Source organism: Syngnathus floridae, unplaced genomic scaffold, assembly GCF_059516105.1.
Source record: "Syngnathus floridae isolate MCC-2025c unplaced genomic scaffold, RoL_Sflo_1.0 HiC_scaffold_127, whole genome shotgun sequence".
Classification (NCBI taxonomy): domain Eukaryota; kingdom Metazoa; phylum Chordata; class Actinopteri; order Syngnathiformes; family Syngnathidae; genus Syngnathus; species Syngnathus floridae.
In genome coordinates, this window is record NW_028284153.1 from 1 (window position 1) to 65,105 (window position 65,105).

Genomic DNA, 65,105 nt, shown 5'->3' on the forward strand with positions numbered 1-65,105 from the left:
GGACTCGTCTTTGCGTCGCGGGTGCTTTGTCGCCGGTCTGACTGATTCTGGTACTAGTGCTGTGTTGCATTGGTGTGTGCATGAAGAGGCGGAGCTTCGCTACCGCCAGCTGACGCAAGAATATCAAGCGCTGCAACGAGCCTACGCTCTGCTAGCCCAGACCAGCGAAAGGGGACTACGACGCCGAGAAGGAGATCAAGGTGGCGCCCCTTCCCGCAACCCCCGGCCGGGTCGCAGCCTCCCCGTTCTCACCCAGCCTCGGGTGTTCTCTGGTCTGAAAGGAGGAGGAGGAGCCTCCCTCCTCCTCCTTTCAGACCAGAGAAAAGCTGATGGTAGAAATGGGTCACTATCAAAGCAGAGTAGCAGATCTGGAGTCAGCGCTGAAGCAACAAGGACAGGTAAGCTCATCAATGAGCACACCTTTTTCTCAGACAAAATAGCTACATTCTTCAGTCACTCATCCGTCTGGCATTACTGGACCAACCCCCCCCCCCCCCCCCCCCCCGAACGTGGCTGGGAAAATGCGGAGAAAAGCAAATGTCATTTTCCAGTCAACCAAAGAATTTGTGGATGAAAATGACACAACATTCCAAAGCTGTCCACGCGTTTGTCTCTTCTAGAATGTCAAGTGGGTGGAGGAGAAGCAGCTGCTGCGTCAGAGCAATCAGCAGTTGGCCGAAAAGGTGACGGAAAGAAAGGCGCTGGGCGGAGTCGCTTGGCGTCACACCTGTCGGGAAGCCCCGCAGATGAGGTCTGACTGTCTTTTCAGGTCAGGCGGATGGAGGCGGAAGAAGCGCGTCTGAAAGAGCACATCCAGGATATCCGAGACCAAAACGAACTGCTTGAGTTCCGCATCCTGGAGCTGGAGGTGGGAAGACTCGCACAAGCGTGTTGAGGCCAGAGATGTGACGGACGGACGGACGGACGGACGGACGGATGCATGCCTCTGCCTTTCAGGAGAGGGAGTGGCGCTCCCCCGTCTTGAAGTTTCTGCAAGTCCGTTTCCCAGACGGCCTCAGCCCTTTGCAGATCTACTGCGAGGCCGAGGGCGTGAGCGTACGTAAGGCGTCCCTCGCAACCCTAACCTTAACCCGAGGTCCCAGAACACCTTACATTGCTCCTTGCGCCTTTCCCCCGGACATCGTCATCAGTGATCTGATGAAGAAGCTGGACATCCTGGGCTATAACGCCGTAAGTGTATGTCGAACTCCTTATGTTCGCACTCCACGAGACTCGGCGGCTCAAATGTGACTTTTGGAAGGCTTTGCGCTGAAAGAAGCTTGTTGACGCTGTGCCTTTGGGCTCTTGCAGAATCTCACCAACGAGGAGCAGGTGGTCGTGATTCACGCCAGGACCCTTCTCACCCTAGCCGAGAAGGTAACGCGCACGTCCACGCACGCTCTCGCATTCTGCTTATGTGACAGCAGCCTTTCCTCAGTGGTTAGAATACATCAAAGTGACCAAGTCAGCACTTCAACAGAAGATGTTGGACATTGAAAGTGAGAAGGTAGACAGACACGCGACATCAGCCAAGGGGAACTCCGGCAATGTGCCCCAACAATTCTGACCTTGAGCTGTGCTAGGATATGTTCTGCAAGCAGAAGGGCTACCTGGATGAAGAGTTGGACTTCAGGAAGTGTTCCATGGACCAGGCTCATAAGGTAAGCCGCCCTCAAATCTCCCGCCGGACCACTGATGGACGAGGATTGCGGCCCAGAGGATCCTGGAGCTGGAGGCCATGTTGTACGAGGCGCTACCGCAGCGGGACTGCCCCGCCACGGACGGCGAAAAAGCCAGCCACGCTGGCGTGAATGACGTGCTGACGGCGGATCAGAGAGAAGAGCTTAGGAGCGCCGTGGACCAATGGAAGCGAGCCCTGATGTGCGAGTTGAGGGAGCGCGACGCTTGCATCCTCCAAGAGAGAATGGATCTGCTGCACAGCGCGCAACAGGTAAGGGCCCAAAGCCAGCCCGGCACTTACTTGCACGCTTACTGGCTTTTGAATGCCACTTTCCATTTGTCCGTCCTAGAGGAACAAAGAGCTGAAAGAATTCATCGAAGCTCAGAAGAGACAAATCAAACAATTGGAGGAGAAGTTTCTGTTTCTCTTTCTATTCTTCTCCTTGGCCTTCATTCTGTGGCCCTAACACCAGCTGGTGAGTGAGCTCCAGCGGCACCGCACTCGACACCTCCGATACACTGCCAGCCGGTCTCAGACGTTGGCAGACGCTCCGATGCCAACGTATACCCCCCGCCACGGTGACAGAGGCACCGCGTCACACCGGCGCTCATCCAATCAGAAGGCAGGAAAAGCAAATTCACATGCAGGGCACTTTTGAACCAGAAGAGAGCGCCACAAAAAACGGTTGTTGCCCCAAACGCGCACTAAAAAGGGTCAGAATAACAAGAGTCCCACTGGCCAGCCGGGGCCACCCGTCCAGCTGTTTCTTCAGGGGGGAAAAAAATTGGAGTCACCGGTGAGTACATTTTGCATTTAGCTCTGCTTTTCTGCTTCTGTCTTCAAGTGTGTGGCATCCTGCAATCAAAGAGTCAGCCAACCCCAAAGCGGTTGACCTCAACGTCCCACCACCATGCCTACCAGAGCAGGTGACGTGATGCTTTGGACATCCTTCCGTCTCAGATGCCCAAAAGTACTCTTTGCCACATCTGCGGCAATACGGTGTCTTTTCAAAGGTGCAAATAAATCCAGCGTGGGCGGAACACGCACGTCTTCGGTTTTTCCCGCTTTGTTTGTGTGACAGCTGTTGTGAAAATTTTATACAAATAAAGTTGTATAGTACAGGTTTGGCCAAGCCGCAACTCCCGAACCGCATGCGGCTCTTTTATGTTCATATCAACATTTGTGTGTGTGTGTGTGTGTGTGGGGGGGGGGGGGTTGTGCGTGTTGGCTTCACTTGAGTTCAATTTGGTATTTTGGTCAAAAGCGCATGTGGTGAAATTCCACAAAGTAGGATGGGCAAACACATTTCTTTAAACTATGAGTGTCAATTGGGCTCTCGAAATGGCAGGGAAAAGATGCACAGCAAAACGAAAATACGTAGATGAACACAGGACGTTTTAATCAGAGTGGGAAAGTTTCTATTTTTTGTTGAACGTGATGGCAAACCATTCTGCCTGATATGTCAGACCTCAGCGCATTTCAAAGATTCAAATCTTCAGCGCCATGCACTTCAGCTCACTCCATGCTAACATTGATCAGGCGTCGAACCCGCATCATCATGCTTAAGAGGTGGCCATGCTAACCAGTGCGCCATTATGTCAACGCATAATAACTAAGTCTACTGGTCAAAACAGCGGTTACTATATGACGTCGCTACGTCGTGGTCACGTGACGCAGACAAGACGTCAATGGACGTGGGCAGAGTTAACTTGTTTAAAAGGGAGTAGGCAGAAGAAATATTTAATTTATTTAAATCTATTTTGAGTGCACACCATTATGCCAATGCATAACAACTGTAAATCTACTAAACAAAACAGCGGTTGCTATATGACATCTGCCACGTCGTGGTCACGTGACATACGTGACGTCGATGGGCGTAACTTTCGCCGGAATTCAAATCCGCGGGGAGAGTTAACTTGTTTAAAAGAGAGTGGGCAGAAGAATTATTTAATTTATTTAAATCTATTTGGTGTGTGCGCCATTATGTCAATGCATAACAACTGTAAGTCTACTAAACAAAACAGCGGTTGCTATTTGACGTCTGCCACGTCGTGGTCACGTGACGCGGACGTGACGTCGACGCCTACTTTACATCCCACCGATCACAGGACTCCTCGGCTGCATAACCGTGCCCCCTTCCCAACCAATCGGATTTGCTATACGCGAAAACGACGCCAATGGAAAGAGCTTCCGCCCAAATTTAAATCCGTGGGCGTGGCTCGCAGCAGGAAGTAGGAAAATGGCGGCGATGTTGACAAAGACACAGCGGATGGTAACATACGACTAACAAGAGAAATATTTTTATTTTCTGCTTGCAACTGGACCGTCCAGAGCGTACACGGTAAGTACAACTCATCGTTTTTAAAAAGAAGTACTTTTGTTGCCCTGAAAAGCGAGTGAGCGTGGCGTTTGTGGGGGACGTCGAATTTCGACGATTCTTTCTGGTCAACGGTTGTAAATGATTGTGTTGATTAAAAAAGAAAACTTGATGTAACTCTACTTTTAACTGCCGTTTCAGATAGATTTGGAATTGCATCACATCCAATTTTGCCTAGAGCGTACACGGTAAGTAACACTCGTTGTGTTTAAGGAGATTTACGTTTGTAATAGCAGAAGTGTAGCCGCGTTGCGTTGTACGTGTGAATGTTGGTCCGGGCGAAATGTTAATGTTTAATTTCATTCCTTTAGGTTCCACGGTGTTTGTTGGCTGCAAGTTTTCCACTGCAAGAAGAGGCTCATATCATTGACCAGGAGCGAGCTACAATGGTGAGTAGCCATAACATTTATGTTAAACACTTCCTATTTCATGTCTAACAGTACTTGATTTAACAAATAACCATAAATAAATACAGTGTGGGCACTGAAGTTAACATATGTGATTATACTGCCTAATCTGTCACCGAGTAGATTGTTGCAAAGTAATATAAGATCCAAAGTTGTAATTCAGAATAGTTTTCAAAAGAAGGCCATTAGAATTATATACAAGTCTGATTACCCTGAACAAGCTATTAATTAAATCACAAATTCTTCAATTCAAAGATTTGGTAGATTATCAGACAAATAATGTCTAACAGTAATTGATTTAACACATCACGATAAGTAGATTGAGTGTGGGCACTCTCAAGTTAACATATGTGATTATACTGCCTAATCTGTTACAGAGTATGTTGTTGCCAAGTAATGTAGAATAGATCCAAAGTAGTAATCCAGAATAGTTTTGAAGAGGCCATTAGAATAATAAACAAATCTGATTACCTTGAACATAATAACAAGCTAAGTGTTTAATATGTCCTATGAAGTCAAAATTGGGCACCATCATGTGGTGAAATTTGGAATTGCATCACATCCAATTTTGCCTGGGAACAAACAGATTACATAAATCTTAGTTTTGAATAAGCCACTCCTTCTCAAACAAGTAAACTCTGCCCATTTTGCGCAGTAGATGTTCTGTTAATATCTAGTATTTATACAAAGTCATAATTTAAATTGCTTTCAACCTTCATTCATCGGTTCAACCAACATTACTCGCTCTTATTACCAACTTGTATTGATTTAACTAAGCGTTTAATACTTCCTATCAGGTCTCAAATCGAGATTTGGCAAAATACAATTTCAGCAAATCCAATTTTGCCAGGGAACAAAAATAGATTAAATAAACTAAATAAGTCCTCTTCCCATTAAATAAATCAGAAAAGTCTGTCTTGTAACCAGTCCTCTTCAAACAAGTAAAGTCTGCCCATTTTGTGCCGTAGATTTTGTGTCTATGCCTAGTATTTAAACAAAATCATAATTTAAACGACTTCTTTCCTTCATTCACTTTGGAAATTTGGAATTGCAGCAAATCGAATTTTGGCAGGGAACAAAAATAGATCAATTAAACTAAATAAGTCTTCTTCCCATTAAATAAATTAAAAAAGTCTGTCTTGTAACCAGTCCTTTTCAAACAAGTAAAGTCTGCCCATTTTGTGCCGTCGATTTTGTGTTAATGCCTAGTATTTATACAAAATCATAATTTAAAGGACTTCATTCCTTCATTCACTTTGGAAATTTGGAATTGCAGCACATCAAATTTTGCCTGGGAAGAAAAGTAGATTAAATAAATTTAATAAGTCTTACTACTTCCCATTAAATAAATTAAATCCGTCTTACTTGTTCCCACTCCTTTTCAAAACAGTAGTTTAAAACGAGGGCCCTTCACTCAATCTTTAACCTCAACCCCGCACGTTGTGTTGTATCTGTGAATGTTGGTTGTGGCCAAATGATAGTTTTCTTTCATTCGTTTAGGTTCCAAGAAAACTTGATGTAACTCTACTTTTAACTGCCGTTTCAGATAAGCGGGTATTACGTCGCAGTCAAATGCCGCGGATATGACGTAATTGCCCGAACCTCCGCCAAAATTCAAATCTGTTGGCGCGATGGCCGTGAGCCACTGAGCAGCGACGATTATCAACAGAAATATCTTTATTTTCTGCTTGCAACTGGACCGTCTAGAGCGTACACGGTAAGTAACACTCATTGTGTTTAAGGAGATTTACGTTTGTAATAGCAGAAGTGTAGCCGCGTTGCGTTGTACGTGTGAAAATTGGTCGAGGCGAAATGTTAATGTTTAATTTCATTCCTTTAGGTTCCACGGTGTTTGTTGGCTGCAAGTTTTCCACTGCAAGAAGAGGCTCGTATCATTGACCAGGAGCGAGCTACAATGGTGAGTAGCCATAACATTTATGTTAAACACTTCCTATTTCATGTCTAACAGTACTTGATTTAACAAATAACCATAAATAAATACAGTGTGGGCACTGAAGTTAACATATGTGATTATACTGCCTAATCTGTCACGGAGTAGATTGTTGCAAAGTAATATAAGATCCAAAGTTGTAATTCAGAATAGTTTTCAAAAGAAGGCCATTAGAATTATATACAAGTCTGATTACCCTTAACATAACAACAAGCTATTAATTAAATCACAAATTCTTCAATTCAAAGATTTGGTAGATTATCAGACAAATAATGTCTAACAGTAATTGATTTAACACATCACGATAAGTAGATTGAGTGTGGGCACTCTCAAGTTAACAGATATGATTATACTGCCTAATCTGTTACAGAGTATGTTGTTGCCAAGTAATGTAGAATAGATCCAAAGTAGTAATCCAGAATAGTTTTGAAGAGGCCATTAGAATAATAAACAAATCTGATTACCTTGAACATAATAACAAGCTAAGTGTTTAATATGTCCTATGAAGTCAAAATTGGGCACCATCATGTGGTGAAATTTGGAATTGCATCACATCCAATTTTGCCTGGGAACAAACAGATTAAATAAATCTTAGTTTTGAATAAGCCACTCCTTCTCAAACAAGTAAACTCTGCCCATTTCGCGCAGTAGATGTTCTGTTAATATCTAGTATTTATACAAAGTCATAATTTAAATTGCTTTCAACCTTCATTCATCGGTTCAACCAACATTACTCGCTCTTATTACCAACTTGTATTGATTTAACTAAGCGTTTAATACTTCCTATCAGGTCTCAAGGCAAGATTTGGCAAAATACAATTTCAGCAAATCCAATTTTGCCAGGGAACAAAAATAGATTAAATAAACTAAATAAGTCTTCTTCCCATTAAATAAATCAGAAAAGTCTGTCTTGTAACCAGTCCTCTTCAAACAAGTAAAGTCTGCCCATTTTGTGCCGTAGATTTTGTGTCTATGCCTAGTATTTAAACAAAATCATAATTTAAACGACTTCTTTCCTTCATTCACTTTGTAAATTTGGAATTGCAGCAAATCGAATTTTGCCAGGGAACAAAAATAGATCAATTAAACTAAATAAGTCTTCTTCCCATTAAATAAATTAAAAAAGTCTGTCTTGTAACCAGTCCTTTTCAAACAAGTAAAGTCTGCCCATTTTGTGCCGTCGATTTTGTGTTAATGCCTAGTATTTATACAAAATCATAATTTAAAGGACTTCATTCCTTCATTCACTTTGGAAATTTGGAATTGCAGCACATCAAATTTTGCCTGGGAAGAAAAGTAGATTAAATAAATTTAATAAGTCTTACTACTTCCCATTAAATAAATTAAATACGTCTTACTTGTTCCCACTCCTTTACAAAAAAGTAGTTTAAAACGAGGTCCCTTCACTCAACCTTTAACCCTATTTATTCACCTTCTAGGCTAAGTGTTAAAGGCTAAGTGTTAAAGGCTAAGTGTTAAAGGCTAAGTGTTAGAGGCTAAGTGCCAGAGGCTAGGCGCCAGAGGCAAGTTTTTTTGGGCTGAAGTTTTAGTGGGGTTAGTGTGAATACAATCCAAAAGAATACAACAGAATACAATACAATAGAATATAATACATAGATTAAATTCAATAGCTCTTACTACTTCCCATTAAATAAATTAAATACGTCTTACTTGTTCCCAATCCTTTTCAAAAAAGTAGTTTAAAACGAGGGCCCTTCACTCAACCTTTAACCTCAACCCCTCACGTCACATTGTGTTGTATCTGTGAATGTTGGTTGTGGCCAAATGATAGTTTTCTTTCATTCGTTTAGGTTCCACGGTGTTTGTTGGCTATGTTTTCCACTGTCAGAAGGATGAAAATACAAAGTACAACGCTTGGACGTGGGCGAAGACGTCACCGGTGAGTCCTTCCTTCCTATTTATTTACCTTCTAGATGCTAGAGGCTAAGTGTTAGAGGCTAAGTGTTAGAGGCTAAGTGTTAAACACAATACGAACAACACAACGATACTGCACTGAACAACACGATACCGCACTGAGAAACACGATACCGCACTGAACAACACGATACCGCACTGAACAACACCATGCCGCACTGAACACCATGCCACACTGAACAACACCATCCCGCACTGAACAACACCATGCCGCACTAAACAACACCATGCCGCACTGAACAACACCATGCCTCACTGAACGACACCATGCCGCACTGAAAGACACCATGCCGCACTGAACGACACCATGCCGCACTGAAAGACACCATCCCGCACTGAACACCATGCCGCACTGAACAACACCATCCTGCACTGAACAACACCATCCCGCACTGAACAACACCATGCCGCACTGAACAACATTATGCCGCACTGAACATTATGCCGCACTGAACAACACCATGCCGCACTGAACAACACCATGCCGCACTGAACAACATTATCCCGCACTGAACAACACCATGCCGCATTGAACAACACCATGCCGCACTGAACAACACCATCCTGCACTGAACAACACCATCCCGCACTAAACAACACCATGCCGCACTGAACAACATTATGGCGCACTGGACAACATTATGCCGCACTGAACAACACCATGCCGCACTGAACAACACCATGCCGCACTGAACAACACCATGCCGCACTGAACAACACCATGCCGCACTGAACAACATTATGCCGCACTGAACAACACCATGCCGCACTGAACAACACCATGCCGCACTGAACAACACGATCCCGCATTGAACAACACCATCCTGCACTGAACAACACCATGCCGCACTGAACAATACCATGCCGCACTGAACAACACCATTCCGCACTGAACAACACCATGCCGCACTGAACGACACCATCCTGCACTGAACAACACCATCCCGCACTGAACAACACCATGCCGCATTAAACAACACCATGCCGCACTGAACAACACCATCCTGCACTGAACAACACCATGCCGCACTGAACAACACCATGCCGCACTGAACAACACCATGCCGCACTGAACAACATTATGCCGCACTGAACAACATTATGCCGCACTAAACAACATTATGTCGCACTGAACAACACCATGCCGCACTGAACAACACCATGCTGCACTGAACAACATTATGCCGCACTGAACAACACGATCCCGCATTGAACAACACCATCCCGCAGTGAACAACACCATGCCGCATTGAACAACACCATGCCGCACTGAACAACACCATGCTGCACTGAACAACATTATGCTGCACTGAACAACACGATCCTGCATTGAACAACACCATGCCGCACTGAACAACACCATCCTGCACTGAACAACACCATGCCGCACTGAACAACACCATGCCGCACTGAACAACATTATGCCGCACTGAAAAACACCATGCCGCACTGAACAACACCATCCCGCACTGAACAACACCATGCCGCATTGAACAACACCATGCCGCACTGAACAACACCATGCTGCACTGAACAACATTATGCTGCACTGAACAACACGATCCTGCATTGAACAACACCATGCCGCACTGAACAACACCATCCTGCACTGAACAACACCATCCTGCACTGAACAACACCACCCCGCACTGAACAACACGATCCCGCATTGAACAACACCATCCCGCACTGAACAACACCATGCCGCACTGAACAACACCATTCCGCACTGAACAACACCATGCCGCACTGAACAACACCATGCCGCACTGAACAACACCATGCCGCACTGAACAACACCATGCCGCACTGAACAACATTATGCCGCACTGAACAACACCATGCCGCACTGAACAACACCATCCCGCACTGAACAACACCATGCAGCATTGAACAACACCATGCCGCACTGAACAACACCATCCTGCACTGAACAACACCATCCCGCACTAAACAACACCATGCCGCACTGAACAACATTATGGCGCACTGGACAACATTATGCCGCACTGAACAACACCATGCCGCACTGAACAACACCATGCCGCACTGAACAACACCATGCCGCACTGAACAACACCATGCCGCACTGAACAACATTATGCCGCACTGAACAACACCATGCCGCACTGAACAACACCATGCCGCACTGAACAACACGATCCCGCATTGAACAACACCATCCTGCACTGAACAACACCATGCCGCACTGAACAACACCATGCCGCACTGAACAACACCATTCCGCACTGAACAACACCATGCCGCACTGAACAACACCATCCTGCACTGAACAACACCATCCCGCACTGAACAACACCATGCCGCATTGAACAACACCATGCCGCACTGAACAACACCATCCTGCACTGTTCAACACCATGCCGCACTGAACAACACCATGCCGCACTGAACAACACCATGCCGCACTGAACAACATTATGCCGCACTGAACAACATTATGCCGCACTAAACAACATTATGTCGCACTGAACAACACCATGCCGCACTGAACAACACCATGCTGCACTGAACAACATTATGCCGCACTGAACAACACGATCTCGCATTGAACAACACCATCCCGCAGTGAACAACACCATGCCGCATTGAACAACACCATGCCGCACTGAACAACACCATCCTGCACTGAACAACACCTTTCCACACTGAACAACACCATGCCGCACTGAACAACATTATGCCGCACTGAACAACACCATGCCGCACTGAACAACACCATGCCGCACTGAACAACACCATGCCGCACTGAACAACACCATGCCGCAATGAACAACACCATCCCGCACTGAACAACACCATGCCGCATTGAACAACACCATGCCGCACTGAACAACACCATCCCGCACTGAACAACACCACCCCGCACTGAACAACACGATCCCGCATTGAACAACACCATCCCGGACTGAACAACACCATGCCGCACTGAACAACACCATTCCGCACTGAACAACACCATGCCGCACTGAACAACACCATGCCGCACTGAACAACACCATGCCGCACTGAACAACACCATGCCGCACTGAACAACATTATGCCGCACTGAACAACACCATGCCGCACTGAACAACACCATCCCGCACTGAACAACACCATGCCGCATTGAACAACACCATGCCGCACTGAACAACACCATCCTGCACTGAACAACACCATCCCGCACTGAACAACACCATGCCGCACTGAACAACATTATGGCGCACTGAACAACATTATGCCGCACTGAACAACACCATGCCGCACTGAACAACACCATGCCGCACTGAACAACACCATGCCGCACTGAACAACATTATGCCGCACTGAACAACATTATGCCGCACTGAACAACACCATGCCGCACTGAACAACACCATGCCGCACTGAACAACACCATGCCGCACTGAACAACACGACGTCGCACTGAACAACACGACGCCGCACAGAACAACACGACGCCGCACAGAATAACACAATACCGCACAGAACAACACAATACCGCACAAACAGTTTTAGATAATATTACGTCGCAGTCATGTGACGCGGACATGACGTCAATAGGCGGAACTCACGGCAAAATTATAATCCGTGGGCGTGGCTTGCAACAGGAAGTAGGAAAGCGGCAGTTCTGGCAAACAAGACACAGCTGTTAGTAACACGATGACTAACAAGGCAAATATTTTTGTTTTCAGCTTGCAACTTGACCGTCTAGAGCGTACAAGGTAATTACAACTGTTTTTTTTTAGCCCTGAAAAGCGAGGGAGTGTGGCGTTTGGGAGGAATGTCGAACTCGGCGTCTGCTTCCAGCCACAGACGCCAAATTTCGACGATTATTTCGACTGGTCAACGGTTGTAAATTATTGCGTTGACTAAAAACTTTAACTCTACTCTTAACTTTGCCGTTTCAGATATGCGGGTATTACACCGCGGAAATGACGTCAATAGGCTGAACTCTCGCCAAAATTCAAATCTGTGGGCGCAATGGCCTTGAGCGAGACACCGGATACAAACACGACGATTATCAACAGAAATATCTTTATTTTCCGCTTGCAAGTGGACCGTCTAGAGCGTACACGGTAAGTACAACTCATTGTGTTTAAAAAGATTTACGTTTGTGTAGTTTGCGTTGCGTTGTATCTGTGAATGTTGGTTGAGGCTAAATGTTAATGTTTAATTTCATTCCTTTAGGTTCCACGGTGTTTGTTGGCTGTATGTTTTCCACTGCAAGAAGAGGCTCGTATCATTGACCAGCAGGAGCTACAATGGTGAGTACCCCTTTCGTCTTCCATTTATGTTAAACACTTCCTATTTCATGTCTAACAGTACTCGATTTAACAAATAACCATAAATAAATACAGTGTGGGCAGTCACGTTAACATATGTGATTATCCTGCCTAATATGTTTATCACAAATATGTCACTAATCACTAATATGTTTATTTGTTTATCACAACACCTTTGGACCTTCAGCAATCGATTATTTACCTTCATCTACATAGAGACAGAACGATGGTGTCTTAAACATCTCATTCATTTCACCAAATAACTTCACGCAGGTGGATAACGGCCGTCTCGGTCACGCTATGTTGCGTGATGCAGTTTTGAAGAACCAAATGCATTTATTCAATGAATAAGTCAAGCTAGTTCTATGTTTATGATGTTGTAAGTTACGGTACCGATTGAAGTTGAGTTCGAAGCCAGTGGAAAACAGCGCTGCGTTTGTGCTCTCCAGGTACAAATGTTGTGATCTCTGACTGACGACCGGGCGAGACTCGAGTAAGAGATGTCCAAACGAGCTCCGGCAGGGCGGGCCAAGGCGGAGCGAACGGACGCCCTTCAGGCCGCCAATGACGAGCTGAGAACCAAACTGATGGACGTCCAGTTAGAACTTCAGCAGGAGAAGAACAAGGTGAAAACCTCAACAGACAGACACTGCCTGCCTCCCTGCCTGCCTCCCTGCCTGCCTCCCTGCCTGCCTCCCTCCCTCCCTCCCAGTTTTCCCGATGTAGATTAGACATGCGTGTGCCATGACTGTGTCAGCCTACATCAACAAATGCACCGAGGACGTCAGCACCACTAAGAATATCATCACCCGGGGCAACCAACGACCCTGGATGACTGAGGAGGTACGTCAAACGCTACGAGCGCGGAACTCTGCCTTCAAGTCTGGCGACAAGGAGACACTGAGGACAGCGAGAGCCAACTTGAACCGTGCCATCAGGATAGCGAAGCGAGACCGCAGTCGAAAATTTCAGGATCGTTTCCACGACGTCAAAAACATCAGGAGTATGTGGCAAGGCATACGGGCGATTACAGACTACAACTCACCCTCCCCCCCCCCGGTGGGTGTAGTTGATGCTGACTTTCTAAATGGTCTAAATAACTTCTTTGGGAGGTTCGAGGCACTAAACGGCACTCCAGCAGTTAAAACTGTCCCCCATCAGGAAGAGGAGGTACTCTGCCTTGACTCCGCCGATGTGTTGAAGACCCTGAGGAGAGTCAACCCCTGTAAGGCCCCTGGCCCCGACAACATTCCTGGGCGTGTGTTCAGGGAATGTGCAAGTCATCTGGCTGGGGTCATCACAGACATTTTTAACACCTCGCTGGGCCAAGCCACAGTGCCGGCGTGCTTTAAGACTGCCTCCATCATTCCGGTGCCGAAGAAACCTCAAATCACCTCATTTAATGATTACCGGCCTGTTGCACTGACTCCGGTTATGATGAAGTGCTTCGAAAGGCTGCTTAAAGGTCACATCGTTTCCAGACTCCCCCTATTATTTGACCCGTTCCAGTTTGCCGACCGGCAAAACCGCTCCACTCAGGACGCCATCTCCTCCGTTCTTCACCTGAGCCTGGCTCACCTGGAGGAGAAGAACACCCATGTGCGGAGGCTGTTCCTGGACTTCAGCTCAGCGTTTAACACCATCATCCCACAGCATCTGGTAGGAAAATTGGAACACCTGGGCTTCAACACCCCCCTTCGCAACTGGCTGCTAGACTTCCTCACCAACAGACCTCAGTCAGTCCGGGTCGGACAGAACACCTCTGATGTCATCACCCTCAGCACAGGCTCCCTTCAGGGCTGCGTCCTGAGCCCCCTGCTGTGCACCCTGATGACACACGACTGCGTCCTCAGGTTCACCACCAATCACATCGTGAAGTCAGCAGACGACACAACGGTGGTGGGGCTCATCAGAGACAACAACGACCTGGACTACAGAGAGGAGGTGGAGCAGCTGGTGGGCTGGTGCAGAGAAAACAGCCTGATCCTGAATGAGGAGAAGATGAAGGAGATCATCGTCGACTTCAGGAAAAAACAGCCTCACCACGCTCCACTGATCATCAACAGCTCAGCTGTGGAGGTGGTCAGCACCACCAAATTCCTGGGGGTCCACATCACAGAAGACCTCACCTGGACTATGAACACTACGGCACTGGTCAAGAGGGCACAGAAGCGCTTGTACTTCCTGCGGAGGATGAGGAGAGCCCACCTGCCCCCACCCATCATGAGGACGTTCTACAGGAGCACCATAGAGAGCATTCTGACAAGCTGTCTCTCTGTGTGGTGTGGAGGCTGCACCGCCTCCGATTGGAAGAACGTGAGGAGAGTGGTGAGGACAGCAGAGAGGATCATAGGGGCTCCTCTTCCCTCCATTCAGGACATTTCATCTCAGCGCTGCATGTCCCGTGCCCGTAACATCATCAATGACCCATCACACCCCCACCATGGACTGTTCTCCCTGCTGCCCTCTGGGAAGAGGTTTGCAGCATCCGCTGCAGGTCCACCAGGTTCTGCAACAGCTTTTTCCCTGCTGTCATCAGACTGTTGAACACTAGAACTGTTGAGCTCTAAACTGAACTCTGCATCACACATTCACAGAACTGTACTTTATGACACTACGGACCTCTATCTTGCACTATCTCGCACTACCAACTTTACTGAACTTGTATAAACCCTTTAAATAGAAGTTTAATACATGGTTTAGCATTCCTCTGCACACTCTTGAATACTGTTTTGCCTACTTGCACTATTGCATAATTATCACTGCTGCACTTTATACTTATTTTTAATATATATATATATATATATAGTATATATGTATATATATATATTTTCATAGGATATGTTACTTCTATTCAACTGCAATATCACTACTTTGTTGTAAGACGTATGCAACGGAATTTCGTTTTGTATGCACCATGTGCAGACAAGATGACAATAAAGTTTGTCTAAGTCTAAGTCATGTCAGGTCAGCTGTCTGGAGAGAGAGAGAAGTCAGGACCTGCGGGCGGAGCACCACCGTGCCACCGCCGCCATGACGGAACTCAAAAGCAAACTCCATGAGGAGAAGCAGAAAGAGTTAGCCATTACCAGGGAGACATTACTGCGGCAGCATGAAATGGAGCTGATGAGAGTGATCAAAATCAAAGATGGAGAGATCCAGCGACTGAATGCCTTGGTCCTCAGCCTGAGGGACGGCTCCATGGACAAGGTGATCCGCTCTATCCGTGTCTGACTATCCGCACGCCACGTCGGGCTTCGATGCGGCCGCTACCGTATTGTGTAGCTTGTCCCCAGTAAGCGTCGCGGCGCTCCGTTGCGGTCTCAACGGCCCGGTGTGGCGCAATGTCTGCTCAGGTGAGGAGGGGGGGCGCTTTGCTGGCGGAGGTGGAGGAGACGCGGCGGTGTCGGGAGACCGAGCGGTGTCGCCTCCACCAGGAGCGCGGAAGAAGCCCTGGCAGCGGCCCAGCAGGCCTGGCAGTCCCGAGCGGCCGAGCTCCGATCGGCTCATCACCAGCATCGGGAGGAGCTGAGCCGAACCAAGAGAGACTGCGAGAGGGAGATCCGCCGACTGGTAGGACTGATCAGATGCGCGGTGCGTGGCTATGTTCCCAATTTCGTTGTATACCTGCAGTGCAATGACACCTAAGGCATTCTATTCTATTCTATTTCACAAGAAGAAAATGTCCGGTTGCTCGCTTCGCTTTTGTCACAGCAAAGGTGTTCTAGTCGATTCCAGAAAAAAATTGGCCGGTTGCTCTCTTTGTTTTTGTCACAATTCTGGCAAATGAGTTTGCCCGCCTGCCTGAGCGCTCCCCGTTTGTACATCCAGACGGATGAGATCAAGCTGAAAGACAGAGCGGTTAGTGTTTTGGATGAAGCCCTGGGGCCGGCCACGTCCACCGCCTTCAGCTGCAGACTCAGGCTGCCGAGCAGCAGATCGCTGCCCTGAGGGATTCCCAAAGGGCGGGCCTAAACTACCCTGGAAGTGGGGTCAACGCCGCTACTAGCAATCCTCTTCATTGCGTAAGCCACCTCATCACACACTTGCAGTACGCATGACTTAGTTCGTTGCTGGATGAAGGTAGCACAAAAACAGTTTTGAACTTTGAACGAGTGCTTGTGTGTGTGTGTTGCGGGGCGTTTTCAGTCTCAGGAGGATCGGGACACGCGACGGTTTCATCTGAAAATCGCTGAGCTCAGCGCAGTCATCAGGAAACTGGAGGATCGAAACGCCCTGCTTTCTGAAGAGCGCAATGAACTGGTAATTTATTGACGGCACGCTTGAAGGTTTGCGCTACGTTTGATGCGCGCCATCCAGCGAGGCACCCATTGCGCTTGCTTATTAGTTGAGCGGCGCGGCGAGTCGGTTGCCTGGTAGATGTCTTTTATTGGGAGCCAAAGCCACGATTCCGTTCAAACCGATGCAAAAGGAATGGATACGTTCTGGCCCGCGTGTTGTGCGTCTTTCACATCCCGCACTTCATGCTTGCAGCTAAAGCGACTGAGAGAAACAGAAAGCCAGTTTCTGCCACTCCTGTACAAAAACAAACGCCTGAGCAGGAAGAATGAAGAACTCTCGCTGGTGCTGTGTCGCCTTGAAAACAAAGTGCGCTTTGTCACCCAGGAGAACGAGGAGATGGCAAGCTTGGTAAGTCGACGCGGACAACGGCGGCGTGCCAACAGAGTCCACTGCATTTGTGTTCCACAGAGAAGGCCTAGTTCGCTCAATGACCTGGACCGCGGTTGCGGCCAGCAGGACGGTGAAATGGAGTTCCTTCAAGTTGTGGAGCAGCGGCACATCATCGACGACTTGTCCAAGGTCTTCAGGCAGGCGACTCGGTGCACGTACGGCAGCGCCGCGCTCGCTCGCTGTCGCCAGGAAACCTTTTCCGTCCAAAGCTTGGCCGGCGGCCGCCATCCAAAAAATTGGCCCCTTAAATTCCGACCTTTCAAGCAGGAGCATTGTGCGCACGCGTTTGAACACGCTTTAGACTTGTTTTGCCGTTTTCAGCAGCTCAAAGCTCCCGTTTTGTCAGCGCCTTTGCCACTCGCTGTGCGCTGAAAACGACGGACTTGCCCGGCTGCTCAGCCCGTCAACCATGAGCCGCGAGCGCGACGTCATTGTCCGTAGGCAGCTAGTGGCAAAATGCACCCTGTTAGAGTTGCGCTCGCTCCAACTTATTTTGCAAGAACCACACGGGAGACAAGTAAGTTCTTTTGGACACCTGCAGGTGGAGAGTCCATCCGTTGTACGAATGAAGTCTGACTCTCGGCTCCTGCACGAGCATTTTAATTAAGAGAAACAGGGTGGGTGTAAGAGTGGATTGAATAGAGGAAGCCCTTGACCTCTAGTCAAAACATAGCAAGGGGTGTTTTACGACTTTGTGTAGGAAGGGATAAGCGATAGGGATAAATAAGGGATAAATAATATTATTTATTACAGGTCGCAGTCAAAGTCAAAGCAACACAATGATACGATAAAGATAATCTGGAAAACCCTGACACACCCTGTAGTTGTCACTTTTGGAAAAGACGAGCGTCCCTCCAATCATCGCCGGTGACGTGTTTTTCAGGCTCTGGAGACAGGAGCTCATGTCAGAAATGTCATTGTGAGTCGCGTTTGTTTCTGCGCCGGAGCCGTTCGTTCCCTTTGCATCCAAAGAATCTCAAAGGCGGATTATTTGTGTCGACAGGAGAGAGATTTGCTGCTACGATACCGACGTCGAGAATCTCTGAGGAGGAACAAAGCGTGAGGTCCTGCAAGGTGAGTCTGTTTGTTTGCGGCTGCTTGGTGTTGCGCAAGATGAAATGGCCTTTTTCTCGCTATCGTTCCTCTCGTCGATTCATCGTGAGGTGTCGCTTCAGTTTGTTCAGAGAGATGTTTGCTTCCGCGCCCGCAGGTCATCGAAACATTTTACGGCTACGACGAAGACGTGTTGGTGGACTCGGACGGATCGTCCTTGTCTTTTCACACCGACAGAACCCCCGACACGGAACCCGAAGAGGTAGCCCGCCATTTCTGCCAGCGTATTGGCACCAAACATTCCTCTTCAGCCTGGAATCGGACTCGTCTTTGCGTCGCGGGTGCTTTGTCGCCGGTCTGACTGATTCTGGTACTAGTGCTGTGTTGCATTGGTGTGTGCATGAAGAGGCGGAGCTTCGCTACCGCCAGCTGACGCAAGAATATCAAGCGCTGCAACGAGCCTACGCTCTGCTAGCCCAGACCAGCGAAAGGGGACTACGACGCCGAGAAGGAGATCAAGGTGGCGCCCCTTCCCGCAACCCCCGGCCGGGTCGCAGCCTCCCCGTTCTCACCCAGCCTCGGGTGTTCTCTGGTCTGAAAGGAGGAGGAGGAGCCTCCCTCCTCCTCCTTTCAGACCAGAGAAAAGCTGATGGTAGAAATGGGTCACTATCAAAGCAGAGTAGCAGATCTGGAGTCAGCGCTGAAGCAACAAGGACAGGTAAGCTCATCAATGAGCACACCTTTTTCTCAGACAAAATAGCTACATTCTTCAGTCACTCATCCGTCTGGCATTACTGGACCAACCCCCCCCCCCCCCCCCCCCCCGAACGTGGCTGGGAAAATGCGGAGAAAAGCAAATGTCATTTTCCAGTCAACCAAAGAATTTGTGGATGAAAATGACACAACATTCCAAAGCTGTCCACGCGTTTGTCTCTTCTAGAATGTCAAGTGGGTGGAGGAGAAGCAGCTGCTGCGTCAGAGCAATCAGCAGTTGGCCGAAAAGGTGACGGAAAGAAAGGCGCTGGGCGGAGTCGCTTGGCGTCACACCTGTCGGGAAGCCCCGCAGATGAGGTCTGACTGTCTTTTCAGGTCAGGCGGATGGAGGCGGAAGAAGCGCGTCTGAAAGAGCACATCCAGGATATCCGAGACCAAAACGAACTGCTTGAGTTCCGCATCCTGGAGCTGGAGGTGGGAAGACTCGCACAAGCGTGTTGAGGCCAGAGATGTGACGGACGGACGGACGGACGGACGGACGGACGGATGCATGCCTCTGCCTTTCAGGAGAGGGAGTGGCGCTCCCCCGTCTTGAAGTTTCTGCAAGTCCGTTTCCCAGACGGCCTCAGCCCTTTGCAGATCTACTGCGAGGCCGAGGGCGTGAGCGTACGTAAGGCGTCCCTCGCAACCCTAACCTTAACCCGAGGTCCCAGAACACCTTACATTGCTCCTTGCGCCTTTCCCCCGGACATCGTCATCAGTGATCTGATGAAGAAGCTGGACATCCTGGGCTATAACGCCGTAAGTGTATGTCGAACTCCTTATGTTCGCACTCCACGAGACTCGGCGGCTCAAATGTGACTTTTGGAAGGCTTTGCGCTGAAAGAAGCTTGTTGACGCTGTGCCTTTGGGCTCTTGCAGAATCTCACCAACGAGGAGCAGGTGGTCGTGATTCACGCCAGGACCCTTCTCACCCTAGCCGAGAAGGTAACGCGCACGTCCACGCACGCTCTCGCATTCTGCTTATGTGACAGCAGCCTTTCCTCAGTGGTTAGAATACATCAAAGTGACCAAGTCAGCACTTCAACAGAAGATGTTGGACATTGAAAGTGAGAAGGTAGACAGACACGCGACATCAGCCAAGGGGAACTCCGGCAATGTGCCCCAACAATTCTGACCTTGAGCTGTGCTAGGATATGTTCTGCAAGCAGAAGGGCTACCTGGATGAAGAGTTGGACTTCAGGAAGTGTTCCATGGACCAGGCTCATAAGGTAAGCCGCCCTCAAATCTCCCGCCGGACCACTGATGGACGAGGATTGCGGCCCAGAGGATCCTGGAGCTGGAGGCCATGTTGTACGAGGCGCTACCGCAGCGGGACTGCCCCGCCACGGACGGCGAAAAAGCCAGCCACGCTGGCGTGAATGACGTGCTGACGGCGGATCAGAGAGAAGAGCTTAGGAGCGCCGTGGACCAATGGAAGCGAGCCCTGATGTGCGAGTTGAGGGAGCGCGACGCTTGCATCCTCCAAGAGAGAATGGATCTGCTGCACAGCGCGCAACAGGTAAGGGCCCAAAGCCAGCCCGGCACTTACTTGCACGCTTACTGGCTTTTGAATGCCACTTTCCATTTGTCCGTCCTAGAGGAACAAAGAGCTGAAAGAATTCATCGAAGCTCAGAAGAGACAAATCAAACAATTGGAGGAGAAGTTTCTGTTTCTCTTTCTATTCTTCTCCTTGGCCTTCATTCTGTGGCCCTAACACCAGCTGGTGAGTGAGCTCCAGCGGCACCGCACTCGACACCTCCGATACACTGCCAGCCGGTCTCAGACGTTGGCAGACGCTCCGATGCCAACGTATACCCCCCGCCACGGTGACAGAGGCACCGCGTCACACCGGCGCTCATCCAATCAGAAGGCAGGAAAAGCAAATTCACATGCAGGGCACTTTTGAACCAGAAGAGAGCGCCACAAAAAACGGTTGTTGCCCCAAACGCGCACTAAAAAGGGTCAGAATAACAAGAGTCCCACTGGCCAGCCGGGGCCACCCGTCCAGCTGTTTCTTCAGGGGGGAAAAAAATTGGAGTCACCGGTGAGTACATTTTGCATTTAGCTCTGCTTTTCTGCTTCTGTCTTCAAGTGTGTGGCATCCTGCAATCAAAGAGTCAGCCAACCCCAAAGCGGTTGACCTCAACGTCCCACCACCATGCCTACCAGAGCAGGTGACGTGATGCTTTGGACATCCTTCCGTCTCAGATGCCCAAAAGTACTCTTTGCCACATCTGCGGCAATACGGTGTCTTTTCAAAGGTGCAAATAAATCCAGCGTGGGCGGAACACGCACGTCTTCGGTTTTTCCCGCTTTGTTTGTGTGACAGCTGTTGTGAAAATTTTATACAAATAAAGTTGTATAGTACAGGTTTGGCCAAGCCGCAACTCCCGAACCGCATGCGGCTCTTTTATGTTCATATCAACATTTGTGTGTGTGTGTGTGTGTGTGTGTGGGGGGGGGTTGTGCGTGTTGGCTTCACTTGAGTTCAATTTGGTATTTTGGTCAAAAGCGCATGTGGTGAAATTCCACAAAGTAGGATGGGCAAACACATTTCTTTAAACTATGAGTGTCAATTGGGCTCTCGAAATGGCAGGGAAAAGATGCACAGCAAAACGAAAATACGTAGATGAACACAGGACGTTTTAATCAGAGTGGGAAAGTTTCTATTTTTTGTTGAACGTGATGGCAAACCATTCTGCCTGATATGTCAGACCTCAGCGCATTTCAAAGATTCAAATCTTCAGCGCCATGCACTTCAGCTCACTCCATGCTAACATTGATCAGGCGTCGAACCCGCATCATCATGCTTAAGAGGTGGCCATGCTAACCAGTGCGCCATTATGTCAACGCATAATAACTAAGTCTACTGGTCAAAACAGCGGTTACTATATGACGTCGCTACGTCGTGGTCACGTGACGCAGACAAGACGTCAATGGACGTGGGCAGAGTTAACTTGTTTAAAAGGGAGTAGGCAGAAGAAATATTTAATTTATTTAAATCTATTTTGAGTGCACACCATTATGCCAATGCATAACAACTGTAAATCTACTAAACAAAACAGCGGTTGCTATATGACATCTGCCACGTCGTGGTCACGTGACATACGTGACGTCGATGGGCGTAACTTTCGCCGGAATTCAAATCCGCGGGGAGAGTTAACTTGTTTAAAAGAGAGTGGGCAGAAGAATTATTTAATTTATTTAAATCTATTTGGTGTGTGCGCCATTATGTCAATGCATAACAACTGTAAGTCTACTAAACAAAACAGCGGTTGCTATTTGACGTCTGCCACGTCGTGGTCACGTGACGCGGACGTGACGTCGACGCCTACTTTACATCCCACCGATCACAGGACTCCTCGGCTGCATAACCGTGCCCCCTTCCCAACCAATCGGATTTGCTATACGCGAAAACGACGCCAATGGAAAGAGCTTCCGCCCAAATTTAAATCCGTGGGCGTGGCTCGCAGCAGGAAGTAGGAAAATGGCGGCGATGTTGACAAAGACACAGCGGATGGTAACATACGACTAACAAGAGAAATATTTTTATTTTCTGCTTGCAACTGGACCGTCCAGAGCGTACACGGTAAGTACAACTCATCGTTTTTAAAAAGAAGTACTTTTGTTGCCCTGAAAAGCGAGTGAGCGTGGCGTTTGTGGGGGACGTCGAATTTCGACGATTCTTTCTGGTCAACGGTTGTAAATGATTGTGTTGATTAAAAAAGAAAACTTGATGTAACTCTACTTTTAACTGCCGTTTCAGATAGATTTGGAATTGCATCACATCCAATTTTGCCTAGAGTGTACACGGTAAGTAACACTCGTTGTGTTTAAGGAGATTTACGTTTGTAATAGCAGAAGTGTAGCCGCGTTGCGTTGTACGTGTGAATGTTGGTCCGGGCGAAATGTTAATGTTTAATTTCATTCCTTTAGGTTCCACGGTGTTTGTTGGCTGCAAGTTTTCCACTGCAAGAAGAGGCTCATATCATTGACCAGGAGCGAGCTACAATGGTGAGTAGCCATAACATTTATGTTAAACACTTCCTATTTCATGTCTAACAGTACTTGATTTAACAAATAACCATAAATAAATACAGTGTGGGCACTGAAGTTAACATATGTGATTATACTGCCTAATCTGTCACCGAGTAGATTGTTGCAAAGTAATATAAGATCCAAAGTTGTAATTCAGAATAGTTTTCAAAAGAAGGCCATTAGAATTATATACAAGTCTGATTACCCTGAACAAGCTATTAATTAAATCACAAATTCTTCAATTCAAAGATTTGGTAGATTATCAGACAAATAATGTCTAACAGTAATTGATTTAACACATCACGATAAGTAGATTGAGTGTGGGCACTCTCAAGTTAACATATGTGATTATACTGCCTAATCTGTTACAGAGTATGTTGTTGCCAAGTAATGTAGAATAGATCCAAAGTAGTAATCCAGAATAGTTTTGAAGAGGCCATTAGAATAATAAACAAATCTGATTACCTTGAACATAATAACAAGCTAAGTGTTTAATATGTCCTATGAAGTCAAAATTGGGCACCATCATGTGGTGAAATTTGGAATTGCATCACATCCAATTTTGCCTGGGAACAAACAGATTACATAAATCTTAGTTTTGAATAAGCCACTCCTTCTCAAACAAGTAAACTCTGCCCATTTTGCGCAGTAGATGTTCTGTTAATATCTAGTATTTATACAAAGTCATAATTTAAATTGCTTTCAACCTTCATTCATCGGTTCAACCAACATTACTCGCTCTTATTACCAACTTGTATTGATTTAACTAAGCGTTTAATACTTCCTATCAGGTCTCAAATCGAGATTTGGCAAAATACAATTTCAGCAAATCCAATTTTGCCAGGGAACAAAAATAGATTAAATAAACTAAATAAGTCCTCTTCCCATTAAATAAATCAGAAAAGTCTGTCTTGTAACCAGTCCTCTTCAAACAAGTAAAGTCTGCCCATTTTGTGCCGTAGATTTTGTGTCTATGCCTAGTATTTAAACAAAATCATAATTTAAACGACTTCTTTCCTTCATTCACTTTGGAAATTTGGAATTGCAGCAAATCGAATTTTGGCAGGGAACAAAAATAGATCAATTAAACTAAATAAGTCTTCTTCCCATTAAATAAATTAAAAAAGTCTGTCTTGTAACCAGTCCTTTTCAAACAAGTAAAGTCTGCCCATTTTGTGCCGTCGATTTTGTGTTAATGCCTAGTATTTATACAAAATCATAATTTAAAGGACTTCATTCCTTCATTCACTTTGGAAATTTGGAATTGCAGCACATCAAATTTTGCCTGGGAAGAAAAGTAGATTAAATAAATTTAATAAGTCTTACTACTTCCCATTAAATAAATTAAATCCGTCTTACTTGTTCCCACTCCTTTTCAAAACAGTAGTTTAAAACGAGGGCCCTTCACTCAATCTTTAACCTCAACCCCGCACGTTGTGTTGTATCTGTGAATGTTGGTTGTGGCCAAATGATAGTTTTCTTTCATTCGTTTAGGTTCCAAGAAAACTTGATGTAACTCTACTTTTAACTGCCGTTTCAGATAAGCGGGTATTACGTCGCAGTCAAATGCCGCGGATATGACGTAATTGCCCGAACCTCCGCCAAAATTCAAATCTGTTGGCGCGATGGCCGTGAGCCACTGAGCAGCGACGATTATCAACAGAAATATCTTTATTTTCTGCTTGCAACTGGACCGTCTAGAGCGTACACGGTAAGTAACACTCATTGTGTTTAAGGAGATTTACGTTTGTAATAGCAGAAGTGTAGCCGCGTTGCGTTGTACGTGTGAAAATTGGTCGAGGCGAAATGTTAATGTTTAATTTCATTCCTTTAGGTTCCACGGTGTTTGTTGGCTGCAAGTTTTCCACTGCAAGAAGAGGCTCGTATCATTGACCAGGAGCGAGCTACAATGGTGAGTAGCCATAACATTTATGTTAAACACTTCCTATTTCATGTCTAACAGTACTTGATTTAACAAATAACCATAAATAAATACAGTGTGGGCACTGAAGTTAACATATGTGATTATACTGCCTAATCTGTCACGGAGTAGATTGTTGCAAAGTAATATAAGATCCAAAGTTGTAATTCAGAATAGTTTTCAAAAGAAGGCCATTAGAATTATATACAAGTCTGATTACCCTGAACAAGCTATTAATTAAATCACAAATTCTTCAATTCAAAGATTTGGTAGATTATCAGACAAATAATGTCTAACAGTAATTGATTTAACACATCACGATAAGTAGATTGAGTGTGGGCACTCTCAAGTTAACATATGTGATTATACTGCCTAATCTGTTACAGAGTATGTTGTTGCCAAGTAATGTAGAATAGATCCAAAGTAGTAATCCAGAATAGTTTTGAAGAGGCCATTAGAATGATAAACAAATCTGATTACCTTGAACATAATAACAAGCTAAGTGTTTAATATGTCCTATGAAGTCAAAATTGGGCACCATCATGTGGTGAAATTTGGAATTGCATCACATCCAATTTTGCCTGGGAACAAACAGATTACATAAATCTTAGTTTTGAATAAGCCACTCCTTCTCAAACAAGTAAACTCTGCCCATTTTGCGCAGTAGATGTTCTGTTAATATCTAGTATTTATACAAAGTCATAATTTAAATTGCTTTCAACCTTCATTCATCGGTTCAACCAACATTACTCGCTCTTATTACCAACTTGTATTGATTTAACTAAGCGTTTAATACTTCCTATCAGGTCTCAAATCGAGATTTGGCAAAATACAATTTCAGCAAATCCAATTTTGCCAGGGAACAAAAATAGATTAAATAAACTAAATAAGTCCTCTTCCCATTAAATAAATCAGAAAAGTCTGTCTTGTAACCAGTCCTCTTCAAACAAGTAAAGTCTGCCCATTTTGTGCCGTAGATTTTGTGTCTATGCCTAGTATTTAAACAAAATCATAATTTAAACGACTTCTTTCCTTCATTCACTTTGGAAATTTGGAATTGCAGCAAATCGAATTTTGGCAGGGAACAAAAATAGATCAATTAAACTAAATAAGTCTTCTTCCCATTAAATAAATTAAAAAAGTCTGTCTTGTAACCAGTCCTTTTCAAACAAGTAAAGTCTGCCCATTTTGTGCCGTCGATTTTGTGTTAATGCCTAGTATTTATACAAAATCATAATTTAAAGGACTTCATTCCTTCATTCACTTTGGAAATTTGGAATTGCAGCACATCAAATTTTGCCTGGGAAGAAAAGTAGATTAAATAAATTTAATAAGTCTTACTACTTCCCATTAAATAAATTAAATACGTCTTACTTGTTCCCACTCCTTTTCAAAACAGTAGTTTAAAACGAGGGCCCTTCACTCAATCTTTAACCCCAACCCCGCACGTTGTGTTGTATCTGTGAATGTTGGTTGTGGCCAAATGATAGTTTTCTTTCATTCGTTTAGGTTCCAAGAAAACTTGATGTAACTCTACTTTTAACTGCCGTTTCAGATAAGCGGGTATTACGTCGCAGTCATGTGCCGCGGATATGACGTAATTGCCCGAACCTCCGCCAAAATTCAAATCTGTTGGCGCGATGGCCGTGAGCCACTGAGCAGCGACGATTATCAACAGAAATATCTTTATTTTCTGCTTGCAACTGGACCGTCTAGAGCGTACACGGTAAGTAACACTCATTGTGTTTAAGGAGATTTACGTTTGTAATAGCAGAAGTGTAGCCGCGTTGCGTTGTACGTGTGAAAATTGGTCGAGGCGAAATGTTAATGTTTAATTTCATTCCTTTAGGTTCCACGGTGTTTGTTGGCTGCAAGTTTTCCACTGCAAGAAGAGGCTCGTATCATTGACCAGGAGCGAGCTACAATGGTGAGTAGCCATAACATTTATGTTAAACACTTCCTATTTCATGTCTAACAGTACTTGATTTAACAAATAACCATAAATAAATACAGTGTGGGCACTGAAGTTAACATATGTGATTATACTGCCTAATCTGTCACGGAGTAGATTGTTGCAAAGTAATATAAGATCCAAAGTTGTAATTCAGAATAGTTTTCAAAAGAAGGCCATTAGAATTATATACAAGTCTGATTACCCTTAACATAACAACAAGCTATTAATTAAATCACAAATTCTTCAATTCAAAGATTTGGTAGATTATCAGACAAATAATGTCTAACAGTAATTGATTTAACACATCACGATAAGTAGATTGAGTGTGGGCACTCTCAAGTTAACAGATATGATTATACTGCCTAATCTGTTACAGAGTATGTTGTTGCCAAGTAATGTAGAATAGATCCAAAGTAGTAATCCAGAATAGTTTTGAAGAGGCCATTAGAATAATAAACAAATCTGATTACCTTGAACATAATAACAAGCTAAGTGTTTAATATGTCCTATGAAGTCAAAATTGGGCACCATCATGTGGTGAAATTTGGAATTGCATCACATCCAATTTTGCCTGGGAACAAACAGATTAAATAAATCTTAGTTTTGAATAAGCCACTCCTTCTCAAACAAGTAAACTCTGCCCATTTCGCGCAGTAGATGTTCTGTTAATATCTAGTATTTATACAAAGTCATAATTTAAATTGCTTTCAACCTTCATTCATCGGTTCAACCAACATTACTCGCTCTTATTACCAACTTGTATTGATTTAACTAAGCGTTTAATACTTCCTATCAGGTCTCAAGGCAAGATTTGGCAAAATACAATTTCAGCAAATCCAATTTTGCCAGGGAACAAAAATAGATTAAATAAACTAAATAAGTCTTCTTCCCATTAAATAAATCAGAAAAGTCTGTCTTGTAACCAGTCCTCTTCAAACAAGTAAAGTCTGCCCATTTTGTGCCGTAGATTTTGTGTCTATGCCTAGTATTTAAACAAAATCATAATTTAAACGACTTCTTTCCTTCATTCACTTTGGAAATTTGGAATTGCAGCAAATCGAATTTTGCCAGGGAACAAAAATAGATCAATTAAACTAAATAAGTCTTCTTCCCATTAAATAAATTAAAAAAGTCTGTCTTGTAACCAGTCCTTTTCAAACAAGTAAAGTCTGCCCATTTTGTGCCGTCGATTTTGTGTTAATGCCTAGTATTTATACAAAATCATAATTTAAAGGACTTCATTCCTTCATTCACTTTGGAAATTTGGAATTGCAGCACATCAAATTTTGCCTGGGAAGAAAAGTAGATTAAATAAATTTAATAAGTCTTACTACTTCCCATTAAATAAATTAAATACGTCTTACTTGTTCCCACTCCTTTACAAAAAAGTAGTTTAAAACGAGGTCCCTTCACTCAACCTTTAACCCTATTTATTCACCTTCTAGGCTAAGTGTTAAAGGCTAAGTGTTAAAGGCTAAGTGTTAAAGGCTAAGTGTTAGAGGCTAAGTGCCAGAGGCTAGGCGCCAGAGGCAAGTTTTTGTGGGCTGAAGTTTTAGTGGGGTTAGTGTGAATACAATCCAAAAGAATACAACAGAATACAATACAATAGAATATAATACATAGATTAAATTCAATAGCTCTTACTACTTCCCATTAAATAAATTAAATACGTCTTACTTGTTCCCAATCCTTTTCAAAAAAGTAGTTTAAAACGAGGGCCCTTCACTCAACCTTTAACCTCAACCCCTCACGTCACATTGTGTTGTATCTGTGAATGTTGGTTGTGGCCAAATGATAGTTTTCTTTCATTCGTTTAGGTTCCACGGTGTTTGTTGGCTATGTTTTCCACTGTCAGAAGGATGAAAATACAAAGTACAACGCTTGGACGTGGGCGAAGACGTCACCGGTGAGTCCTTCCTTCCTATTTATTTACCTTCTAGATGCTAGAGGCTAAGTGTTAGAGGCTAAGTGTTAGAGGCTAAGTGTTAAACACAATACGAACAACACAACGATACTGCACTGAACAACACGATACCGCACTGAGAAACACGATACCGCACTGAACAACACGATACCGCACTGAACAACACCATGCCGCACTGAACACCATGCCACACTGAACAACACCATCCCGCACTGAACAACACCATGCCGCACTAAACAACACCATGCCGCACTGAACAACACCATGCCTCACTGAACGACACCATGCCGCACTGAAAGACACCATGCCGCACTGAACGACACCATGCCGCACTGAAAGACACCATCCCGCACTGAACACCATGCCGCACTGAACAACACCATCCTGCACTGAACAACACCATCCCGCACTGAACAACACCATGCCGCACTGAACAACATTATGCCGCACTGAACATTATGCCGCACTGAACAACACCATGCCGCACTGAACAACACCATGCCGCACTGAACAACATTATCCCGCACTGAACAACACCATGCCGCATTGAACAACACCATGCCGCACTGAACAACACCATCCTGCACTGAACAACACCATCCCGCACTAAACAACACCATGCCGCACTGAACAACATTATGGCGCACTGGACAACATTATGCCGCACTGAACAACACCATGCCGCACTGAACAACACCATGCCGCACTGAACAACACCATGCCGCACTGAACAACACCATGCCGCACTGAACAACATTATGCCGCACTGAACAACACCATGCCGCACTGAACAACACCATGCCGCACTGAACAACACGATCCCGCATTGAACAACACCATCCTGCACTGAACAACACCATGCCGCACTGAACAATACCATGCCGCACTGAACAACACCATTCCGCACTGAACAACACCATGCCGCACTGAACGACACCATCCTGCACTGAACAACACCATCCCGCACTGAACAACACCATGCCGCATTAAACAACACCATGCCGCACTGAACAACACCATCCTGCACTGAACAACACCATGCCGCACTGAACAACACCATGCCGCACTGAACAACACCATGCCGCACTGAACAACATTATGCCGCACTGAACAACATTATGCCGCACTAAACAACATTATGTCGCACTGAACAACACCATGCCGCACTGAACAACACCATGCTGCACTGAACAACATTATGCCGCACTGAACAACACGATCCCGCATTGAACAACACCATCCCGCAGTGAACAACACCATGCCGCATTGAACAACACCATGCCGCACTGAACAACACCATGCTGCACTGAACAACATTATGCTGCACTGAACAACACGATCCTGCATTGAACAACACCATGCCGCACTGAACAACACCATCCTGCACTGAACAACACCATGCCGCACTGAACAACACCATGCCGCACTGAACAACACCATGCCGCACTGAACAACACCATCCTGCACTGAACAACACCATGCCGCACTGAACAACACCATGCCGCACTGAACAACATTATGCCGCACTGAAAAACACCATGCCGCACTGAACAACATTATGCTGCACTGAACAACACCATGCCGCATTGAACAACACCATGCCGCACTGAACAACACCATCCTGCACTGAACAACACCATCCTGCACTGAACAACACCACCCCGCACTGAACAACACGATCCCGCATTGAACAACACCATCCCGCACTGAACAACACCATGCCGCACTGAACAACACCATTCCGCACTGAACAACACCATGCCGCACTGAACAACACCATGCCGCACTGAACAACACCATGCCGCACTGAACAACACCATGCCGCACTGAACAACATTATGCCGCACTGAACAACACCATGCCGCACTGAACAACACCATCCCGCACTGAACAACACCATGCAGCATTGAACAACACCATGCCGCACTGAACAACACCATCCTGCACTGAACAACACCATCCCGCACTAAACAACACCATGCCGCACTGAACAACATTATGGCGCACTGGACAACATTATGCCGCACTGAACAACACCATGCCGCACTGAACAACACCATGCCGCACTGAACAACACCATGCCGCACTGAACAACACCATGCCGCACTGAACAACATTATGCCGCACTGAACAACACCATGCCGCACTGAACAACACCATGCCGCACTGAACAACACGATCCCGCATTGAACAACACCATCCTGCACTGAACAACACCATGCCGCACTGAACAACACCATGCCGCACTGAACAACACCATTCCGCACTGAACAACACCATGCCGCACTGAACAACACCATCCTGCACTGAACAACACCATCCCGCACTGAACAACACCATGCCGCATTGAACAACACCATGCCGCACTGAACAACACCATCCTGCACTGTTCAACACCATGCCGCACTGAACAACACCATGCCGCACTGAACAACACCATGCCGCACCGAACAACATTATGCCGCACTGAACAACATTATGCCGCACTAAACAACATTATGTCGCACTGAACAACACCATGCCGCACTGAACAACACCATGCTGCACTGAACAACATTATGCCGCACTGAACAACACGATCCCGCATTGAACAACACCATCCCGCAGTGAACAACACCATGCCGCATTGAACAACACCATGCCGCACTGAACAACACCATGCTGCACTGAACAACATTATGCTGCACTGAACAACACGATCCTGCATTGAACAACACCATGCCGCACTGAACAACACCATCCTGCACTGAACAACACCTTTCCACACTGAACAACACCATGCCGCACTGAACAACATTATGCCGCACTGAACAACACCATGCCGCACTGAACAACACCATGCCGCACTGAACAACACCATGCCGCACTGAACAACACCATGCCGCAATGAACAACACCATCCCGCACTGAACAACACCATGCCGCAATGAACAACACCATCCCGCACTGAACAACACCATGCCGCATTGAACAACACCATGCCGCACTGAACAACACCATCCTGCACTGAACAACACCATCCCGCACTGAACAACACCATGCCGCACTGAACAACATTATGGCGCACTGAACAACATTATGCCGCACTGAACAACACCATGCCGCACTGAACAACACCATGCCGCACTGAACAACACCATGCCGCACTGAACAACATTATGCCGCACTGAACAACATTATGCCGCACTGAACAACACCATGCCGCACTGAACAACACCATGCCGCACTGAACAACACCATGCCGCACTGAACAACACGACGTCGCACTGAACAACACGACGCCGCACAGAACAACACGACGCCGCACAGAATAACACAATACCGCACAGAACAACACAATACCGCACAAACAGTTTTAGATAATATTACGTCGCAGTCATGTGACGCGGACATGACGTCAATAGGCGGAACTCACGGCAAAATTATAATCCGTGGGCGTGGCTTGCAACAGGAAGTAGGAAAGCGGCAGTTCTGGCAAACAAGACACAGCTGTTAGTAACACGATGACTAACAAGGCAAATATTTTTGTTTTCAGCTTGCAACTTGACCGTCTAGAGCGTACAAGGTAATTACAACTGTTTTTTTTTAGCCCTGAAAAGCGAGGGAGTGTGGCGTTTGGGAGGAATGTCGAACTCGGCGTCTGCTTCCAGCCACAGACGCCAAATTTCGACGATTATTTCGACTGGTCAACGGTTGTAAATTATTGCGTTGACTAAAAACTTTATTTAACTCTACTCTTAACTTTGCCGTTTCAGATATGCGGGTATTACACCGCGGAAATGACGTCAATAGGCTGAACTCTCGCCAAAATTCAAATCTGTGGGCGCAATGGCCTTGAGCGAGACACCGGATACAAACACGACGATTATCAACAGAAATATCTTTATTTTCCGCTTGCAAGTGGACCGTCTAGAGCGTACACGGTAAGTACAACTCATTGTGTTTAAAAAGATTTACGTTTGTGTAGTTTGCGTTGCGTTGTATCTGTGAATGTTGGTTGAGGCTAAATGTTAATGTTTAATTTCATTCCTTTAGGTTCCACGGTGTTTGTTGGCTGTATGTTTTCCACTGCAAGAAGAGGCTCGTATCATTGACCAGCAGGAGCTACAATGGTGAGTACCCCTTTCGTCTTCCATTTATGTTAAACACTTCCTATTTCATGTCTAACAGTACTCGATTTAACAAATAACCATAAATAAATACAGTGTGGGCAGTCACGTTAACATATGTGATTATCCTGCCTAATATGTTTATCACAAATATGTCACTAATCACTAATATGTTTATTTGTTTATCACAACACCTTTGGACCTTCAGCAATCGATTATTTACCTTCATCTACATAGAGACAGAACGATGGTGTCTTAAACATCTCATTCATTTCACCAAATAACTTCACGCAGGTGGATAACGGCCGTCTCGGTCACGCTATGTTGCGTGATGCAGTTTTGAAGAACCAAATGCATTTATTCAATGAATAAGTCAAGCTAGTTCTATGTTTATGATGTTGTAAGTTACGGTACCGATTGAAGTTGAGTTCGAAGCCAGTGGAAAACAGCGCTGCGTTTGTGCTCTCCAGGTACAAATGTTGTGATCTCTGACTGACGACCGGGCGAGACTCGAGTAAGAGATGTCCAAACGAGCTCCGGCAGGGCGGGCCAAGGCGGAGCGAACGGACGCCCTTCAGGCCGCCAATGACGAGCTGAGAACCAAACTGATGGACGTCCAGTTAGAACTTCAGCAGGAGAAGAACAAGGTGAAAACCTCAACAGACAGACACTGCCTGCCTCCCTGCCTGCCTCCCTGCCTGCCTCCCTGCCTGCCTCCCTCCCTCCCAGTTTTCCCGATGTAGATTAGGCATGCGTGTGCCATGACTGTGTCAGCCTACATCAACAAATGCACCGAGGACGTCAGCACCACTAAGAATATCATCACCCGGGGCAACCAACGACCCTGGATGACTGAGGAGGTACGTCAAACGCTACGAGCGCGGAACTCTGCCTTCAAGTCTGGCGACAAGGAGACACTGAGGACAGCGAGAGCCAACTTGAACCGTGCCATCAGGATAGCGAAGCGAGACCGCAGTCGAAAATTTCAGGATCGTTTCCACGACGTCAAAAACATCAGGAGTATGTGGCAAGGCATACGGGCGATTACAGACTACAACTCACCCTCCCCCCCCCGGTGGGTGTAGTTGATGCTGACTTTCTAAATGGTCTAAATAACTTCTTTGGGAGGTTCGAGGCACTAAACGGCACTCCAGCAGTTAAAACTGTCCCCCATCAGGAAGAGGAGGTACTCTGCCTTGACTCCGCCGATGTGTTGAAGACCCTGAGGAGAGTCAACCCCTGTAAGGCCCCTGGCCCCGACAACATTCCTGGGCGTGTGTTCAGGGAATGTGCAAGTCATCTGGCTGGGGTCATCACAGACATTTTTAACACCTCGCTGGGCCAAGCCACAGTGCCGGCGTGCTTTAAGACTGCCTCCATCATTCCGGTGCCGAAGAAACCTCAAATCACCTCATTTAATGATTACCGGCCTGTTGCACTGACTCCGGTTATGATGAAGTGCTTCGAAAGGCTGCTTAAAGGTCACATCGTTTCCAGACTCCCCCTATTATTTGACCCGTTCCAGTTTGCCGACCGGCAAAACCGCTCCACTCAGGACGCCATCTCCTCCGTTCTTCACCTGAGCCTGGCTCACCTGGAGGAGAAGAACACCCATGTGCGGAGGCTGTTCCTGGACTTCAGCTCAGCGTTTAACACCATCATCCCACAGCATCTGGTAGGAAAATTGGAACACCTGGGCTTCAACACCCCCCTTCGCAACTGGCTGCTAGACTTCCTCACCAACAGACCTCAGTCAGTCCGGGTCGGACAGAACACCTCTGATGTCATCACCCTCAGCACAGGCTCCCTTCAGGGCTGCGTCCTGAGCCCCCTGCTGTGCACCCTGATGACACACGACTGCGTCCTCAGGTTCACCACCAATCACATCGTGAAGTCAGCAGACGACACAACGGTGGTGGGGCTCATCAGAGACAACAACGACCTGGACTACAGAGAGGAGGTGGAGCAGCTGGTGGGCTGGTGCAGAGAAAACAGCCTGATCCTGAATGAGGAGAAGATGAAGGAGATCATCGTCGACTTCAGGAAAAAACAGCCTCACCACGCTCCACTGATCATCAACAGCTCAGCTGTGGAGGTGGTCAGCACCACCAAATTCCTGGGGGTCCACATCACAGAAGACCTCACCTGGACTATGAACACTACGGCACTGGTCAAGAGGGCACAGAAGCGCTTGTACTTCCTGCGGAGGATGAGGAGAGCCCACCTGCCCCCACCCATCATGAGGACGTTCTACAGGAGCACCATAGAGAGCATTCTGACAAGCTGTCTCTCTGTGTGGTGTGGAGGCTGCACCGCCTCCGATTGGAAGAACGTGAGGAGAGTGGTGAGGACAGCAGAGAGGATCATAGGGGCTCCTCTTCCCTCCATTCAGGACATTTCATCTCAGCGCTGCATGTCCCGTGCCCGTAACATCATCAATGACCCATCACACCCCCACCATGGACTGTTCTCCCTGCTGCCCTCTGGGAAGAGGTTTGCAGCATCCGCTGCAGGTCCACCAGGTTCTGCAACAGCTTTTTCCCTGCTGTCATCAGACTGTTGAACACTAGAACTGTTGAGCTCTAAACTGAACTCTGCATCACACATTCACAGAACTGTACTTTATGACACTACGGACCTCTATCTTGCACTATCTCGCACTACCAACTTTACTGAACTTGTATAAACCCTTTAAATAGAAGTTTAATACATGGTTTAGCATTCCTCTGCACACTCTTGAATACTGTTTTGCCTACTTGCACTATTGCATAATTATCACTGCTGCACTTTATACTTATTTTTAATATATATATATATATATATAGTATATATGTATATATATATATTTTCATAGGATATGTTACTTCTATTCAACTGCAATATCACTACTTTGTTGTAAGACGTATGCAACGGAATTTCGTTTTGTATGCACCATGTGCAGACAAGATGACAATAAAGTTTGTCTAAGTCTAAGTCATGTCAGGTCAGCTGTCTGGAGAGAGAGAGAAGTCAGGACCTGCGGGCGGAGCACCACCGTGCCACCGCCGCCATGACGGAACTCAAAAGCAAACTCCATGAGGAGAAGCAGAAAGAGTTAGCCATTACCAGGGAGACATTACTGCGGCAGCATGAAATGGAGCTGATGAGAGTGATCAAAATCAAAGATGGAGAGATCCAGCGACTGAATGCCTTGGTCCTCAGCCTGAGGGACGGCTCCATGGACAAGGTGATCCGCTCTATCCGTGTCTGACTATCCGCACGCCACGTCGGGCTTCGATGCGGCCGCTACCGTATTGTGTAGCTTGTCCCCAGTAAGCGTCGCGGCGCTCCGTTGCGGTCTCAACGGCCCGGTGTGGCGCAATGTCTGCTCAGGTGAGGAGGGGGGGCGCTTTGCTGGCGGAGGTGGAGGAGACGCGGCGGTGTCGGGAGACCGAGCGGTGTCGCCTCCACCAGGAGCGCGGAAGAAGCCCTGGCAGCGGCCCAGCAGGCCTGGCAGTCCCGAGCGGCCGAGCTCCGATCGGCTCATCACCAGCATCGGGAGGAGCTGAGCCGAACCAAGAGAGACTGCGAGAGGGAGATCCGCCGACTGGTAGGACTGATCAGATGCGCGGTGCGTGGCTATGTTCCCAATTTCGTTGTATACCTGCAGTGCAATGACACCTAAGGCATTCTATTCTATTCTATTTCACAAGAAGAAAATGTCCGGTTGCTCGCTTCGCTTTTGTCACAGCAAAGGTGTTCTAGTCGATTCCAGAAAAAAATTGGCCGGTTGCTCTCTTTGTTTTTGTCACAATTCTGGCAAATGAGTTTGCCCGCCTGCCTGAGCGCTCCCCGTTTGTACATCCAGACGGATGAGATCAAGCTGAAAGACAGAGCGGTTAGTGTTTTGGATGAAGCCCTGGGGCCGGCCACGTCCACCGCCTTCAGCTGCAGACTCAGGCTGCCGAGCAGCAGATCGCTGCCCTGAGGGATTCCCAAAGGGCGGGCCTAAACTACCCTGGAAGTGGGGTCAACGCCGCTACTAGCAATCCTCTTCATTGCGTAAGCCACCTCATCACACACTTGCAGTACGCATGACTTAGTTCGTTGCTGGATGAAGGTAGCACAAAAACAGTTTTGAACTTTGAACGAGTGCTTGTGTGTGTGTGTTGCGGGGCGTTTTCAGTCTCAGGAGGATCGGGACACGCGACGGTTTCATCTGAAAATCGCTGAGCTCAGCGCAGTCATCAGGAAACTGGAGGATCGAAACGCCCTGCTTTCTGAAGAGCGCAATGAACTGGTAATTTATTGACGGCACGCTTGAAGGTTTGCGCTACGTTTGATGCGCGCCATCCAGCGAGGCACCCATTGCGCTTGCTTATTAGTTGAGCGGCGCGGCGAGTCGGTTGCCTGGTAGATGTCTTTTATTGGGAGCCAAAGCCACGATTCCGTTCAAACCGATGCAAAAGGAATGGATACGTTCTGGCCCGCGTGTTGTGCGTCTTTCACATCCCGCACTTCATGCTTGCAGCTAAAGCGACTGAGAGAAACAGAAAGCCAGTTTCTGCCACTCCTGTACAAAAACAAACGCCTGAGCAGGAAGAATGAAGAACTCTCGCTGGTGCTGTGTCGCCTTGAAAACAAAGTGCGCTTTGTCACCCAGGAGAACGAGGAGATGGCAAGCTTGGTAAGTCGACGCGGACAACGGCGGCGTGCCAACAGAGTCCACTGCATTTGTGTTCCACAGAGAAGGCCTAGTTCGCTCAATGACCTGGACCGCGGTTGCGGCCAGCAGGACGGTGAAATGGAGTTCCTTCAAGTTGTGGAGCAGCGGCACATCATCGACGACTTGTCCAAGGTCTTCAGGCAGGCGACTCGGTGCACGTACGGCAGCGCCGCGCTCGCTCGCTGTCGCCAGGAAACCTTTTCCGTCCAAAGCTTGGCCGGCGGCCGCCATCCAAAAAATTGGCCCCTTAAATTCCGACCTTTCAAGCAGGAGCATTGTGCGCACGCGTTTGAACACGCTTTAGACTTGTTTTGCCGTTTTCAGCAGCTCAAAGCTCCCGTTTTGTCAGCGCCTTTGCCACTCGCTGTGCGCTGAAAACGACGGACTTGCCCGGCTGCTCAGCCCGTCAACCATGAGCCGCGAGCGCGACGTCATTGTCCGTAGGCAGCTAGTGGCAAAATGCACCCTGTTAGAGTTGCGCTCGCTCCAACTTATTTTGCAAGAACCACACGGGAGACAAGTAAGTTCTTTTGGACACCTGCAGGTGGAGAGTCCATCCGTTGTACGAATGAAGTCTGACTCTCGGCTCCTGCACGAGCATTTTAATTAAGAGAAACAGGGTGGGTGTAAGAGTGGATTGAATAGAGGAAGCCCTTGACCTCTAGTCAAAACATAGCAAGGGGTGTTTTACGACTTTGTGTAGGAAGGGATAAGCGATAGGGATAAATAAGGGATAAATAATATTATTTATTACAGGTCGCAGTCAAAGTCAAAGCAACACAATGATACGATAAAGATAATCTGGAAAACCCTGACACACCCTGTAGTTGTCACTTTTGGAAAAGACGAGCGTCCCTCCAATCATCGCCGGTGACGTGTTTTTCAGGCTCTGGAGACAGGAGCTCATGTCAGAAATGTCATTGTGAGTCGCGTTTGTTTCTGCGCCGGAGCCGTTCGTTCCCTTTGCATCCAAAGAATCTCAAAGGCGGATTATTTGTGTCGACAGGAGAGAGATTTGCTGCTACGATACCGACGTCGAGAATCTCTGAGGAGGAACAAAGCGTGAGGTCCTGCAAGGTGAGTCTGTTTGTTTGCGGCTGCTTGGTGTTGCGCAAGATGAAATGGCCTTTTTCTCGCTATCGTTCCTCTCGTCGATTCATCGTGAGGTGTCGCTTCAGTTTGTTCAGAGAGATGTTTGCTTCCGCGCCCGCAGGTCATCGAAACATTTTACGGCTACGACGAAGACGTGTTGGTGGACTCGGACGGATCGTCCTTGTCTTTTCACACCGACAGAACCCCCGACACGGAACCCGAAGAGGTAGCCCGCCATTTCTGCCAGCGTATTGGCACCAAACATTCCTCTTCAGCCTGGAATCGGACTCGTCTTTGCGTCGCGGGTGCTTTGTCGCCGGTCTGACTGATTCTGGTACTAGTGCTGTGTTGCATTGGTGTGTGCATGAAGAGGCGGAGCTTCGCTACCGCCAGCTGACGCAAGAATATCAAGCGCTGCAACGAGCCTACGCTCTGCTAGCCCAGACCAGCGAAAGGGGACTACGACGCCGAGAAGGAGATCAAGGTGGCGCCCCTTCCCGCAACCCCCGGCCGGGTCGCAGCCTCCCCGTTCTCACCCAGCCTCGGGTGTTCTCTGGTCTGAAAGGAGGAGGAGGAGCCTCCCTCCTCCTCCTTTCAGACCAGAGAAAAGCTGATGGTAGAAATGGGTCACTATCAAAGCAGAGTAGCAGATCTGGAGTCAGCGCTGAAGCAACAAGGACAGGTAAGCTCATCAATGAGCACACCTTTTTCTCAGACAAAATAGCTACATTCTTCAGTCACTCATCCGTCTGGCATTACTGGACCAACCCCCCCCCCCCCCCCCCCCCGAACGTGGCTGGGAAAATGCGGAGAAAAGCAAATGTCATTTTCCAGTCAACCAAAGAATTTGTGGATGAAAATGACACAACATTCCAAAGCTGTCCACGCGTTTGTCTCTTCTAGAATGTCAAGTGGGTGGAGGAGAAGCAGCTGCTGCGTCAGAGCAATCAGCAGTTGGCCGAAAAGGTGACGGAAAGAAAGGCGCTGGGCGGAGTCGCTTGGCGTCACACCTGTCGGGAAGCCCCGCAGATGAGGTCTGACTGTCTTTTCAGGTCAGGCGGATGGAGGCGGAAGAAGCGCGTCTGAAAGAGCACATCCAGGATATCCGAGACCAAAACGAACTGCTTGAGTTCCGCATCCTGGAGCTGGAGGTGGGAAGACTCGCACAAGCGTGTTGAGGCCAGAGATGTGACGGACGGACGGACGGACGGACGGACGGATGCATGCCTCTGCCTTTCAGGAGAGGGAGTGGCGCTCCCCCGTCTTGAAGTTTCTGCAAGTCCGTTTCCCAGACGGCCTCAGCCCTTTGCAGATCTACTGCGAGGCCGAGGGCGTGAGCGTACGTAAGGCGTCCCTCACAACCCTAACCTTAACCCGAGGTCCCAGAACACCTTACATTGCTCCTTGCGCCTTTCCCCCGGACATCGTCATCAGTGATCTGATGAAGAAGCTGGACATCCTGGGCTATAACGCCGTAAGTGTATGTCGAACTCCTTATGTTCGCACTCCACGAGACTCGGCGGCTCAAATGTGACTTTTGGAAGGCTTTGCGCTGAAAGAAGCTTGTTGACGCTGTGCCTTTGGGCTCTTGCAGAATCTCACCAACGAGGAGCAGGTGGTCGTGATTCACGCCAGGACCCTTCTCACCCTAGCCGAGAAGGTAACGCGCACGTCCACGCACGCTCTCGCATTCTGCTTATGTGACAGCAGCCTTTCCTCAGTGGTTAGAATACATCAAAGTGACCAAGTCAGCACTTCAACAGAAGATGTTGGACATTGAAAGTGAGAAGGTAGACAGACACGCGACATCAGCCAAGGGGAACTCCGGCAATGTGCCCCAACAATTCTGACCTTGAGCTGTGCTAGGATATGTTCTGCAAGCAGAAGGGCTACCTGGATGAAGAGTTGGACTTCAGGAAGTGTTCCATGGACCAGGCTCATAAGGTAAGCCGCCCTCAAATCTCCCGCCGGACCACTGATGGACGAGGATTGCGGCCCAGAGGATCCTGGAGCTGGAGGCCATGTTGTACGAGGCGCTACCGCAGCGGGACTGCCCCGCCACGGACGGCGAAAAAGCCAGCCACGCTGGCGTGAATGACGTGCTGACGGCGGATCAGCGAGAAGAGCTTAGGAGCGCCGTGGACCAATGGAAGCGAGCCCTGATGTGCGAGTTGAGGGAGCGCGACGCTTGCATCCTCCAAGAGAGAATGGATCTGCTGCACAGCGCGCAACAGGTAAGGGCCCAAAGCCAGCCCGGCACTTACTTGCACGCTTACTGGCTTTTGAATGCCACTTTCCATTTGTCCGTCCTAGAGGAACAAAGAGCTGAAAGAATTCATCGAAGCTCAGAAGAGACAAATCAAACAATTGGAGGAGAAGTTTCTGTTTCTCTTTCTATTCTTCTCCTTGGCCTTCATTCTGTGGCCCTAACACCAGCTGGTGAGTGAGCTCCAGCGGCACCGCACTCGACACCTCCGATACACTGCCAGCCGGTCTCAGACGTTGGCAGACGCTCCGATGCCAACGTATACCCCCCGCCACGGTGACAGAGGCACCGCGTCACACCGGCGCTCATCCAATCAGAAGGCAGGAAAAGCAAATTCACATGCAGGGCACTTTTGAACCAGAAGAGAGCGCCACAAAAAACGGTTGTTGCCCCAAACGCGCACTAAAAAGGGTCAGAATAACAAGAGTCCCACTGGCCAGCCGGGGCCACCCGTCCAGCTGTTTCTTCAGGGGGGAAAAAAATTGGAGTCACCGGTGAGTACATTTTGCATTTAGCTCTGCTTTTCTGCTTCTGTCTTCAAGTGTGTGGCATCCTGCAATCAAAGAGTCAGCCAACCCCAAAGCGGTTGACCTCAACGTCCCACCACCATGCCTACCAGAGCAGGTGACGTGATGCTTTGGACATCCTTCCGTCTCAGATGCCCAAAAGTACTCTTTGCCACATCTGCGGCAATACGGTGTCTTTTCAAAGGTGCAAATAAATCCAGCGTGGGCGGAACACGCACGTCTTCGGTTTTTCCCGCTTTGTTTGTGTGACAGCTGTTGTGAAAATTTTATACAAATAAAGTTGTATAGTACAGGTTTGGCCAAGCCGCAACTCCCGAACCGCATGCGGCTCTTTTATGTTCATATCAACATTTGTGTGTGTGTGTGTGTGTGTGGGGGGGGGGGGGTTGTGCGTGTTGGCTTCACTTGAGTTCAATTTGGTATTTTGGTCAAAAGCGCATGTGGTGAAATTCCACAAAGTAGGATGGGCAAACACATTTCTTTAAACTATGAGTGTCAATTGGGCTCTCGAAATGGCAGGGAAAAGATGCACAGCAAAACGAAAATACGTAGATGAACACAGGACGTTTTAATCAGAGTGGGAAAGTTTCTATTTTTTGTTGAACGTGATGGCAAACCATTCTGCCTGATATGTCAGACCTCAGCGCATTTCAAAGATTCAAATCTTCAGCGCCATGCACTTCAGCTCACTCCATGCTAACATTGATCAGGCGTCGAACCCGCATCATCATGCTTAAGAGGTGGCCATGCTAACCAGTGCGCCATTATGTCAACGCATAATAACTAAGTCTACTGGTCAAAACAGCGGTTACTATATGACGTCGCTACGTCGTGGTCACGTGACGCAGACAAGACGTCAATGGACGTGGGCAGAGTTAACTTGTTTAAAAGGGAGTAGGCAGAAGAAATATTTAATTTATTTAAATCTATTTTGAGTGCACACCATTATGCCAATGCATAACAACTGTAAATCTACTAAACAAAACAGCGGTTGCTATATGACATCTGCCACGTCGTGGTCACGTGACATACGTGACGTCGATGGGCGTAACTTTCGCCGGAATTCAAATCCGCGGGGAGAGTTAACTTGTTTAAAAGAGAGTGGGCAGAAGAATTATTTAATTTATTTAAATCTATTTGGTGTGTGCGCCATTATGTCAATGCATAACAACTGTAAGTCTACTAAACAAAACAGCGGTTGCTATTTGACGTCTGCCACGTCGTGGTCACGTGACGCGGACGTGACGTCGACGCCTACTTTACATCCCACCGATCACAGGACTCCTCGGCTGCATAACCGTGCCCCCTTCCCAACCAATCGGATTTGCTATACGCGAAAACGACGCCAATGGAAAGAGCTTCCGCCCAAATTTAAATCCGTGGGCGTGGCTCGCAGCAGGAAGTAGGAAAATGGCGGCGATGTTGACAAAGACACAGCGGATGGTAACATACGACTAACAAGAGAAATATTTTTATTTTCTGCTTGCAACTGGACCGTCCAGAGCGTACACGGTAAGTACAACTCATCGTTTTTAAAAAGAAGTACTTTTGTTGCCCTGAAAAGCGAGTGAGCGTGGCGTTTGTGGGGGACGTCGAATTTCGACGATTCTTTCTGGTCAACGGTTGTAAATGATTGTGTTGATTAAAAAAGAAAACTTGATGTAACTCTACTTTTAACTGCCGTTTCAGATAGATTTGGAATTGCATCACATCCAATTTTGCCTAGAGCGTACACGGTAAGTAACACTCGTTGTGTTTAAGGAGATTTACGTTTGTAATAGCAGAAGTGTAGCCGCGTTGCGTTGTACGTGTGAATGTTGGTCCGGGCGAAATGTTAATGTTTAATTTCATTCCTTTAGGTTCCACGGTGTTTGTTGGCTGCAAGTTTTCCACTGCAAGAAGAGGCTCATATCATTGACCAGGAGCGAGCTACAATGGTGAGTAGCCATAACATTTATGTTAAACACTTCCTATTTCATGTCTAACAGTACTTGATTTAACAAATAACCATAAATAAATACAGTGTGGGCACTGAAGTTAACATATGTGATTATACTGCCTAATCTGTCACCGAGTAGATTGTTGCAAAGTAATATAAGATCCAAAGTTGTAATTCAGAATAGTTTTCAAAAGAAGGCCATTAGAATTATATACAAGTCTGATTACCCTGAACAAGCTATTAATTAAATCACAAATTCTTCAATTCAAAGATTTGGTAGATTATCAGACAAATAATGTCTAACAGTAATTGATTTAACACATCACGATAAGTAGATTGAGTGTGGGCACTCTCAAGTTAACATATGTGATTATACTGCCTAATCTGTTACAGAGTATGTTGTTGCCAAGTAATGTAGAATAGATCCAAAGTAGTAATCCAGAATAGTTTTGAAGAGGCCATTAGAATAATAAACAAATCTGATTACCTTGAACATAATAACAAGCTAAGTGTTTAATATGTCCTATGAAGTCAAAATTGGGCACCATCATGTGGTGAAATTTGGAATTGCATCACATCCAATTTTGCCTGGGAACAAACAGATTACATAAATCTTAGTTTTGAATAAGCCACTCCTTCTCAAACAAGTAAACTCTGCCCATTTTGCGCAGTAGATGTTCTGTTAATATCTAGTATTTATACAAAGTCATAATTTAAATTGCTTTCAACCTTCATTCATCGGTTCAACCAACATTACTCGCTCTTATTACCAACTTGTATTGATTTAACTAAGCGTTTAATACTTCCTATCAGGTCTCAAATCGAGATTTGGCAAAATACAATTTCAGCAAATCCAATTTTGCCAGGGAACAAAAATAGATTAAATAAACTAAATAAGTCCTCTTCCCATTAAATAAATCAGAAAAGTCTGTCTTGTAACCAGTCCTCTTCAAACAAGTAAAGTCTGCCCATTTTGTGCCGTAGATTTTGTGTCTATGCCTAGTATTTAAACAAAATCATAATTTAAACGACTTCTTTCCTTCATTCACTTTGGAAATTTGGAATTGCAGCAAATCGAATTTTGGCAGGGAACAAAAATAGATCAATTAAACTAAATAAGTCTTCTTCCCATTAAATAAATTAAAAAAGTCTGTCTTGTAACCAGTCCTTTTCAAACAAGTAAAGTCTGCCCATTTTGTGCCGTCGATTTTGTGTTAATGCCTAGTATTTATACAAAATCATAATTTAAAGGACTTCATTCCTTCATTCACTTTGGAAATTTGGAATTGCAGCACATCAAATTTTGCCTGGGAAGAAAAGTAGATTAAATAAATTTAATAAGTCTTACTACTTCCCATTAAATAAATTAAATCCGTCTTACTTGTTCCCACTCCTTTTCAAAACAGTAGTTTAAAACGAGGGCCCTTCACTCAATCTTTAACCTCAACCCCGCACGTTGTGTTGTATCTGTGAATGTTGGTTGTGGCCAAATGATAGTTTTCTTTCATTCGTTTAGGTTCCAAGAAAACTTGATGTAACTCTACTTTTAACTGCCGTTTCAGATAAGCGGGTATTACGTCGCAGTCAAATGCCGCGGATATGACGTAATTGCCCGAACCTCCGCCAAAATTCAAATCTGTTGGCGCGATGGCCGTGAGCCACTGAGCAGCGACGATTATCAACAGAAATATCTTTATTTTCTGCTTGCAACTGGACCGTCTAGAGCGTACACGGTAAGTAACACTCATTGTGTTTAAGGAGATTTACGTTTGTAATAGCAGAAGTGTAGCCGCGTTGCGTTGTACGTGTGAAAATTGGTCGAGGCGAAATGTTAATGTTTAATTTCATTCCTTTAGGTTCCACGGTGTTTGTTGGCTGCAAGTTTTCCACTGCAAGAAGAGGCTCGTATCATTGACCAGGAGCGAGCTACAATGGTGAGTAGCCATAACATTTATGTTAAACACTTCCTATTTCATGTCTAACAGTACTTGATTTAACAAATAACCATAAATAAATACAGTGTGGGCACTGAAGTTAACATATGTGATTATACTGCCTAATCTGTCACGGAGTAGATTGTTGCAAAGTAATATAAGATCCAAAGTTGTAATTCAGAATAGTTTTCAAAAGAAGGCCATTAGAATTATATACAAGTCTGATTACCCTGAACAAGCTATTAATTAAATCACAAATTCTTCAATTCAAAGATTTGGTAGATTATCAGACAAATAATGTCTAACAGTAATTGATTTAACACATCACGATAAGTAGATTGAGTGTGGGCACTCTCAAGTTAACATATGTGATTATACTGCCTAATCTGTTACAGAGTATGTTGTTGCCAAGTAATGTAGAATAGATCCAAAGTAGTAATCCAGAATAGTTTTGAAGAGGCCATTAGAATGATAAACAAATCTGATTACCTTGAACATAATAACAAGCTAAGTGTTTAATATGTCCTATGAAGTCAAAATTGGGCACCATCATGTGGTGAAATTTGGAATTGCATCACATCCAATTTTGCCTGGGAACAAACAGATTACATAAATCTTAGTTTTGAATAAGCCACTCCTTCTCAAACAAGTAAACTCTGCCCATTTTGCGCAGTAGATGTTCTGTTAATATCTAGTATTTATACAAAGTCATAATTTAAATTGCTTTCAACCTTCATTCATCGGTTCAACCAACATTACTCGCTCTTATTACCAACTTGTATTGATTTAACTAAGCGTTTAATACTTCCTATCAGGTCTCAAATCGAGATTTGGCAAAATACAATTTCAGCAAATCCAATTTTGCCAGGGAACAAAAATAGATTAAATAAACTAAATAAGTCCTCTTCCCATTAAATAAATCAGAAAAGTCTGTCTGTCTGGAGAGTGGTGAGGACAGCAGAGAGGATCATAGGGGCTCCTCTTCCCTCCATTCAGGACATTTCATCTCAGCGCTGCATGTCCCGTGCCCGTAACATCATCAATGACCCATCACACCCCCACCATGGACTGTTCTCCCTGCTGCCCTCTGGGAAGAGGTTTGCAGCATCCGCTGCAGGTCCACCAGGTTCTGCAACAGCTTTTTCCCTGCTGTCATCAGACTGTTGAACACTAGAACTGTTGAGCTCTAAACTGAACTCTGCATCACACATTCACAGAACTGTACTTTATGACACTACGGACCTCTATCTTGCACTATCTCGCACTACCAACTTTACTGAACTTGTATAAACCCTTTAAATAGAAGTTTAATACATGGTTTAGCATTCCTCTGCACACTCTTGAATACTGTTTTGCCTACTTGCACTATTGCATAATTATCACTGCTGCACTTTATACTTATTTTTAATATATATATATATATATATAGTATATATGTATATATATATATTTTCATAGGATATGTTACTTCTATTCAACTGCAATATCACTACTTTGTTGTAAGACGTATGCAACGGAATTTCGTTTTGTATGCACCATGTGCAGACAAGATGACAATAAAGTTTGTCTAAGTCTAAGTCATGTCAGGTCAGCTGTCTGGAGAGAGAGAGAAGTCAGGACCTGCGGGCGGAGCACCACCGTGCCACCGCCGCCATGACGGAACTCAAAAGCAAACTCCATGAGGAGAAGCAGAAAGAGTTAGCCATTACCAGGGAGACATTACTGCGGCAGCATGAAATGGAGCTGATGAGAGTGATCAAAATCAAAGATGGAGAGATCCAGCGACTGAATGCCTTGGTCCTCAGCCTGAGGGACGGCTCCATGGACAAGGTGATCCGCTCTATCCGTGTCTGACTATCCGCACGCCACGTCGGGCTTCGATGCGGCCGCTACCGTATTGTGTAGCTTGTCCCCAGTAAGCGTCGCGGCGCTCCGTTGCGGTCTCAACGGCCCGGTGTGGCGCAATGTCTGCTCAGGTGAGGAGGGGGGGCGCTTTGCTGGCGGAGGTGGAGGAGACGCGGCGGTGTCGGGAGACCGAGCGGTGTCGCCTCCACCAGGAGCGCGGAAGAAGCCCTGGCAGCGGCCCAGCAGGCCTGGCAGTCCCGAGCGGCCGAGCTCCGATCGGCTCATCACCAGCATCGGGAGGAGCTGAGCCGAACCAAGAGAGACTGCGAGAGGGAGATCCGCCGACTGGTAGGACTGATCAGATGCGCGGTGCGTGGCTATGTTCCCAATTTCGTTGTATACCTGCAGTGCAATGACACCTAAGGCATTCTATTCTATTCTATTTCACAAGAAGAAAATGTCCGGTTGCTCGCTTCGCTTTTGTCACAGCAAAGGTGTTCTAGTCGATTCCAGAAAAAAATTGGCCGGTTGCTCTCTTTGTTTTTGTCACAATTCTGGCAAATGAGTTTGCCCGCCTGCCTGAGCGCTCCCCGTTTGTACATCCAGACGGATGAGATCAAGCTGAAAGACAGAGCGGTTAGTGTTTTGGATGAAGCCCTGGGGCCGGCCACGTCCACCGCCTTCAGCTGCAGACTCAGGCTGCCGAGCAGCAGATCGCTGCCCTGAGGGATTCCCAAAGGGCGGGCCTAAACTACCCTGGAAGTGGGGTCAACGCCGCTACTAGCAATCCTCTTCATTGCGTAAGCCACCTCATCACACACTTGCAGTACGCATGACTTAGTTCGTTGCTGGATGAAGGTAGCACAAAAACAGTTTTGAACTTTGAACGAGTGCTTGTGTGTGTGTGTTGCGGGGCGTTTTCAGTCTCAGGAGGATCGGGACACGCGACGGTTTCATCTGAAAATCGCTGAGCTCAGCGCAGTCATCAGGAAACTGGAGGATCGAAACGCCCTGCTTTCTGAAGAGCGCAATGAACTGGTAATTTATTGACGGCACGCTTGAAGGTTTGCGCTACGTTTGATGCGCGCCATCCAGCGAGGCACCCATTGCGCTTGCTTATTAGTTGAGCGGCGCGGCGAGTCGGTTGCCTGGTAGATGTCTTTTATTGGGAGCCAAAGCCACGATTCCGTTCAAACCGATGCAAAAGGAATGGATACGTTCTGGCCCGCGTGTTGTGCGTCTTTCACATCCCGCACTTCATGCTTGCAGCTAAAGCGACTGAGAGAAACAGAAAGCCAGTTTCTGCCACTCCTGTACAAAAACAAACGCCTGAGCAGGAAGAATGAAGAACTCTCGCTGGTGCTGTGTCGCCTTGAAAACAAAGTGCGCTTTGTCACCCAGGAGAACGAGGAGATGGCAAGCTTGGTAAGTCGACGCGGACAACGGCGGCGTGCCAACAGAGTCCACTGCATTTGTGTTCCACAGAGAAGGCCTAGTTCGCTCAATGACCTGGACCGCGGTTGCGGCCAGCAGGACGGTGAAATGGAGTTCCTTCAAGTTGTGGAGCAGCGGCACATCATCGACGACTTGTCCAAGGTCTTCAGGCAGGCGACTCGGTGCACGTACGGCAGCGCCGCGCTCGCTCGCTGTCGCCAGGAAACCTTTTCCGTCCAAAGCTTGGCCGGCGGCCGCCATCCAAAAAATTGGCCCCTTAAATTCCGACCTTTCAAGCAGGAGCATTGTGCGCACGCGTTTGAACACGCTTTAGACTTGTTTTGCCGTTTTCAGCAGCTCAAAGCTCCCGTTTTGTCAGCGCCTTTGCCACTCGCTGTGCGCTGAAAACGACGGACTTGCCCGGCTGCTCAGCCCGTCAACCATGAGCCGCGAGCGCGACGTCATTGTCCGTAGGCAGCTAGTGGCAAAATGCACCCTGTTAGAGTTGCGCTCGCTCCAACTTATTTTGCAAGAACCACACGGGAGACAAGTAAGTTCTTTTGGACACCTGCAGGTGGAGAGTCCATCCGTTGTACGAATGAAGTCTGACTCTCGGCTCCTGCACGAGCATTTTAATTAAGAGAAACAGGGTGGGTGTAAGAGTGGATTGAATAGAGGAAGCCCTTGACCTCTAGTCAAAACATAGCAAGGGGTGTTTTACGACTTTGTGTAGGAAGGGATAAGCGATAGGGATAAATAAGGGATAAATAATATTATTTATTACAGGTCGCAGTCAAAGTCAAAGCAACACAATGATACGATAAAGATAATCTGGAAAACCCTGACACACCCTGTAGTTGTCACTTTTGGAAAAGACGAGCGTCCCTCCAATCATCGCCGGTGACGTGTTTTTCAGGCTCTGGAGACAGGAGCTCATGTCAGAAATGTCATTGTGAGTCGCGTTTGTTTCTGCGCCGGAGCCGTTCGTTCCCTTTGCATCCAAAGAATCTCAAAGGCGGATTATTTGTGTCGACAGGAGAGAGATTTGCTGCTACGATACCGACGTCGAGAATCTCTGAGGAGGAACAAAGCGTGAGGTCCTGCAAGGTGAGTCTGTTTGTTTGCGGCTGCTTGGTGTTGCGCAAGATGAAATGGCCTTTTTCTCGCTATCGTTCCTCTCGTCGATTCATCGTGAGGTGTCGCTTCAGTTTGTTCAGAGAGATGTTTGCTTCCGCGCCCGCAGGTCATCGAAACATTTTACGGCTACGACGAAGACGTGTTGGTGGACTCGGACGGATCGTCCTTGTCTTTTCACACCGACAGAACCCCCGACACGGAACCCGAAGAGGTAGCCCGCCATTTCTGCCAGCGTATTGGCACCAAACATTCCTCTTCAGCCTGGAATCGGACTCGTCTTTGCGTCGCGGGTGCTTTGTCGCCGGTCTGACTGATTCTGGTACTAGTGCTGTGTTGCATTGGTGTGTGCATGAAGAGGCGGAGCTTCGCTACCGCCAGCTGACGCAAGAATATCAAGCGCTGCAACGAGCCTACGCTCTGCTAGCCCAGACCAGCGAAAGGGGACTACGACGCCGAGAAGGAGATCAAGGTGGCGCCCCTTCCCGCAACCCCCGGCCGGGTCGCAGCCTCCCCGTTCTCACCCAGCCTCGGGTGTTCTCTGGTCTGAAAGGAGGAGGAGGAGCCTCCCTCCTCCTCCTTTCAGACCAGAGAAAAGCTGATGGTAGAAATGGGTCACTATCAAAGCAGAGTAGCAGATCTGGAGTCAGCGCTGAAGCAACAAGGACAGGTAAGCTCATCAATGAGCACACCTTTTTCTCAGACAAAATAGCTACATTCTTCAGTCACTCATCCGTCTGGCATTACTGGACCAACCCCCCCCCCCCCCCCCCCCCCGAACGTGGCTGGGAAAATGCGGAGAAAAGCAAATGTCATTTTCCAGTCAACCAAAGAATTTGTGGATGAAAATGACACAACATTCCAAAGCTGTCCACGCGTTTGTCTCTTCTAGAATGTCAAGTGGGTGGAGGAGAAGCAGCTGCTGCGTCAGAGCAATCAGCAGTTGGCCGAAAAGGTGACGGAAAGAAAGGCGCTGGGCGGAGTCGCTTGGCGTCACACCTGTCGGGAAGCCCCGCAGATGAGGTCTGACTGTCTTTTCAGGTCAGGCGGATGGAGGCGGAAGAAGCGCGTCTGAAAGAGCACATCCAGGATATCCGAGACCAAAACGAACTGCTTGAGTTCCGCATCCTGGAGCTGGAGGTGGGAAGACTCGCACAAGCGTGTTGAGGCCAGAGATGTGACGGACGGACGGACGGACGGACGGACGGATGCATGCCTCTGCCTTTCAGGAGAGGGAGTGGCGCTCCCCCGTCTTGAAGTTTCTGCAAGTCCGTTTCCCAGACGGCCTCAGCCCTTTGCAGATCTACTGCGAGGCCGAGGGCGTGAGCGTACGTAAGGCGTCCCTCACAACCCTAACCTTAACCCGAGGTCCCAGAACACCTTACATTGCTCCTTGCGCCTTTCCCCCGGACATCGTCATCAGTGATCTGATGAAGAAGCTGGACATCCTGGGCTATAACGCCGTAAGTGTATGTCGAACTCCTTATGTTCGCACTCCACGAGACTCGGCGGCTCAAATGTGACTTTTGGAAGGCTTTGCGCTGAAAGAAGCTTGTTGACGCTGTGCCTTTGGGCTCTTGCAGAATCTCACCAACGAGGAGCAGGTGGTCGTGATTCACGCCAGGACCCTTCTCACCCTAGCCGAGAAGGTAACGCGCACGTCCACGCACGCTCTCGCATTCTGCTTATGTGACAGCAGCCTTTCCTCAGTGGTTAGAATACATCAAAGTGACCAAGTCAGCACTTCAACAGAAGATGTTGGACATTGAAAGTGAGAAGGTAGACAGACACGCGACATCAGCCAAGGGGAACTCCGGCAATGTGCCCCAACAATTCTGACCTTGAGCTGTGCTAGGATATGTTCTGCAAGCAGAAGGGCTACCTGGATGAAGAGTTGGACTTCAGGAAGTGTTCCATGGACCAGGCTCATAAGGTAAGCCGCCCTCAAATCTCCCGCCGGACCACTGATGGACGAGGATTGCGGCCCAGAGGATCCTGGAGCTGGAGGCCATGTTGTACGAGGCGCTACCGCAGCGGGACTGCCCCGCCACGGACGGCGAAAAAGCCAGCCACGCTGGCGTGAATGACGTGCTGACGGCGGATCAGCGAGAAGAGCTTAGGAGCGCCGTGGACCAATGGAAGCGAGCCCTGATGTGCGAGTTGAGGGAGCGCGACGCTTGCATCCTCCAAGAGAGAATGGATCTGCTGCACAGCGCGCAACAGGTAAGGGCCCAAAGCCAGCCCGGCACTTACTTGCACGCTTACTGGCTTTTGAATGCCACTTTCCATTTGTCCGTCCTAGAGGAACAAAGAGCTGAAAGAATTCATCGAAGCTCAGAAGAGACAAATCAAACAATTGGAGGAGAAGTTTCTGTTTCTCTTTCTATTCTTCTCCTTGGCCTTCATTCTGTGGCCCTAACACCAGCTGGTGAGTGAGCTCCAGCGGCACCGCACTCGACACCTCCGATACACTGCCAGCCGGTCTCAGACGTTGGCAGACGCTCCGATGCCAACGTATACCCCCCGCCACGGTGACAGAGGCACCGCGTCACACCGGCGCTCATCCAATCAGAAGGCAGGAAAAGCAAATTCACATGCAGGGCACTTTTGAACCAGAAGAGAGCGCCACAAAAAACGGTTGTTGCCCCAAACGCGCACTAAAAAGGGTCAGAATAACAAGAGTCCCACTGGCCAGCCGGGGCCACCCGTCCAGCTGTTTCTTCAGGGGGGAAAAAAATTGGAGTCACCGGTGAGTACATTTTGCATTTAGCTCTGCTTTTCTGCTTCTGTCTTCAAGTGTGTGGCATCCTGCAATCAAAGAGTCAGCCAACCCCAAAGCGGTTGACCTCAACGTCCCACCACCATGCCTACCAGAGCAGGTGACGTGATGCTTTGGACATCCTTCCGTCTCAGATGCCCAAAAGTACTCTTTGCCACATCTGCGGCAATACGGTGTCTTTTCAAAGGTGCAAATAAATCCAGCGTGGGCGGAACACGCACGTCTTCGGTTTTTCCCGCTTTGTTTGTGTGACAGCTGTTGTGAAAATTTTATACAAATAAAGTTGTATAGTACAGGTTTGGCCAAGCCGCAACTCCCGAACCGCATGCGGCTCTTTTATGTTCATATCAACATTTGTGTGTGTGTGTGTGTGTGTGGGGGGGGGGGGGTTGTGCGTGTTGGCTTCACTTGAGTTCAATTTGGTATTTTGGTCAAAAGCGCATGTGGTGAAATTCCACAAAGTAGGATGGGCAAACACATTTCTTTAAACTATGAGTGTCAATTGGGCTCTCGAAATGGCAGGGAAAAGATGCACAGCAAAACGAAAATACGTAGATGAACACAGGACGTTTTAATCAGAGTGGGAAAGTTTCTATTTTTTGTTGAACGTGATGGCAAACCATTCTGCCTGATATGTCAGACCTCAGCGCATTTCAAAGATTCAAATCTTCAGCGCCATGCACTTCAGCTCACTCCATGCTAACATTGATCAGGCGTCGAACCCGCATCATCATGCTTAAGAGGTGGCCATGCTAACCAGTGCGCCATTATGTCAACGCATAATAACTAAGTCTACTGGTCAAAACAGCGGTTACTATATGACGTCGCTACGTCGTGGTCACGTGACGCAGACAAGACGTCAATGGACGTGGGCAGAGTTAACTTGTTTAAAAGGGAGTAGGCAGAAGAAATATTTAATTTATTTAAATCTATTTTGAGTGCACACCATTATGCCAATGCATAACAACTGTAAATCTACTAAACAAAACAGCGGTTGCTATATGACATCTGCCACGTCGTGGTCACGTGACATACGTGACGTCGATGGGCGTAACTTTCGCCGGAATTCAAATCCGCGGGGAGAGTTAACTTGTTTAAAAGAGAGTGGGCAGAAGAATTATTTAATTTATTTAAATCTATTTGGTGTGTGCGCCATTATGTCAATGCATAACAACTGTAAGTCTACTAAACAAAACAGCGGTTGCTATTTGACGTCTGCCACGTCGTGGTCACGTGACGCGGACGTGACGTCGACGCCTACTTTACATCCCACCGATCACAGGACTCCTCGGCTGCATAACCGTGCCCCCTTCCCAACCAATCGGATTTGCTATACGCGAAAACGACGCCAATGGAAAGAGCTTCCGCCCAAATTTAAATCCGTGGGCGTGGCTCGCAGCAGGAAGTAGGAAAATGGCGGCGATGTTGACAAAGACACAGCGGATGGTAACATACGACTAACAAGAGAAATATTTTTATTTTCTGCTTGCAACTGGACCGTCCAGAGCGTACACGGTAAGTACAACTCATCGTTTTTAAAAAGAAGTACTTTTGTTGCCCTGAAAAGCGAGTGAGCGTGGCGTTTGTGGGGGACGTCGAATTTCGACGATTCTTTCTGGTCAACGGTTGTAAATGATTGTGTTGATTAAAAAAGAAAACTTGATGTAACTCTACTTTTAACTGCCGTTTCAGATAGATTTGGAATTGCATCACATCCAATTTTGCCTAGAGCGTACACGGTAAGTAACACTCGTTGTGTTTAAGGAGATTTACGTTTGTAATAGCAGAAGTGTAGCCGCGTTGCGTTGTACGTGTGAATGTTGGTCCGGGCGAAATGTTAATGTTTAATTTCATTCCTTTAGGTTCCACGGTGTTTGTTGGCTGCAAGTTTTCCACTGCAAGAAGAGGCTCATATCATTGACCAGGAGCGAGCTACAATGGTGAGTAGCCATAACATTTATGTTAAACACTTCCTATTTCATGTCTAACAGTACTTGATTTAACAAATAACCATAAATAAATACAGTGTGGGCACTGAAGTTAACATATGTGATTATACTGCCTAATCTGTCACCGAGTAGATTGTTGCAAAGTAATATAAGATCCAAAGTTGTAATTCAGAATAGTTTTCAAAAGAAGGCCATTAGAATTATATACAAGTCTGATTACCCTGAACAAGCTATTAATTAAATCACAAATTCTTCAATTCAAAGATTTGGTAGATTATCAGACAAATAATGTCTAACAGTAATTGATTTAACACATCACGATAAGTAGATTGAGTGTGGGCACTCTCAAGTTAACATATGTGATTATACTGCCTAATCTGTTACAGAGTATGTTGTTGCCAAGTAATGTAGAATAGATCCAAAGTAGTAATCCAGAATAGTTTTGAAGAGGCCATTAGAATAATAAACAAATCTGATTACCTTGAACATAATAACAAGCTAAGTGTTTAATATGTCCTATGAAGTCAAAATTGGGCACCATCATGTGGTGAAATTTGGAATTGCATCACATCCAATTTTGCCTGGGAACAAACAGATTACATAAATCTTAGTTTTGAATAAGCCACTCCTTCTCAAACAAGTAAACTCTGCCCATTTTGCGCAGTAGATGTTCTGTTAATATCTAGTATTTATACAAAGTCATAATTTAAATTGCTTTCAACCTTCATTCATCGGTTCAACCAACATTACTCGCTCTTATTACCAACTTGTATTGATTTAACTAAGCGTTTAATACTTCCTATCAGGTCTCAAATCGAGATTTGGCAAAATACAATTTCAGCAAATCCAATTTTGCCAGGGAACAAAAATAGATTAAATAAACTAAATAAGTCCTCTTCCCATTAAATAAATCAGAAAAGTCTGTCTTGTAACCAGTCCTCTTCAAACAAGTAAAGTCTGCCCATTTTGTGCCGTAGATTTTGTGTCTATGCCTAGTATTTAAACAAAATCATAATTTAAACGACTTCTTTCCTTCATTCACTTTGGAAATTTGGAATTGCAGCAAATCGAATTTTGGCAGGGAACAAAAATAGATCAATTAAACTAAATAAGTCTTCTTCCCATTAAATAAATTAAAAAAGTCTGTCTTGTAACCAGTCCTTTTCAAACAAGTAAAGTCTGCCCATTTTGTGCCGTCGATTTTGTGTTAATGCCTAGTATTTATACAAAATCATAATTTAAAGGACTTCATTCCTTCATTCACTTTGGAAATTTGGAATTGCAGCACATCAAATTTTGCCTGGGAAGAAAAGTAGATTAAATAAATTTAATAAGTCTTACTACTTCCCATTAAATAAATTAAATCCGTCTTACTTGTTCCCACTCCTTTTCAAAACAGTAGTTTAAAACGAGGGCCCTTCACTCAATCTTTAACCTCAACCCCGCACGTTGTGTTGTATCTGTGAATGTTGGTTGTGGCCAAATGATAGTTTTCTTTCATTCGTTTAGGTTCCAAGAAAACTTGATGTAACTCTACTTTTAACTGCCGTTTCAGATAAGCGGGTATTACGTCGCAGTCAAATGCCGCGGATATGACGTAATTGCCCGAACCTCCGCCAAAATTCAAATCTGTTGGCGCGATGGCCGTGAGCCACTGAGCAGCGACGATTATCAACAGAAATATCTTTATTTTCTGCTTGCAACTGGACCGTCTAGAGCGTACACGGTAAGTAACACTCATTGTGTTTAAGGAGATTTACGTTTGTAATAGCAGAAGTGTAGCCGCGTTGCGTTGTACGTGTGAAAATTGGTCGAGGCGAAATGTTAATGTTTAATTTCATTCCTTTAGGTTCCACGGTGTTTGTTGGCTGCAAGTTTTCCACTGCAAGAAGAGGCTCGTATCATTGACCAGGAGCGAGCTACAATGGTGAGTAGCCATAACATTTATGTTAAACACTTCCTATTTCATGTCTAACAGTACTTGATTTAACAAATAACCATAAATAAATACAGTGTGGGCACTGAAGTTAACATATGTGATTATACTGCCTAATCTGTCACGGAGTAGATTGTTGCAAAGTAATATAAGATCCAAAGTTGTAATTCAGAATAGTTTTCAAAAGAAGGCCATTAGAATTATATACAAGTCTGATTACCCTGAACAAGCTATTAATTAAATCACAAATTCTTCAATTCAAAGATTTGGTAGATTATCAGACAAATAATGTCTAACAGTAATTGATTTAACACATCACGATAAGTAGATTGAGTGTGGGCACTCTCAAGTTAACATATGTGATTATACTGCCTAATCTGTTACAGAGTATGTTGTTGCCAAGTAATGTAGAATAGATCCAAAGTAGTAATCCAGAATAGTTTTGAAGAGGCCATTAGAATGATAAACAAATCTGATTACCTTGAACATAATAACAAGCTAAGTGTTTAATATGTCCTATGAAGTCAAAATTGGGCACCATCATGTGGTGAAATTTGGAATTGCATCACATCCAATTTTGCCTGGGAACAAACAGATTACATAAATCTTAGTTTTGAATAAGCCACTCCTTCTCAAACAAGTAAACTCTGCCCATTTTGCGCAGTAGATGTTCTGTTAATATCTAGTATTTATACAAAGTCATAATTTAAATTGCTTTCAACCTTCATTCATCGGTTCAACCAACATTACTCGCTCTTATTACCAACTTGTATTGATTTAACTAAGCGTTTAATACTTCCTATCAGGTCTCAAATCGAGATTTGGCAAAATACAATTTCAGCAAATCCAATTTTGCCAGGGAACAAAAATAGATTAAATAAACTAAATAAGTCCTCTTCCCATTAAATAAATCAGAAAAGTCTGTCTTGTAACCAGTCCTCTTCAAACAAGTAAAGTCTGCCCATTTTGTGCCGTAGATTTTGTGTCTATGCCTAGTATTTAAACAAAATCATAATTTAAACGACTTCTTTCCTTCATTCACTTTGGAAATTTGGAATTGCAGCAAATCGAATTTTGGCAGGGAACAAAAATAGATCAATTAAACTAAATAAGTCTTCTTCCCATTAAATAAATTAAAAAAGTCTGTCTTGTAACCAGTCCTTTTCAAACAAGTAAAGTCTGCCCATTTTGTGCCGTCGATTTTGTGTTAATGCCTAGTATTTATACAAAATCATAATTTAAAGGACTTCATTCCTTCATTCACTTTGGAAATTTGGAATTGCAGCACATCAAATTTTGCCTGGGAAGAAAAGTAGATTAAATAAATTTAATAAGTCTTACTACTTCCCATTAAATAAATTAAATCCGTCTTACTTGTTCCCACTCCTTTTCAAAACAGTAGTTTAAAACGAGGGCCCTTCACTCAATCTTTAACCTCAACCCCGCACGTTGTGTTGTATCTGTGAATGTTGGTTGTGGCCAAATGATAGTTTTCTTTCATTCGTTTAGGTTCCAAGAAAACTTGATGTAACTCTACTTTTAACTGCCGTTTCAGATAAGCGGGTATTACGTCGCAGTCAAATGCCGCGGATATGACGTAATTGCCCGAACCTCCGCCAAAATTCAAATCTGTTGGCGCGATGGCCGTGAGCCACTGAGCAGCGACGATTATCAACAGAAATATCTTTATTTTCTGCTTGCAACTGGACCGTCTAGAGCGTACACGGTAAGTAACACTCATTGTGTTTAAGGAGATTTACGTTTGTAATAGCAGAAGTGTAGCCGCGTTGCGTTGTACGTGTGAAAATTGGTCGAGGCGAAATGTTAATGTTTAATTTCATTCCTTTAGGTTCCACGGTGTTTGTTGGCTGCAAGTTTTCCACTGCAAGAAGAGGCTCGTATCATTGACCAGGAGCGAGCTACAATGGTGAGTAGCCATAACATTTATGTTAAACACTTCCTATTTCATGTCTAACAGTACTTGATTTAACAAATAACCATAAATAAATACAGTGTGGGCACTGAAGTTAACATATGTGATTATACTGCCTAATCTGTCACGGAGTAGATTGTTGCAAAGTAATATAAGATCCAAAGTTGTAATTCAGAATAGTTTTCAAAAGAAGGCCATTAGAATTATATACAAGTCTGATTACCCTGAACAAGCTATTAATTAAATCACAAATTCTTCAATTCAAAGATTTGGTAGATTATCAGACAAATAATGTCTAACAGTAATTGATTTAACACATCACGATAAGTAGATTGAGTGTGGGCACTCTCAAGTTAACAGATATGATTATACTGCCTAATCTGTTACAGAGTATGTTGTTGCCAAGTAATGTAGAATAGATCCAAAGTAGTAATCCAGAATAGTTTTGAAGAGGCCATTAGAATAATAAACAAATCTGATTACCTTGAACATAATAACAAGCTAAGTGTTTAATATGTCCTATGAAGTCAAAATTGGGCACCATCATGTGGTGAAATTTGGAATTGCATCACATCCAATTTTGCCTGGGAACAAACAGATTAAATAAATCTTAGTTTTGAATAAGCCACTCCTTCTCAAACAAGTAAACTCTGCCCATTTCGCGCAGTAGATGTTCTGTTAATATCTAGTATTTATACAAAGTCATAATTTAAATTGCTTTCAACCTTCATTCATCGGTTCAACCAACATTACTCGCTCTTATTACCAACTTGTATTGATTTAACTAAGCGTTTAATACTTCCTATCAGGTCTCAAGGCAAGATTTGGCAAAATACAATTTCAGCAAATCCAATTTTGCCAGGGAACAAAAATAGATTAAATAAACTAAATAAGTCTTCTTCCCATTAAATAAATCAGAAAAGTCTGTCTTGTAACCAGTCCTCTTCAAACAAGTAAAGTCTGCCCATTTTGTGCCGTAGATTTTGTGTCTATGCCTAGTATTTAAACAAAATCATAATTTAAACGACTTCTTTCCTTCATTCACTTTGGAAATTTGGAATTGCAGCAAATCGAATTTTGCCAGGGAACAAAAATAGATCAATTAAACTAAATAAGTCTTCTTCCCATTAAATAAATTAAAAAAGTCTGTCTTGTAACCAGTCCTTTTCAAACAAGTAAAGTCTGCCCATTTTGTGCCGTCGATTTTGTGTTAATGCCTAGTATTTATACAAAATCATAATTTAAAGGACTTCATTCCTTCATTCACTTTGGAAATTTGGAATTGCAGCACATCAAATTTTGCCTGGGAAGAAAAGTAGATTAAATAAATTTAATAAGTCTTACTACTTCCCATTAAATAAATTAAATACGTCTTACTTGTTCCCACTCCTTTACAAAAAAGTAGTTTAAAACGAGGTCCCTTCACTCAACCTTTAACCCTATTTATTCACCTTCTAGGCTAAGTGTTAAAGGCTAAGTGTTAAAGGCTAAGTGTTAAAGGCTAAGTGTTAGAGGCTAAGTGCCAGAGGCTAGGCGCCAGAGGCGAGTTTCTGTGGGCTGAAGTTTTAGTGGGGTTAGTGTGAATACAATCCAAAAGAATACAACAGAATACAATACAATAGAATATAATACATAGATTAAATTCAATAGCTCTTACTACTTCCCATTAAATAAATTAAATACGTCTTACTTGTTCCCAATCCTTTTCAAAAAAGTAGTTTAAAACGAGGGCCCTTCACTCAACCTTTAACCTCAACCCCGCACGTCACATTGTGTTGTATCTGTGAATGTTGGTTGTGGCCAAATGATAGTTTTCTTTCATTCGTTTAGGTTCCACGGTGTTTGTTGGCTATGTTTTCCACTGTCAGAAGGATGAAAATACAAAGTACAACGCTTGGACGTGGGCGAAGACGTCACCGGTGAGTCCTTCCTTCCTATTTATTTACCTTCTAGATGCTAGAGGCTAAGTGTTAGAGGCTAAGTGTTAGAGGCTAAGTGTTAAACACAATACGAACAACACAACGATACTGCACTGAACAACACGATACCGCACTGAGAAACACGATACCGCACTGAACAACACGATACCGCACTGAACAACACCATGCCGCACTGAACACCATGCCACACTGAACAACACCATCCCGCACTGAACAACACCATGCCGCACTAAACAACACCATGCCGCACTGAACAACACCATGCCTCACTGAACGACACCATGCCGCACTGAAAGACACCATGCCGCACTGAACGACACCATGCCGCACTGAAAGACACCATCCCGCACTGAACACCATGCCGCACTGAACAACACCATCCTGCACTGAACAACACCATCCCGCACTGAACAACACCATGCCGCACTGAACAACATTATGCCGCACTGAACATTATGCCGCACTGAACAACACCATGCCGCACTGAACAACACCATGCCGCACTGAACAACATTATGCCGCACTGAACAACACCATGCCGCACTGAACAACACCATGCCGCACTGAACAACACCATGCCGCACTGAACAACATTATGCCGCACTGAACAACACCATGCCGCACTGAACAACACCATCCTGTACTGAACAACACCATTCCGCATTGAACACCATGCCGCACTGAACAACACCATCCCGCACTGAACAACACCATCCCGCACTGAACAACACCATGCCGCACTGAACAACATTATGCCGCACTGAACAACATTATGCCGCACTGAACAACACCATGCCGCACTGAACAACACCATGCCACACTGAACAACACCATGCCGCACTGAACAACATTATAACGCACTGAACAACACCATCCCGCACTGAACAACACCATGCCGCACTAAACAACATTATGCCGCACTGAACAACATTATGCCGAAATGAACAACACCATGCCGCACTGAACAACACCATGCCGCACTGAACAACACCATCCTGCACTGAACAACACCATCCCGCACTGAACAACACCATGCCGCACTGAACAACACCATGCCGCACTGAACAACACCATGCCGCAATGAACAACACCATCCCGCACTGAACAACATTATGCCGCACTGAACAACATTATGCCGCACTGAACAACATTATGCCGCACTGAACAACACCATGCCGCACTGAACAACACCATCCTGCACTGAACAACACCATCCCGCACTGAACAACACCATGCCGCACTGAACAACATTATGCCGCACTGAACAACATTATGCCGAAATGAACAACACCATGCCGCACTGAACAACACCATGCCGCACTGAACAACACCATCCTGCACTGAACAACACCATCCCGCACTGAACAACACCATGCCGCACTGAACAACACCATGCCGCACTGAACAACACCATGCCGCAATGAACAACACCATCCCGCACTGAACAACATTATGCCGCACTGAACAACATTATGCCGCACTGAACAACATTATGCCGCACTGAACAACACCATGCCGCACTGAACAACACCATCCTGCACTGAACAACACCATCCCGCACTGAACAACACCATGCCGCACTGAACAACATTATGGCGCACTGAACAACATTATGCCGCACTGAACAACACCATGCCGCACTGAACAACACCATGCCGCACTGAACAACACCATGCCGCAATGAACAACACCATCCCGCACTGAACAACACCATGCCGCACTGAGCAACACCATGCCGCACTGAACAACACCATGCCGCACTGAACAACACCATCCTGCACTGAACAACACCATTCCGCACTGAACAACACCATGCCGCACTGAACAACATTACGCTGCACTGAACACCATGCCGCACTGAACAACACCATGCCGCACTGAACAACACCATGCCGCATTGAACAACACCATGCCGCATTGAACAACACCATGCCGCATTGAACAACACCATGCCGCACTGAACAACACCATCCTGCACTGAACAACACCATGCCGCATTGAACAACACCATGCCGCACTGAACAACACCATCCTGCACTGAACAACACCATGCCGCATTGAACAACACCATGCCGCACTGAACAACACCATCCTGCACTGAACAACACCATCCCGCACTGAACAACACCATCCCGCATTGAACAACACCATCCTGCACTGAACAACACCATGCCGCACTGAACAACACCATGCCGCACTGAACAACACCATTCCGCACTGAACAACACCATGCCGCATTGAACAACACCATCCTGCACTGAACAACACCATCCTGCACTGAACAACACCATGCCGCACTGAACAACACCATGCCGCACTGAACAACACCATGCCGCACTGAACAACATTTTGCCGCACTGAACAACATTTTGCCGCACTGAACAACATTATGTCGCACTGAACAACACCATGCCGCACTGAACAACACCATGCCGCACTGAACAACATTATGCCGCACTGAAAAACACCATGCCGCACTGAACAACACCATCCCGCACTGAACAACACCATGCCGCATTGAACAACACCATGCCGCACTGAACAACACCATGCTGCACTGAACAACATTATGCTGCACTGAACAACACGATCCTGCATTGAACAACACCATGCCGCACTGAACAACACCATCCTGCACTTAACAACACCATCCTGCACTGAACAACACCACCCCGCACTGAACAACACGATCCCGCATTGAACACCATCCCGCACTGAACAACACCATGCCGCACTGAACAACACCATTCCGCACTGAACAACACCATTCCGCACTGAACAACACCATGCCGCACTGAACAACACCATGCCGCACTGAACAACACCATGCCGCACTGAACAACATTATGCCGCACTGAACAACACCATGCCGCACTGAACAACACCATCCCGCACTGAACAACACCATGCCGCATTGAACAACACCATGCCGCACTGAACAACACCATCCTGCACTGAACAACACCATCCCGCACTAAACAACACCATGCCGCACTAAACAACATTATGGCGCACTGGACAACATTATGCCGCACTGAACAACACCATGCCGCACTGAACAACACCATGCCGCACTGAACAACACCATGCCGCACTGAACAACACCATGCCGCACTGAACAACATTATGCCGCACTGAACAACACCATGCCGCACTGAACAACACCATGCCGCACTGAACAACACGATCCCGCATTGAACAACACCATCCTGCACTGAACAACACCATGCCGCACTGAACAACACCATGCCGCACTGAACAACACCATGCCGCACTGAACAACACCATTCCGCACTGAACAACACCATCCTGCACTGAACAACACCATCCCGCACTGCACAACACCATCCCGCACTGAACAACACCATGCCGCATTAAACAACACCATGCCGCACTGAACAACACCATGCCGCACTGAACAACACCATGCCGCACTGAACAACACCATGCCGCACTGAACAACACCATGCCGCACTGAACAACATTATGCCGCACTGAACAACATTATGTCGCACTGAACAACACCATGCCGCACTGAACAACACCATGCCGCACTGAACAACACCATGCTGCACTGAACAACATTATGCCGCACTGAACAACACGATCCCGCATTGAACAACACCATCCCGCAGTGAACAACACCATGCCGCATTGAACAACACCATGCCGCACTGAACAACACCATGCTGCACTGAACAACATTATGCTGCACTGAACAACACGATCCTGCATTGAACAACACCATGCCGCACTGAACAACACCATGCCGCACTGAACAACATTATGCCGCACTGAAAAACACCATGCCGCACTGAACAACACCATCCCGCACTGAACAACACCATGCCGCATTGAACAACACCATGCCGCACTGAACAACACCATGCTGCACTGAACAACATTATGCTGCACTGAACAACACGATCCTGCATTGAACAACACCATGCCGCACTGAACAACACCATCCTGCACTGAACAACACCATCCTGCACTGAACAACACCACCCCGCACTGAACAACACGATCCCGCATTGAACAACACCATCCCGCACTGAACAACACCATGCCGCACTGAACAACACCATTCCGCACTGAACAACACCATTCCGCACTGAACAACACCATGCCGCACTGAACAACACCATGCCGCACTGAACAACACCATGCCGCACTGAACAACATTATGCCGCACTGAACAACACCATGCCGCACTGAACAACACCATCCCGCACTGAACAACACCATGCCGCATTGAACAACACCATGCCGCACTGAACAACACCATCCTGCACTGAACAACACCATCCCGCACTGAACAACACCATGCCGCACTGAACAACATTATGGCGCACTGGACAACATTATGCCGCACTGAACAACACCATGCCGCACTGAACAACACCATGCCGCACTGAACAACACCATGCCGCACTGAACAACACCATGCCGCACTGAACAACATTATGCCGCACTGAACAACACCATGCCGCACTGAACAACACCATGCCGCACTGAACAACACGATCCCGCATTGAACAACACCATCCTGCACTGAACAACACCATGCCGCACTGAACAACACCATGCCGCACTGAACAACA

At 46.2% G+C, this 65,105-nt stretch overlaps 4 protein-coding genes and 2 long non-coding RNA genes across 10 annotated transcripts; all 6 read left to right on the plus strand.

The window, feature by feature from the left end:
* The first annotated feature begins 1,447 nt into the window (after nucleotides 1–1,447).
* LOC148377553 (janus kinase and microtubule-interacting protein 3-like) lies at nucleotides 1,448–2,814 on the plus strand. Its single transcript, XM_088368189.1, has 5 exons — nucleotides 1,448–1,507; nucleotides 1,584–1,661; nucleotides 1,718–1,951; nucleotides 2,031–2,156; nucleotides 2,526–2,814. Exons 1-4 carry the CDS (start codon nucleotides 1,484–1,486, stop codon nucleotides 2,145–2,147), a joined length of 453 nt encoding a protein of 150 aa, XP_088224315.1. The 5' UTR covers nucleotides 1,448–1,483; the 3' UTR covers nucleotides 2,148–2,156; nucleotides 2,526–2,814.
* A 17,342-nt stretch (nucleotides 2,815–20,156) lies between these two features.
* LOC148377554 (janus kinase and microtubule-interacting protein 3-like) lies at nucleotides 20,157–21,523 on the plus strand. Its single transcript, XM_088368188.1, has 5 exons — nucleotides 20,157–20,216; nucleotides 20,293–20,370; nucleotides 20,427–20,660; nucleotides 20,740–20,865; nucleotides 21,235–21,523. The coding sequence occupies exons 1-4, from the start codon at nucleotides 20,193–20,195 to the stop codon at nucleotides 20,854–20,856; spliced, it is 453 nt and encodes a 150-aa protein (XP_088224314.1). The 5' UTR covers nucleotides 20,157–20,192; the 3' UTR covers nucleotides 20,857–20,865; nucleotides 21,235–21,523.
* A 1,014-nt stretch (nucleotides 21,524–22,537) lies between these two features.
* LOC148377555 (uncharacterized) lies at nucleotides 22,538–27,069 on the plus strand. Its single transcript, XR_015856630.1, has 7 exons — nucleotides 22,538–22,731; nucleotides 22,909–22,955; nucleotides 23,079–23,156; nucleotides 24,721–24,891; nucleotides 25,015–25,092; nucleotides 26,657–26,827; nucleotides 26,951–27,069. It is a non-coding gene; the product is annotated as an uncharacterized LOC148377555 (long non-coding RNA).
* A 1,844-nt stretch (nucleotides 27,070–28,913) lies between these two features.
* Nucleotides 28,914–34,314, plus strand: LOC148377556 (uncharacterized). The gene is made up of 5 exons (XR_015856631.1): nucleotides 28,914–28,961; nucleotides 32,515–32,544; nucleotides 32,735–32,902; nucleotides 33,015–33,091; nucleotides 33,559–34,314. It is a non-coding gene; the product is annotated as an uncharacterized LOC148377556 (long non-coding RNA).
* Nucleotides 34,315–39,085: 4,771 nt separating this feature from the next.
* LOC148377557 (janus kinase and microtubule-interacting protein 3-like) lies at nucleotides 39,086–41,982 on the plus strand. 3 transcript variants are annotated; one of them, XM_088368182.1, is made up of 12 exons: nucleotides 39,086–39,111; nucleotides 39,256–39,369; nucleotides 39,528–39,567; nucleotides 39,789–39,851; nucleotides 39,943–40,036; nucleotides 40,126–40,359; nucleotides 40,480–40,545; nucleotides 40,607–40,675; nucleotides 40,752–40,829; nucleotides 40,886–41,119; nucleotides 41,199–41,324; nucleotides 41,694–41,982. In XM_088368182.1, the coding sequence occupies exons 4-11, from the start codon at nucleotides 39,790–39,792 to the stop codon at nucleotides 41,313–41,315; spliced, it is 954 nt and encodes a 317-aa protein (XP_088224308.1). In that variant the 5' UTR covers nucleotides 39,086–39,111; nucleotides 39,256–39,369; nucleotides 39,528–39,567; nucleotide 39,789; the 3' UTR covers nucleotides 41,316–41,324; nucleotides 41,694–41,982. The 3 variants fall into 3 exon arrangements, with proteins under 3 accessions (XP_088224308.1, XP_088224307.1, XP_088224309.1); XM_088368181.1 differs by lacking the exon at nucleotides 39,086–39,111 and having other exon boundaries at nucleotides 39,451–39,567; nucleotides 39,938–40,036; XM_088368183.1 differs by lacking the exon at nucleotides 39,086–39,111 and having other exon boundaries at nucleotides 39,451–39,567.
* An 8,170-nt stretch (nucleotides 41,983–50,152) lies between these two features.
* Nucleotides 50,153–53,050, plus strand: LOC148377558 (janus kinase and microtubule-interacting protein 3-like). 3 transcript variants are annotated; one of them, XM_088368185.1, is made up of 12 exons: nucleotides 50,153–50,178; nucleotides 50,323–50,436; nucleotides 50,595–50,634; nucleotides 50,857–50,919; nucleotides 51,011–51,104; nucleotides 51,194–51,427; nucleotides 51,548–51,613; nucleotides 51,675–51,743; nucleotides 51,820–51,897; nucleotides 51,954–52,187; nucleotides 52,267–52,392; nucleotides 52,762–53,050. In XM_088368185.1, the coding sequence occupies exons 4-11, from the start codon at nucleotides 50,858–50,860 to the stop codon at nucleotides 52,381–52,383; spliced, it is 954 nt and encodes a 317-aa protein (XP_088224311.1). In that variant the 5' UTR covers nucleotides 50,153–50,178; nucleotides 50,323–50,436; nucleotides 50,595–50,634; nucleotide 50,857; the 3' UTR covers nucleotides 52,384–52,392; nucleotides 52,762–53,050. The 3 variants fall into 3 exon arrangements, with proteins under 3 accessions (XP_088224311.1, XP_088224310.1, XP_088224313.1); XM_088368184.1 differs by lacking the exon at nucleotides 50,153–50,178 and having other exon boundaries at nucleotides 50,518–50,634; nucleotides 51,006–51,104; XM_088368187.1 differs by lacking the exon at nucleotides 50,153–50,178 and having other exon boundaries at nucleotides 50,518–50,634.
* The last annotated feature ends 12,055 nt before the right edge of the window (nucleotides 53,051–65,105 follow it).

Excerpts from the sequence above, each read along its gene's own strand:
- LOC148377554 (XM_088368188.1), top strand. The coding sequence starts at position 20,193 with ATGTTGGACATTGAAAGTGAGAAG. Across the intron at positions 20,371-20,426 it reads CCATGGACCAGGCTCATAAG|AGGATCCTGGAGCTGGAGGC; the intron begins GTAAGCCGCCCT and ends ATTGCGGCCCAG. Across the intron at positions 20,661-20,739 it reads TGCTGCACAGCGCGCAACAG|AGGAACAAAGAGCTGAAAGA; the intron begins GTAAGGGCCCAA and ends TGTCCGTCCTAG.
- LOC148377557 (XM_088368181.1), top strand. The coding sequence starts at position 39,499 with ATGGTAGAAATGGGTCACTATCAAAGCAGAGTAGCAGATCTGGAGTCA. Across the intron at positions 40,037-40,125 it reads TCCGCATCCTGGAGCTGGAG|GAGAGGGAGTGGCGCTCCCC; the intron begins GTGGGAAGACTC and ends TCTGCCTTTCAG. Across the intron at positions 40,830-40,885 it reads CCATGGACCAGGCTCATAAG|AGGATCCTGGAGCTGGAGGC; the intron begins GTAAGCCGCCCT and ends ATTGCGGCCCAG.
- LOC148377553 (XM_088368189.1), top strand. The coding sequence starts at position 1,484 with ATGTTGGACATTGAAAGTGAGAAG. Across the intron at positions 1,508-1,583 it reads TGGACATTGAAAGTGAGAAG|GATATGTTCTGCAAGCAGAA; the intron begins GTAGACAGACAC and ends GAGCTGTGCTAG. Across the intron at positions 1,952-2,030 it reads TGCTGCACAGCGCGCAACAG|AGGAACAAAGAGCTGAAAGA; the intron begins GTAAGGGCCCAA and ends TGTCCGTCCTAG.
- LOC148377558 (XM_088368184.1), top strand. The coding sequence starts at position 50,566 with ATGGTAGAAATGGGTCACTATCAAAGCAGAGTAGCAGATCTGGAGTCA. Across the intron at positions 50,635-50,856 it reads CGCTGAAGCAACAAGGACAG|AATGTCAAGTGGGTGGAGGA; the intron begins GTAAGCTCATCA and ends TGTCTCTTCTAG. Across the intron at positions 51,105-51,193 it reads TCCGCATCCTGGAGCTGGAG|GAGAGGGAGTGGCGCTCCCC; the intron begins GTGGGAAGACTC and ends TCTGCCTTTCAG.